The sequence below is a fragment of the Triticum urartu genome, chromosome 7 (genome assembly GCF_003073215.2).
Source record: "Triticum urartu cultivar G1812 chromosome 7, Tu2.1, whole genome shotgun sequence".
Taxonomy (NCBI): Eukaryota; Viridiplantae; Streptophyta; class Magnoliopsida; order Poales; family Poaceae; genus Triticum; species Triticum urartu.
Window position 1 is genome coordinate 302,700,499 of NC_053028.1, and position 72,089 is coordinate 302,772,587.

General features: G+C 46.3%; 3 protein-coding genes across 3 annotated transcripts; 1 reads left to right on the forward strand and 2 right to left on the reverse strand.

Annotated features, from left to right (window-relative positions):
• Positions 1 to 9,488: 9,488 nt before the first annotated feature.
• On the reverse strand, positions 9,489 to 11,889 carry LOC125524369. Its single transcript, XM_048689428.1, has 4 exons — positions 11,802 to 11,889; positions 11,544 to 11,623; positions 11,135 to 11,225; positions 9,489 to 10,339 (listed from the first exon to the last, which is right to left on the reverse strand). Exons 3-4 carry the CDS (start codon positions 11,216 to 11,218, stop codon positions 9,761 to 9,763), a joined length of 663 nt encoding a protein of 220 aa, XP_048545385.1. The 5' UTR covers positions 11,219 to 11,225; positions 11,544 to 11,623; positions 11,802 to 11,889; the 3' UTR covers positions 9,489 to 9,760.
• A 1,445-nt stretch (positions 11,890 to 13,334) lies between these two features.
• Positions 13,335 to 19,368, reverse strand: LOC125525587. The gene is made up of 2 exons (XM_048690594.1): positions 19,143 to 19,368; positions 13,335 to 14,363 (listed from the first exon to the last, which is right to left on the reverse strand). Exons 1-2 carry the CDS (start codon positions 19,230 to 19,232, stop codon positions 13,791 to 13,793), a joined length of 663 nt encoding a protein of 220 aa, XP_048546551.1. The 5' UTR covers positions 19,233 to 19,368; the 3' UTR covers positions 13,335 to 13,790.
• An 18,301-nt stretch (positions 19,369 to 37,669) lies between these two features.
• On the forward strand, positions 37,670 to 50,582 carry LOC125520044 (protein RER1A-like). Its single transcript, XM_048684837.1, has 3 exons — positions 37,670 to 38,163; positions 49,886 to 50,066; positions 50,158 to 50,582. Exons 1-3 carry the CDS (start codon positions 37,685 to 37,687, stop codon positions 50,212 to 50,214), a joined length of 717 nt encoding a protein of 238 aa, XP_048540794.1. The 5' UTR covers positions 37,670 to 37,684; the 3' UTR covers positions 50,215 to 50,582.
• The last annotated feature ends 21,507 nt before the right edge of the window (positions 50,583 to 72,089 follow it).

The window sequence follows — 72,089 nt, forward strand, 5'->3', positions numbered from 1 at the left end:
GGTACGACACCAGCGTCTTCAGAATGGATTATTGATAGTGGGTGTACAAATCACATGACTGGCAAAAGAAGCCTTCTTATGGACTCAACCTTACGTCCATCCGACAAGAGCCACATCACATTTGCTGACACTGGTAAAAGTAAGGTATTGGATTGGGTCTAGGTAGAATTGCAATCTCAAGGGATCAACACATGGATAAAGTCATGCTTGTTGAATCCCTTGGCTTCAACTTAATGTCTGTCTCAATGCTTTGCGATTTAAACATGATCGTAATATTTGGAAAATATCGTTGCCTTGTTCTAATGGAATCTGACAAGTCTCTAGTATTTTAAGGGTATCGAAAAGATGATTTGTCCGTGGTAGATTTCTCAGCAGGACCATAGCTTGCCGTATGTCTTCTAACAAAAGCTTTAGAATGCTGGCTCTGGCATCAGAGGCTTGGGCATGCTGGCATGAGGTGCCTCCACACCCTGGCAAAGAAGAAGCATGTCATAGGCATCGAGGGCGTCAAGTTCAAGAAAGATCACTTATGCGGTGCCTGTGAGGCAGGAAAGATGACGAGGGCCAAACATCCCTCGAAGACAATCATGACCACTACTCGACCCTTTGAACTGCTTCACATGGATCTTTTCGGTCCGACTCATTACTCAACTCTTACTAGTACTGCTTGTCTCTATGGCTTTGTCATTGTTGATGATTATTCTAGATATACTTGGGTGCACATAATCCTTTACAAGACTGAAGTGCAGAATGTCTTCAGACGCTTCGCCAATCGAGCAATGAACAACTATGGCGCCAAGATAAAGCATATCAGAAGTGACAATGGCACTGAATTCAAGAACACTGGCCTTGATACATATCTTGATACCTTGGGCATCACACATGAATTCTCAGCCCCGTACACGCCACAGCAGAATGGGGTCGTCGAACGCAAGAACAGAACACTCATTGAGATGGCCAGAACGATGCTAGATGAATACAAGACTCCAAGAAAATTCTGGCCTGAAGCCATTGATACTGCATGCCATACAATCAATCGTGTTTATCTTCACAAGCTTCTGAATAAGACATCTTATGAGCTCCTTACTGGCATGAAGCCAAATGTCAGTTACTTCAGAGTATTTGGCGCCAGGTGCTAGATCAAGGACCCACATCACACCTCAAAGTTTGCACCAAAAGCACATGAGGGTTTTATGCTTGGATATGGAAAGGATTCGCACTCCTACAGAGTCTTCAATCTCTTTCATTACAAAGTGGTTGAAACAGTGGATGTGCGGTTCGATAAGACCAACGGTTCACAAAGAGAGCAACTGCCAAATGTGCTAGATGAAGTTCCATCCAGTGAATCAATCAAGCTAATGGGAACTGGAGAAATTATACCTTCTGAAGCTCATCCTGAAGAAGAACTTATCATCTCAGCACCTGATCAACATGAAGACAATGCTCAGCCTGAAGACATTCCTTCTAACAACGACAATGATCAGCAAGAGCAAAATCTTCGCCCTGTACATCCTCGCGTTGACAATGAAGTGCAGATTGAAAGAATAATTGATAGCATCAATGCACCCGGTCCACTCACTCGTTCAAGGGTAACTCAGCTAGCAAATTTCTGTGGGCACTTCGCATTCATCTCAATAACAGAACCCAAGAAAGTTGAAGAAGTCTTCATGGAACCTGAATGGATTCAAGCTATGCAAGACGAGCTTCATCAGTTTGAGCTGAATAATGTATGGGAACTGGTCAAGCGTCTCGATCCTCGGAAACACAACATAATATGCACCAAATGGATATACCACAACAAGCAATATGAGCATGGTCAAGTTGTCAGAAACAAAGCTCGTCTCGTTGCTCAAGGATATACTCAAGTGGAAGGCATTGACTTCGATGAAACATTTGCTCCTGTGGCTAGACTTGAAGCCATACACATACTGCTGGCCTATGCAAATCATCACAACATACTTCTTTATCAAATGGATGTGAAGAGCGCCTTCCTCAATGGCAAGATTGAAGAAGAAGTGTATGTTGCACAACCTCCTGGCTTTGAAAATCCAAAACATCCTGACATGGTATACAAGCTCAACAAGACACTGTATGGCCTCAAACAGGCCCCTCGGGCCTGGTATGACACACTCAAATACTTCCTGAAGAGCAAAGGCTTCATACCTGGTTCTCTCGACCCCACTCTCTTCACGAAGACATATGATGGTGAACTATTTGTGTGTCAAATATATGTGGATGACATTATCTCCGGCTGCACCAATCAGAAGTACACTGAAGAGTTTGGATATATGATGCAAGAGCAATATCAAATGTCTATGATGGGAGAGCTGAAGTTCTTTCTCGGTCTTCAAATACGACAGCAACGCAACGGCATCTTCATATCTCAAGAGAAGTATCTCAAAGATTGCCTGAAGAAGTTCGGTATGCAAGACTGCAAAGGCTTCACAACGCCAATGCCAGCCAAGCATCATCTGGGTCCTGACGACAATGGTAAAGAGTTCGATCAAAAGGTATACTGCTCCATGATTGGTTCTTTACTTTATCTATGTGCATCTAGGCCAGATATTATGCTTAGTGTTTGCATGTGTGCTCGATTTCAAGCGGCACCAAAGGAGTCGCATCACTTAGCTGTGAAGCGAATTCTTCGATATTTGGCTCACACCCCAACTCTAGGATTATGGTATCCAAAGGGCTCAGAGTTTGATCTGGTTGGATTCTCGGATGCTGATTATGCTGGTGACAAAGTTGATCGCAAGTCTACATCAGGCACATGTCACTTTCTGGGATGATCACTTGTATGTTGGTCTTCAAAGAAGCAGAAATGTGTATCTCTCTCCACTGCTGAATCTGAATACATTGCTGCTGGATCTTGCTGTGCTCAGCTTCTGTGGATGAAGCAAACGCTCAAAGACTATGGCATTCATCTGAAGCAAGTGCCACTCTACTGCGACAACGAAAGCGCCATCAAGATTGCCAACAACCCAGTTCAGCACTCGAAGACAAAGCACATTAAAATTCGTTATCACTTTCTCAGAGATCATGTTGTGAAGGAAGATATTGATATCATACACGTCAACACTGAAGAGCAATTGGCAGATATCTTCACCAAGCCCTTGGATGAGAAGAGATTTTGCAAGTTACGAATTCTTACAGCATCATATAATTTCTCCCGAAGCAAGTTCCTGTTTGTCCAGCAAGAGAAAATCTTTGAAGCCTTTAAACGTGTTGAAGCCTTTCAGTTTAAAGTTCATGACTTCAGAGAAATCAGCAAGGAAGGGTGGCAGAAAGCATCATGGAGAAACATCTAGATATCTGCCAGATGACCTCTCAGAACTGTACAAGACAGATCCTGAAGAGGATTACAATTAGCGCAAGACCTGAATCCAATGAACTCGAAGATATTGGGCAGAACAATGGTTCAAATACCGATTTGTAACCCAGGAATATGCTGAGAAAAATGCCATCAAGAGACCGTAGGGAAACATCCTATACAAGAATCTTCAACCCAGGTCCAGAGATGAAGCCATTGAACAAGACTTCTATCCCTGCATAGTCCGTGGGCCACAGCCTATTGATGCACACCCATCGTCACTACTATGGTGTCGTGACGACATTCTGTTCAAGCGCAACTTCCAGTTTGCCCAGAACTCAGCGAAGCAAAACAAGAAGACATTGGGACTAGACTTCAACCCTGGTCCCTCAGCTCCAAGGGCTGATGGCACACGAGATGCAGAACCCAATGTCGTTGGTCCTTTCTACAACCTTGAAGGCCTCATCACCCATATCTTGATTCAAGGGACTGCAGTGAATGAGCCTGCAGCTGACGCTGAATCATATGAAGCGCCTGCAGCGCCGAAGCCAAAGAAGTTGAAGAAGCCTAAAGCTTCAAAGCCTGCCCCTTCACCAAAAATCTCACGGGCGAAGCCACTGGCAACTACACCTCCTGAAGACAGTGTGCAGTCCGAAGATTTATCACGCATCTCCAAGCCCCAGAAGGTCAAGATGCCTCTGCCACACACCGGCCAAGAGCTAACAGCTGCTACCATTCTGCGCAATGATGCCATTGATCTGTCAAGTGATGAAGATCTTGCAGATGACGCTCTTGAGCAACTCATCAAGAGTAAAGAAGAAGTAGAAATCTTCAATGATCTGCCTCTCTTTGATGTAACAATCATCCACAACTTCATTGATGAATGGTTTGACACGCCAAACATCAGCTTCGACGATCTCCAACTACCCATTGGCCTCAGTGTCGCCTTCCATGGCGCCATTGCTTCAGAGTTAGCTATCGCCTAGTGCATTGTTGAACTGAAGCAGAAGATTGACTTTGAGAAATCTCAGTTCAAGAAGCATATGGCCAAGCTCAGCGTGCAAGACGTGAAGAATTTCAAGATTATGCTGCACAAGCTCAAGGAAGCCTTTCTAAAGAAACGTGCAGAAGCTCAGGGTTCTCGTGAGCGCATGAAGGTCCTGGATGATAGGTGTGTGCAAGCCTACATGAGGCTGAGAAGCGCAAGGCCCTTGGGCGTCCTGGCATCGACCCCAGGATGGCTGCCAAGAAGCAGAAGAAGCCCGCTATGGCTGAACCTGAAGCACCAAGGCAGGAGGCAGATCCCCTTGTCTTCCCAACTAGCATGACTAGCCCGAAGCCAAAAGTCAGGTCAACCGCTTCAGAACTGAAGAAGACCAGGACTGCTGAGGCTGAAGCAAGGAAGAGAAAACATCCTGAAGCCTCTGCTACTGCCCCCGCCAAGAAGAAAAGAATGACCAAGAAGGAACGGGCTGCTCCCACAGAGCCCTTAATTGTTGAACCCATTTCCATGGTTCACCCCGACGCCGATCCACAAGAATGTAAACTGACTGTCCATGAGCCTGCTTTCACAGAGGCTCATGAAGCTGAAGACTTTCCAGCAGCTGATCCCATCGCTGCTGAAGACGTTGGTCATCATGACCATGTTGAAGATGATGCAGCCCTTCCTCAGCTAGAACACCAACAGGTATCATCGCCTGTGCTAACGCACAGCAAACTCATCAGCATTGGTCGTCCACTGACGCCAATTGCACAAGATTCTTCATGGGCGGATCGCCCACAAGAGAATGAAGACCTTGAGGCCTAGCCAACAGCAACTCCACAGGCGTCACCCGCATTGCGCAGGCTTCGCAAAGGCCCAAGGCCTCAAGTCTCTGCTGAAGACAATCCGGCTGCATCAGCCGCGGAAGAAGAAGTCCCACAAGTTGCCACTCCCCTGTCCCACCAAGAAGCAGTTCTCAAGGAGAACGTGATCATGACCGATCCTCCTGCTCGTCAAGTGGAGGTTGAACATCTTGAGGCTGCCACCACCAACACCACTGAAGCCACTGACGTTGTCATGGCTGAAGCTAATGTGGAGCCCTCACCAACAAAAGCACCAGAAGTCAGCAAAGCCACTGATCCCACCACTTCTGTTCCTGAGTCTGCTGCCGGTCCCCAGTTCGACTATCATGTTGAGCACAGGCCTTAGGTACAAAAGCCAATCCCAAGATTGCCAAGGTTCCCAAGTCCTGCATTAGCACCTGGCTCCTTCAATATCAATGGCTTCAGAGCAGACAACACATTCTTCAACAGCTCCAGGAACCCCTACTCCAGGGAAAGAATATCATCTGATCGGTTCTGGAGTTATCCGCAGCGAAGCTATTACTCATGCGTTCTTTACAACCAAGGTCGCATCTTCCCACACAAGCGCCTTGACATTGAAGCAATAGCTGGTCTGCCCTATCTGGAAGAAGCTCTGGATTGCTTCAAAGAGGTTTGACTGCTGCCGTTCGTCACTGACCAAGAGCATTGGAATGAAGAGTTGCTGCTCCAATTCTATGCCACACTTCACATTCGCCGGTATAGCAGAGATCCGAAGACTTGAGTCCTGGAGTGGATGACAGGAAACGTTCGTCACGAAGCCAAAGCCTTTGACATCATTGAGCTCACTGGTTTGCCCACTCCTGGCGATCTCTACGAGCATGGTTGTCAGCTTCATAGTGAAGCTATTGAGAGCATCTTTCAGAAGACTGAACCTAATATGAGTCAGATGCTCAATATGATGAAGCCATTGCCCCAAGATGCTGCTTATCCCATGGAGTTCTTCGTTGAAGACCTTAAGTATCTGCCAAGAACCATTTATCACATCATAAGGCGAACTCTCTGGCCAATCAAAGGACATTCTCCCCATGCCAAGCTGGAAGGTGCCATGAAGACTTTGGTCTTCTACATTCTTCATGGAAAATGCTTCAATACACAGGATTTCTTCATTCGCCAACTTGCTGCATCTGGCTCTGATCTGTTTGATTTGAAGTTCTACGCCCCTTGGGTGATGCGGCTGATCAAACTTCACTCCGCTATCTCATATCAGCCCTCGGCCCACAACCATTGGATCTTTTTGCCTGATGTGGATATGTCTATTGAAGCCATCTATCCTGAGCCTGCCAAGGAACCTCTCAGTCTTCAGAATGCAGAGCATCAAAGTTTTACTCAGAATGTTGAAGGCGTGGAAGCCGTAACTCGTGTGTATCCTTTAGCTGGCACTACACGTGCACCGCATCCTGCTCTCACTGAAGCCACTAACAGTACAACTGCTCCACGACCCAAGAAGCGCACTCGTGTTCTCAACGACCGAGAGCTTCTTGTGGCTCTTCATTAGAAACAGGATAGGCATCATGACTGGCTGAAGCGTCAGATGCAAAGCCTCTTGGTGGATGTTAATTGCATTCGCAATCTTGCCATCAAGAATGCTTTTGTTGCCCATGAAACCTCTCGCCGCACATGGAAAGGGCTAACGCTGATGTGTTCTGAAGATGATCTTCAAGAGGATGGCTTCACTGAGCGATTCAAGTTTGACTCCACACCTCCTCGAAGGGCAGTGCTGTGACGAACTCCATCCCTTGAAGACTCTGAGTTCTCTTCCTCTGCTGCAACTGTGAATGCCAGAGTGATCGAGGATGAAGACGATGCTACTTCACCGCCACCTCCTTCAGCACGCTTTGACTCTGCTCCAAGCTCTTCAGCACCGCCAAACACCACCAACGACCCTGCTGCTTCACCTACTCCTCATGGGAACGAGTAGATGCTTTATGTCTTCAAACCTTTTTGGTCCTTACTGACAAAAGGGGGAGAAGCATATGAGGTTGATAGTCTTCAAGCGGGTCCATATGGGCGGGTGCTTTATATTTTGCTTCGTGCTTACAACTCTCGTTTTGCTACATTTGGTTCTTTGAGTTGTAACACTTAAACTCGATGGTCGTCTGCTACTTATCTGCCACCTTGTGTTGCGACGATAAATTCCGCACTTAGATCATTCTGCAGACGTCCATTTTCCATTATGCATGTCATTATCTTCATATACTTTCACATGCATAGTGGATTGTCATCATAAGTTGAAGTGGATCTCCACAAGTACAATCTGCCATGTGCATTTGCATTCCAAAAGCAAATTACTTATATGCACATCTTCAGGGGGAGCCCTTGCAACTTATGAAGACAATTCCTTATCCTTTACAATTTCACAGATGATATTCCCCGTTGAAAACTTCAACTAGTTTGTCATCAATCACCAAAAAGGGGGAGATTGTAAGTGCATCTAGTGCCACCCCTAGTTGGTTTTGGAGTATTGACGACAAACCTAGTTGAGGGACTAATGTGTTTGTGAGAATTGCAGGATAACACAGGTAGAAGTCCCTCATTGATTCGGTTTTCCTACCAGAGATGACCCCTAAAAATGTATGAAGACATTGAAGTCAAAGGTGGTATATGAAGATATTCACATTGAAGACTATGACAAGAGAAGACACCACATGAAGCCTATGGAGCTCGAAGACTTAGATCTTTCGTAGTTCTCTTTCTTCTGTGTTGAGTCATAGGAACCACCATACTGTTAAGTGGGGTCCAAGAGAACCAGCCAGAATGACTGAAGTGATGCTTAAACAAAACCTATGTCTTCGAGTGAAGACTTTGAGAGCGAATCTTGTCCAGAGTCGGGCAAGTCAGCTTTGCTTGAAGCCCAAGTAAAGTTGTCGTGTGAGTTTGAAATCTGACCGTTGGAACACGTGTCAGTTCCTTAGTGACCCAAGGTCATTTCGGACAAATCAGGTCGGGTTGCCAAGTGGCTATAAATAGCCCACCCCCTACAACCATAAACGGTTGGCTGCTCAGATTCAGAGTACGGCTTTTGTCGTTTGGGAGCAACCCACCTCGAAGCCTTTGAGAAAGAATTCCTTGCGAGGATAAAGCCCTAACCACCCAGAGCCAAAGAGAATTAGGCATCACTTAAGTCTTCTTGTCTGTGTGATCTGAATACTTATTACACTTGAGGACTGTGCATCCTCCAGCCGGTTAGGCGTCGCGTTCTGAGCATCCAAGAGACATTGTGGATTGCCGGTGAACGAAGTCTGTGAAGGTTTGGGAGTCTACCTTGAAGACTTACCAGAGTGATTGGGCGAGGTCTGTGTGACCTTAGCTCAAGGGGGAATACGGTGAGAACTGGGTGTCCTGAGCAGCGTGTTCAGGACTATGTGTCCGGGACTGTGTGTCCTAAGGTTTAAATACCTAGCCGCCCTAACCAGACGTACAGTTATCACAGCAACTGGAACTGGTCCAACAAACATTGTCTCAGCGAGTCACTGTTTCATCTTCTTCTCTTCTTACTGTTACTCCTTGTGAAGTCATTGTATGTTCGCACTATCTTTTGTCTTCACTGAGTGACTGCGTGTTCTGTGTGGCTTCACAATATCTTCCTACCTGATCCTTACTACATTGTTGCTATTAGTCATTGTGCTTTCACTCTATTGAATACTTGACTATGGCTTGCCTAGTGTAGTCTACCTTCCGCTGCAGGGTAATAGGTTTATTTCTATCGTTTGTCTTCATAACTTCCACGTTTTGAAGACTTTCATAAAAATTGCCTATTCAACCCCCTCTAGTCGATATAACGCACTTTCAGTAGCTGCCTCTTATTGTATTGCCCAAAGAAAACTGCTCTTTATTGCATATAATTTTTTTATAAGTATCTCAACTGCCTCTAATTGTACTGCCTAAAAAACTGCTTTTTAGTTTAGTTGTCTAGCTACCCAAGTCAATATCAGATGCTATAAAAAACGAGTAATAGAAATTAGTAGATTCCGGTAAGAGAAATGTCTCCACAACATGAATTTGATATTTGAAAACTCGCCCCGGATTTAAATTTTTCCAACTAATCGATCTTGAGGAGGCGGCAACGGGTAAAAGCAGGTCAGCATACAATCATAGAAACCACAATTAACATATTCCCAACATACAGTTATGCGTATCCAGTAACCAAATTCTGATTGTTATTACCAAGGCAAATTAGACAGTCTTATTACTGTAAGTTATAGTATATAACAAATAAATTGCCCGAAGGCCATTTGTCAATAAATACATGAAACAATGAGGAGCACAGAACATATATAACATGAGAAAACAAGGAAACAATGAATAAAATAGATGAGAGAAAAATTACCACGACCATTGCTTTAGCTCGTTCATAATATATAATACATAATTTACAACATGGGATGGTAGCCCGATACCAAGCTGGTTCATAGAAGCATAATTTATAGTAAGGAAGGGCAGTCTGCCAACAAGTTAGTTCATAGAAGCATAATCTCTGTGCCTTGCTCAAAACAAAGTGAGAAGAGCTACATGATACCAGGTGGTACTTTCCATTACAAAGGCAATGGTTCATAAACATACTGGGTACGATGTGCCGAACAGAGCTCACCAGATACTATCTGTAGTCTCTAGGCACTGCTCCAATTTCAGGCCAATACAACATAGTCTTTTTGCCAACTTTCTTGTGCTTGCGAGTGCTGTTTTCATCGCCCCTTTGGTGCTGTCCTGCCCTCTTAGGCGACGAGCAGCTGTCGTATTTTGTATCTGAGTAGAATACGAGCTCATGTATCTGACAGCATAGAACCATCCTTTGCGTACCTTCTTGATTCTCTTTTTTGCTTCATCCAGGTACCGCTCTAGGAATGTGACTTGATTTTCCAGCCTTTGTACGTGGGTGTAGTGATAGTCCCTGATTTCCTTGCCACATGCATTCTCCATAAACCTAATGGCTGCGATAGCAGCACTGTCTTCTGCTTCATCATAGTTGTTTGAGATCACACCAGATATCGAGGTTCGAACACGCAAACCATCGATCAACTGTAATGATGAATTAAAAGTAACCGTAACACGAGAGTTGTTGCCCGGATATGTCTTATGATGGTAATTCGCAGGCGGCAACTTCAGAGCTTGCAGCATGAGGGCGAAGATGTGGGAATGGGGAATCAGTATTACATGGCCATCTTCCTGCAAAGGAAATAAAAGGATATAATATTTGCTTAACAAAGGGATAATCTCACAATATATTGCATTGAGTTATAAATCAGGGAAAAATAAGTATTAAGTTCTGTTGGTGAAACTAAATTTGTTTGCCTATCGATCAGTATGAACCAATCAATTAGAAACATAATACATCGGTTAATAACTTTAGTCTCATTAAGACATGCTGTTTTACAACAATCATGAACACTGCAAGGGAGTGGCGTTAGCAGGCAATAGATGCGGCCAACATATATTACATAAAAACATCAAGCTAAACAAAGTATATCTGGAAACTACTTCCTTCGCACATATCCCACTAACATGTTTCTACTACATAAATTACAGCTTCTGTCTTTAAAAAATGAATAGCATTTTTGAGTAGCCAATTCTTATAACATAAGAATAATTAGACAATTCCTTGAGCAGCTTCTCTGAACATAGCTCACACACATAGGCTCAAATATGACAAGAAGGCCTTTCTTCCTTTGAAAGGCAGTGATATGGAATTGAACAAACATGAAAACGAAGCAGGTATATCATATATAGTTGATTAAATTGCTTGGTCATAAAACATGACAACGAGTTTTTCCCCAAATGACAGGCAAGACTAAAGTCGCTGCACAGTTGACCACCTACTGCCAGACAGGGTTTCTAATTCACCAAGAAACAGTAGTTAAGTAGAGGTTCCTAGGCATATTTAGGCGTACCAGTGAATTAATAAGACGGTCAGCATGACAGGGCATGGGAACAATTAGTTATACCAGAGGTTCAGTTTGTTACCTTTGGTTCAGAGGGTGTTGTGCTTGACGATGCCAAGCCAGGAGATCCCTTCTCGCAAACATCCCCAACGCCCATGCCGTCCATACGCTGTCTGCGGGGTGTGAGCTAGAAGAGTGAGATTGGGGCAGGGAGAAAATAGATAACAAAAGATAGAGGAATGAATGCATTGAATATATTTGTACATCTACACGATATACAGTTTTCAACAAAGTGCACATAGTTAACACATTTGACAGCACACAGTTCATCTTCTTGACCATCTACAGTTGATGCATGCTACCAAAATTATTACGCATTATCACATATTGCAAAGATGTGCTGGACAACAGCAAATTAAACAAAAAGATGTAGCACACAACAACAGTTGGAACAAAAAGATATACAAGGGGAGAAGAAGACGGGTTTGTACCTTCAAGAGAGATGGCTGTGCTTCGCTCTGCCGCCGCGCCGGGGTAGCACGTAGACCCTGCAACTGTTTCTCCTTCTAACCTGAAGATCGAGCGAGGGGGTTAGAAAATGGATCGAGGGAGAGCTAGCTAGACCGCAAGAAAGAGGGAGATGGGCTAGCGGCGCGCGAGATCGAGGGAGATGGTCCGGGGGCACGGAATAGCTGGAGAGGGTCGGCAGCGCAGAAGAGAGGGAGGGAGGAAGAGGGGCGGCGGCGCACCTGTGCGTCGGAGGAAGTAGGAAAGCAGCGATAGGGTTCGGGGAGAGACGAGCTGTTCCGCGTGGTTTCTTCGTTTTGGAGGCCTCGACTTATGCATGCCAGCGGCCGATTGGGCTGTTAATGGGCCAGGGACCAGGTAAGGCCGGGGCTATGCTAAACTAATATGTGTTTTTCTATTTCTTGCAAGCAGATATCTTATACCTAGGATAATAAGCTATTATTTGTTGTGGCGGTAGAAGTTACATCTGATCAGTTTGTCTGATTCCGCCTTTTGTTTCGTCGGTCCTTCCATACGTTTGTATTTTCTAGATAAGTTAGCATGGCTAGAACTCTTTTGTGAAATCACAAGAACATATTTATGATCATAGTTCCTGTAAACGCCAATGAATATTTATAAAATACGTGAACACTTTACTAAAAGCACACGACTTATAAGAAGTATGTTTTTTTATTCGAAATTCTGACACCGATTAACAGTGAGCCATTATTTATCCCCACGAGCATTTTACAAAAAAATTCAATGAAGTATGAAGCAAACACATCACAATTTTTGTTGGAGCACATGAAATTTTTTAAAAAAATGCATGGATATTTTTTTAAAACCTATTGGAATCAGGAACTAATAAACATGAGCGTGAATTTATTATGTAGTTTGATTTCATCGGCACGAACCAATTATAACCTTATAATAATTAGCTACTTGTTGTGTAGGTCTGATGACATAATCATTTGAGCATGGAGAATCGGCAATATCGCCTATTTTTTCTAAGATGATTGGAGAGATAAATTCCATTAGTTTGACGCAGAGCATACAAAATCTCAAACTAACTAATTGGAATAAGACCATTTCTGGCAGCATATGTTGTAAGCAAATATCACCACATAGTTATGTCTGTCTAATAACCATATTCTGATTGTTAGCAGCAAGGCAAAGTACATGGCCATATCACGGTAAGCTCAAGAATCCAGCAAATAAATTGCCTAAAGACCATTTGCTACAACAAAAGACTGGTGTGCTGGTTTCAACTGTGTACTTAATAAGTTATATGGAGGGCGGTCGTACGATTGTTCGACCACAACTATCATAGCCAAAATATTGAACAATATGCTAAGATCCATATCAAATTTAGAACACACATGTAGCAGAGCCGACCAAAGAAAACGGCTCACATTGCCAGCCGACGACGCCGTTGAACAAAGACCCTGGTCGCTGCTCCTTGCGCTGGTGGAAAACAGCTCCTTCCGTGCGCGTGGTGCCATGGCGCGGGGAAAAGCTTCGAGGCCTTAGATAGAAAAACAGCCGATGCATTTAGATTAATCTCATATCATGGAGCAAACCAACAGAAGGAAATTAATCGGGAGACAAAGGAGGCAGGGAAAGGAACTTGCCTTGGCTATAGGAAAGGGGGATAGCGCCGCCGCGAAAGCCGAATGAATAGGAGAGGTCCACAATGGTGTATTATCAATGACTTTGGCAAAAGTCAGAGGGCAGAAGATAATGTGTGTACGAAACAAAGCAGTAGACATAGCACAGTGAACAGATTAGAAGACCAACATCAGAGCTACCACTTAATTGGTTCATAATTTACAATAACTATAGGGTGGACCGTCTAGTAGCACCGATCATACAACCATCAAGGATTGTCTCATAGGACCGACCATACATAATTTACAATAAGGGTAGGGCAGGTTGCCATCACAGTACTTTATAACAACTCTGTAGAGGCAACATGGCCAGATACGCTGATATTACTTGATAAACCAAAAGAACTTGCGCGTTCTCACACGATCGAAGCATCAGTCGGATCCATCATTAAGGAAATCGTCATACAGGCAGTTTGCACCACAAGCACCCTCGAGGTCCGACGAGTAGTAACCACTGTTCTGGCCCTCATGGTCAGATGGGAAGTAACCATAAAACTCGTCACATTCAGAAAAGTCAGACTCAATGTCATATGGGTAGTCACCAACGCTCTTGACTGCATCAGTTCACATGGCAGCCAGATAGGCAAGGTTGTCAGCTTCTTGAGTAAGATGATAGCAATCCCAGGCCACATCATCTACAACAGAAGAGGATCCTGTAGGCAGGTAGTTGACTGCCATCTTGTCAATACGCCCTGCAGAACCGAGCATGTCATCTGCAAGTGACCCCCGGCCCTTTGCAATGCCCCTGACCCGGAGATTTCTTTTTTCCACCTTAGCCTTCAGATTCCTGATCTTCCTGGACTGTTCGGCAACAGTGTTGGACAGGTAGCTTATATTGGTCTTAATTTTCTCCATCTGAGGGCAGTCAAACTTAATATCCATGGTGGTTTGAAGATGTTCCAAGTAGCTAGTAGCAGCATTTTGTATGGCCTCGTTGACATCCACAGCTGGGTCGCCACTGATCCTCATATGTGGTGCTGGTGCTGACGAATGCGACCGCGATGGCCAGAAGATAGCAGTAGCCACCACCCGGCCCCGGGAATATGAGCAGGTCTTGTATTTCACCTCCGGTAAACCAACTTCAGCAAGAACGGCACTAAGCATAGCCCGTGGCCTAATTGTGACATAACGCTTCATCTATTTAGAATATGTAGAGTGGTAAGTCATCTATACAACAAGAGAAATACACGGAAGTATTTTACTACCAAAGATACAGGACCATAGAAATGTATTATGCTTCATTAGCGACGGGTTCAGATCGAGCACAACATATGTGCAACAGCAAGCTGGAAAACAAATCAGAGTTTCGTGACGGCACAACGACAATGTAAATAGTATGTTAATTATGTCAGGCACATTATTGAGAGGCATTTCTCAAACAACAGCAGTGTTGTATGTCAACTATAATTAGCAAAGGCAAACTGGTAGACCAAAGGAGATAAACGGCATGATAGGAAGCAAATCAAAGGCAAGCATGGATAGCATAAAAAAGATATTCGCGGTATCTAAACAATTTGATACACAGTTGACTGCAGAACATAGCTTACAGAACAGCTTGTAACACCCTCGATGCGACTATAGCTCCCACGTGTCGAGGCATGACTTAGAGACATAATCGCATTGAAGGCATATGTCGCAAGTTAGGCAATCTTCACAACATCCCATATAATATAAATGATAAAGGGGAGATAACATAGTTGGCTTACACTCGCCATGTCAATCAAGTACATAAATAACATTACATCATCCAAACACTCATGGCCCGACTACGGCGCCAAAATAAAAGATAACCCAACATGCGACACGGTCCCGTTCACCCCCAACTGGGCACCACTACTGATCATCAGGAAAGGAAACATAGTAACGTTGAGAGTCTTCGTCGAACTCCCACTTGAGCTCATATGCGTCTCCTGGAGCGGAATCATCAGGCCCTGCATCTGGTGTAATAGTAATCTATGAGCCACAGGGACTCAACAATCTCACACCCTCGCAATCAAGACTATTTAAGCTTATAGGTAAGGCAAGGTAAATATATGTGGAGCTGCAGCAAGCGACTAGCAAGTATGGTGGCTAACTTATTCGCAAAAGAGAGCAAGAAGAGGAGGCAAAGCACGAGCGAGAAACTAGAGAGCAACCTGCGCAAACATTACTCCAACACCGTGTCCACCTCCCGGACTCCGCCGAGAAGAGGCCATCACGGTAACACACTGAGTTGATTCATTTTAATTAATTAAGGTTTAAGTTATCTACAACCGGACATTAACAAATTCCCATCTGCCCATAACCGCGGGCACGGCTTTCAAAAGTTCATATCCCTGCAGGGGAGTCCCAACTTAGCCCATGACAAGCTCTCACGGTCAACGAAGGAATAGACCTCCTCCCAAGACGTTCCGATCAGACTCGATATCTTGGTCATTCAAGACACTTCGACAGGTTAAAACAAGACCAGCAACACCGCCCGAATGTGCCGACAAATCCCAATAGGAGCTGCACATATCTCTTTCTCAGGGCACACTCAGATTGTCTAAACTTCCGGTAGGCCAGCCCAGAGTTGCCCCTGGTAGCCACCGGCGGCTGACAGTTTGGACCAACACTCAGAGGAGCACTGGCCCGGGGGGGTAAAATAATGATGAACCTTGAGTCTGCAGAACCCAAGGGAAAGAAAAGGCTAGGTGGCAAATGGTAAAACCAAGGTTGGGCATTGCTGGAAAAGCTTTAATCAAGGCGAACTATCAAGGGGTTCCCATTATAACCCAACCGCGTAAGGAACACAAAATCCGGAAACATAACACCGATATGACGGAATCTAGGGTGGCAAGAGTGGAACAAAACACTAGGCGAGAGGCCGAGCCTTTCACCCTTTACCAAGTATATAGATGCATTAAGATAACATAGCAATATAATGATATCCCAACAAGTAAATAGATGTTCCAACAAGGAACGGCCTTCAATCTTCACCTGCAACTAGCAACGCTATAAGAGGGGCTGAGCAAAGCGGTAACATAGCCAATCAACGGTTTGCTAGGACATGGTGGGTTAGAGGTTTGGCATGGCAATTTGGGAGGCTTGAAAGCAAGTGGTAGGCATCACAGCATTGGCATAGCAAAAGAGCGAGCAAACTAGCATAGCAAAGATAGTAGTGATTTCGAGGGTATGATCATCTTGCCTGCACAGTTGTCAGAGTTGACTGGATCCTCGAAAGCAAACTCAACGGGCTCCTCGTTAGCAAACTCGTCTCCCAGCTCTGCCCAAACAAGACAAACAAGCAAAAAGGATACAATCAAACACGTGCAAACTCAAACAACGCAATGCAAAGATGGTATGCTATGCGGGATGCGATGCGGGATGCGATGCGGGATGCGAAATGCAAAATATGACAGGAAATGCATGAACCTGGCCTCAACTTGGAAATCCAAGTGTGCCACTGGAAAGATGAGATGAAATCGCTTGAAAACGATATAAAGAACGCCGAAATCGGAGTTACGGTTTGGAAATGGCAAGCGATTCAAAAATGACACCGGTCTGCGATTTACAGCAAGTAGGCATCTAAATGCAATGAAATGAACATGCTACAGCACCCAAACATGACAACAAAATACATGGAAGGGATGCACACAAGATTCTTAACAAAAGTCTAGCACTGAGCTACGGCCAATTCATCCATTAACAGGTTCAAACAAGCATGGCAAAAATGCATATGGCAAACAGATCTCAGACTTAGTGAAATTAACACTTGTCTGGAATTTCAGATCAGGTAGCCCTCTTCGGAGCCACAAAACTACATGCTACAGGATCTGAACATCGCAAAGTAAAGCATGGCATGGAGCTACTCAAAGAGCTTAACAAAAGTCCCTTAGTGACCTTGAGCCAAAAGGGATCGGAAAATACAATTGCAAGCATGTGAACATAGCAAAAACATAATCAGATCACATACTTAGTGAAAACTGACACATGCTGAAATATAACTCAAGTAGGCATGTTTACGAGCTCGATGCACTCACTACGGTGCAAGTCATGGCAAGACAAGCATACAACCATCAAGAAGGCACAAAATGCAATCAAGACATGGCAAGAACAATAACATAGCATGCACGGATCAACTACAACATCACCGGCAAAATCGCAAACAAGTTGACAATCTGCCCAGATTCACAAAGTAGCAAAAGTAGAGCTCGATTGACTCAATCTAGGGTGCTCCATAATTGCAAACAAAGACATGGATAGGTAGAGCACTACAATATTAACAAAACATCCTTACTTATCATCCTCAAAAGAGGCACGAATCACTAGGAAACAACATGAACATATGGCATCATGAGATAAACAGATCAAGGACTTAGTGGAAATGCTAAGTCCCTGAAAACAGAATTACTAAGTGCACCACTTTGCAAGCTTGCACTAGTCACCAAACACATCCTAAAAATACATGGGTTGCATCTCTGGAAAGATGACAAAACCCTTAACAAAACACATGTAGAGCATCAGGGCATATCATGCACACATTAAACATGGCAAAAATGACAAAAACCTAAACGGAGTAGCAGATCTGACAATTAACTCAAGTAGCCCTCTTCTAACGGCATTTCGGGCATCGAGATGAGCTCAAATGAAAATGATGCAATGGAATGAAATGATGTACTCTCTGAGATGAACATTTTGATATGCTATATGCATGAATCGGAGCTACGGATGCAAAGTTACAGCCTAACGAACAAGAGCACTTGAACTGAAAATATCTGGGACTTAGTAGAAAAAAAATCACCCCGCGAGAAAAAAAAATCAACTCCGGCAAGAAGAGGCCGGTTCCTCCGTCTCCGGCGACGGCGAGGCTCGAGCGCGGCGGGGGGAAGCCGGGGAGCGGCCGGACTCCGGCGGGGCGGCCGGATCTGGCTCCGGGAGGCGCGGATCCGAGGCGGCGGCGAGCGGATCGGGGCGGCGGCGGCCGGATCGAGGCAGCGGCGAGGTTCCGGTGGCGTGAGGTTCCGGTGGCGGCGGCGGCGTGGCCGGCGACGAGGAGGTGAGGCGGGAGGCCGGCTCGGGCTGAGGAGGAGGCAGGCGGCGACGATGGGCTCGCGGGGGCCCCGAGCCGGCCTCGCGGGCGGCGGCTGGCGGCGGAGTGCCACGTGGCGGGCGCCTATTGGCCCGGGCGGCGGAGCGGACAATGTCCGGCGGCTGGATTTTTGTCTGGCGTGGCGCGGGGACGATTTCTAGGGTTTCGCCCGGGATTTGGAATGCGGGGATCTATATATAGGGGTAGAGGGAGCTAGGAGAGTCCAAATGAGGTGCGGTTTTCGGCCACGCGATTGTGATCGAACGCTCTAGATGATGGAGCAGAGTTAGCTGGGTTTTGGGCCAAATTGGAGGGGTGTTGGGCTGCAACACACACGAGGCCTTTTCGGTCCCTCGGTTAACCGTAGGAGTATCAAACGAAGTCCAAATGGTACGAAACTTGACAGGCGGTCTACCGGTAGTAAACCAAGGCCACTTGGCAAGTCTCGGTCCAATCCGGAAATGTTTAATCCCCACACACGAAAGAAAGCTAGAAATGACCACCGGAGGAGAACGAAGCGCCGGAATGCAAAACGGACAACGGGGAAAATGCTCGAATGCATGAGACGAACACGTATGCAAATGCAATGCACATGATGACATGATATGAGATGCATGACAACGATAACAACACACGGATACAAAGACCCGAACCCGAGGAAATAAATAACTTAACGCCGGAAACGGCTAGAGTTGGAGTACAAAATTGGGAAAGTTACATCTGGGGTGTTACACAGCTGTACCACAAAACACAAGTCAACAAAGTATTCTCTCATTGTCATAGACGAACGACAGGCCCAGTCGCATAAAGGCCGGACAGATCTAAAGCAGGCATGGTTTAAAGTCGACCAAGCAAACGGGATTTACCTTGGCAGCTGGAGACATCGTTGAACGAACATCATGGTCGTTGTTCACCGCATCGACGAAGAAGAGCGCCTCCCGTGCGCCTGTTGTCATCGCGCGAGGAAAAGCTTGGGGGTGCCTGGATGCACAGATCGACGATACCGTAAGGAAGTGTCCAAAATACAGCCGAATTTTGCAAAAGCCAGCGAGCCGGCGAGATAAAAAAAAGATGAAGGGTCTTGCCTTGTACAGAGTAGGAGGAGGAGAGGGCGCCGCCATGAAATAGTGCAGGGAAGAACAAGCAAAGAGTGGTTGCCCTAGCATTGTTTATATAGTAGTATATAGGGGAGGCACGCATCGAACGGGCCAGGCCGAAGGCCTGTCATACTGAACTGGGCCCGAACAAGAGCCCGTGCACAGGTAACAGCCATATGGCAACTAAAAAAATGACAATTGTTTCTTTGCTATAAATAAGGACGGCGATGGCTACATAACTACTTGTTGTTGCTTAAGAAAAACACATATCCTAAACTAAATTCGAAAGATGCTTGTTATTCAGAGGAGGAACAAGCAAGTCGCAACTAAGGAGACAATCTAATACCAACAGCAAGCCCTTTTTTGTTGCCATTAACATTTTACAAATTAGTCAATAAAATTTAAAACAAACAGATCACATCTTTTATCAAAACACATTAAAGCTTATGAAGGAATCATTTTAGCTTGGAGAACCGGCAATATCGTTTATTCTTTCTAACATGATTTGAAATACTAATTTCAATAGTTTGACACAGCGTGTAAGAAAGATAGATGTAATTAACTGGAATAAGATCATTCCTAAAAGCGTATGTTACAAGAAAGTAGAAGTGAGTCTAACAACATGATAATTACCTCACAACATAACCATGTGAATATTATTTCCTAAGGAGAGAAGTTAGTAAATCAATGCCTTCTAGACACATGTTCACAGCACATAGTTATCTATGTCCAGTAACCATATTCTGATTGTCAGTACCAAGTCAAAGTACACAACCATATCAATGTAAGTTCAATAATCTAACAAATAAAATGCCTAAAGGCCATTTGCCAATAAGCATATGAAACAACGAGGAGCACATAACATATATAACACGAGAAAAGAAAGGAACAACTAATAATATAAATGAGAGGACATTCACCATGACCAGTGCTTAGCTTGTTCATAATACATAATGCTTAGCTTGTTCATAATACATAATTTACAATATAAGCCGATAGCCTGCCACCAGGCTGGCTAGTTCATACAAGCCTAATTTATAATAGGGAAGGGCAGTATGCCACCAAGCTGGCCCATACAAGCATAATTTACAATAAGGTAGGGTAGTCCATACAAGCATCATGTCTAGTTATGATAGTACTACACGGCACACCAAAATAAGCCGTTACGACTACTGATCAATCACCAAGGGGAACGGTGACATCAAGCGACGACTGTTGCGGCTTTAGAGCAACGCAAGACTCAATTGCCATGACCTGGAACATCGGGCGCCTTGATCTGAAGCTGTCTTGGGTAACCCGGACAACGAACCTGAACTTCATGGAGCATAATGCTTTAAACTCCTTTGGTGGAAACCTTGTTCGAGCAACGGCATGGAACAAGTTCTTGATTGGTTCATCGTCAGGTTTATTGTTCCGTATCACCTACATGGCAGTTGTACCAACTACAACTTGAGCTGTTCTACCAATCAGAAGAAACCCGGCCTCATCCGTGCCGTCGGTGCACACCAAACACATACGGTACCTGTATTGCAAGTTACAGTAAACAAATCAATATAATTGAAGGCATCATGTATCGTAATCAAGGATATAGGAACAACTCGTACCCGATCGTAGGTTCCACCCCCTGGCAACCTTGAGTGCATACATAGACCGGTGCACAAGGGACGGAGCCAGGTCCAGGAAGCACATTACAAAAGCATCGAGAGCAATACACAAACCACCACACGGGTAAGGGATACAGCCTAGTCATCCTCGCTGCACAACGAAATACATGGCCCTACACAGACAGATATCACAGTTAGTGAGCATACATCCGAATGACATAATCCAACAGATTTGATATGATCAGGACATGATGTACCTTGTTTTCAAACAGGTTAAAATTATTTAACTTGCACATAATCATCTTTGGGTGGTGATCGTCAGGGTAAGACCTCAGACCACTCTCTAAAGGCAATGGAGCCTCTGCAATTGGACGGAACTCCTGTGCATGGCTATATGAAAATGCTATTCGGTGAGACCCAACCGACAGAGAAAGAACGCAAATAAAGCAGCACCGTACCTTGACAGATACATAACGTTGATATCCGGTATATCCTCATTTAGATACCACCCAGTGGATGACCTAGATGCTAAGCCTCTCCGCCCTGCAGACACATTATCTTTGTCTTAGTTAGACAAATCAAACCAGAAGCAATTAATACATGTGCCAACGGATAACGGATTTTACCATTATACATGCGGACGGTCATGCCATAAAATATGATCACGCCTGTGTCGGTGCTTCCACGCAAAAGAACATCTGAACCATTGAATCTAAAAGCATGCTCCCCCCATAGTCTTACTTTAACTTCATAGCCAATGAAACAACGGAGTTGCTACAGGATTAGTTAGATAGCTAGTTAACACAAATTTCATACAGTACTCCTAACGGAGGGCAGGACACGACGCGTACCTGAGATCGCGAACAAAGACATCTCTCACACGTACAGCCTGTGTCCAAGGCGGCGGTTGAAAAAATGCTACATCAGAGACACTGCTTATGACTCCGATGACATCTATAAGAGCAACAGACAGTTGACAGAGCGATCAGCAATCAACACGCACCAAACATGGTGCATACAAAAGCTTGCTGTACATACCAACCAATCGTGCAGGAACATCTGTGGCCGGAGGCAGATTGTTGATCGGCGTAAGCTCATACGACCAATGGACAGGATCATCCGGAATAATATCGAGGCGACGAGCAGTTGTTGATCCAGTGAACCATAATGTATAAGTGTCTTGCACCGCCTTTAGTATTACTGCAGGGGACTTAATATGAAACCTGGCACACACATACAAGCTCCTCTCATGTAGATTGTCCACAAACATGTCCACGACCTCATTGGGCATAGTCGCGTTGGCATGGTTTCCCTACAGAAGAATGCACATGCAGAATAAATCAGACAACTAACTAACAGCAAATTATCCTACAGACAGGCGCCAAAACACATCAGCCATCAGTATCACAAACAAAGAAACATAAATCATACTATATAAATCACAGTTGATAAAAGGGAGCATCCCAATCTCACGAAGAGAACATAATGCAGAGAAGGACAAACCAATGTAATCAGTATACGAGTTATAAAAGATTGGAAAATAAATAGCTATTTACCTTCTCGTCAGTCACCACCATATGTATACTCTTGATAGGACCATCCTCAAAGCCACCTCGTTGGTACCACAACCTGGAGATTCGCAAGTAGATGGGCTGGTTCCACAAAGCGGAAGAAATTCCAGACAGATCTACATAAAGAGGCGCCGGCGGGGATGTAACCTACAACAAGTGGATAGAAGAGTAAGAAGCAGCAAAGACTTTTGATAAGGAAAAAGCAGATGCATTTACCTTTGGATCCATCTCCAGATCCACCGCTCTTGTGGACGACCGTCGCCGTCGGCAAAGGAGCCAGACACCAACCGTCTGGAGCTGAGCTAGGGTTTCAGTCAGTGCAGACCGAGTAAAGGAACGCTTGTGTCATATAGCGAAACCAACTGGACCCATCGCAACAGTATCACGCACGTACACACAAGCCCATTTACGTCCAAAACAGCCCACATACACTCCACAGGCCCACGCAGCTTCAGATTATCATAAGCGAGAATGGTGCGTGCTAGCCTTCAGCCTATACTTTATTGTAGGGAAAGGGAAAAAATACGGTGCCAGTAAGACAAATATTCAGGGCGAACCAACATCCCAAAGGCACGAGGCACATGAATAGTCCACAACTCTGTCAAATTAAAAATAGAGAGGAATAACGATGGCGTCCGATTATAAAGCTTGTCAACAGGACGAAACAACCGATCGAACATAACAAAGAAAGCATAGGATGCTAGTTATATTCAAACAGTGTGCTAGAAGGTCCAGCAACAATTCACTTTCGGACAGCCAAACAACTGAACCACAGTGGGCAATACATATGTTCTAAATACAAACAGACATAGGTGACAGGCATCAACACATGCAATAATGTTAACATAACAAAAAAAGCATAGGAAGCTAATTATCTTCAAACGGGGTGCTAGAAGGTACAGTAACAACTCACTTTCGGACAGCCAAACAACTGGAATACTGGACCACAGTGGGCAATACATATGACCCAGATACAAATCAGACACGGGTGACAGGCATCAACATAGACAATAATGTTAACATCCATGGAACACAAGCAAGATCCAAGCAAGAAGGCACAAAACAGTATACACAATAACAAGCATACGATATCAGGTATCCGGGCAAGTCACTACATTTACCAGCAGCGAATAACTAAACGGCACCACACAAAAGTAAACACCGACGCCAGTCCAAGTACTAATAGCGACTGGTCTTTCGCGAACACCAGACTAAAGTATTTGGCAGAACATAACACTTCATCATAAGCCACACGACACGACAAAAGGGACGATAGACTTAGAGAGAGCTTCATCATCTAATCCATGCCGAAACGTTCACTCGCTAGGGCATCACTCTGACCAGACGCATGACTAACACGAAGCAATCCTGTAAAAACACAAACTCAACTAAGAAGCAAATCGGACGGAACACATAAGGCAACCGATGGTATAAGAGGCATGTAACAGGCATACCAAAAGAGCAGGGTTCCTCAGGGCATATGATCTATAGCTTGGGCCTTTTAGCTGCAGAGGGGTCGTCCCCCTGTGACACCAGGCCTCCCGTTGATTCACTTAGAAGGCAAACAACAATCATGTGAAACATAGCAGCAATGACTCACATACCATCAAAAGATTTATTTAGACCAAAGCAAGATACCTCTCAGTAGCAGTAGGATCACCACCATGAGTGACGGAGCCGCCATCCAATTTTTCAGCCCCCTAGCAGACGAAAAAAGATATACCTCATGAGCTGAATAATCGACAATCACATGACTAAGTGTAAATAAATAATAACCAAGAAAATGATCTGTAAGACCTGAGTAGGGGCAGCAGGGAACAACTGTTTACGCAATCCAGACTTGGGCATATTACCGCTCAGCACCTTCTCTACACCGACACTACAAGCAACAAACTTACCCAAGTCATCTCACACATATCACACATATAAAACAATCTGATAACAGCATGTTGGGCAATTTTTCTGGAACAGCTATCGTACCCTTTGTTGACAGAAGCTGGCGAAAGATGACCCTTGTTGTAGTTTGGTGTGGTAGGCTCCTAGAAACAAGATACGTACCGGTTAAGGCAAATCACACAAACAAAACGATTGCACGGCAACAGAAAACATGTCTTCTCGAGAGAGCATCCCACCTTTGGCCCTGCCCCAGCATACACAAGCTCATCAGTGTGCTCACTGTCTGCGATAGATAGAGATGGAACCGATCCAGCGGGTATCACATCGGTTGGTAAACCAGCACCAGCAAAGGAACTTGTACTGCCACCAGACAACCCGGATGAATCTGCCTTACGATACAGAACCGCATTCCGCACAATTGGCTCAACAGGCAAGTCCAGCCTGTTTACTTGAAACGATGTCACTTCTGTGTCAGGTAAAAAGCTCTTTGAGGTGATGGACACTACAAAGCTATGCCTTTGCCCAACCAATGCAGACAACTCTTTGGGCACAGAATAATCTTCGCGTGCCATCTGGACAATCTCATCAAGAGGAGCGGTGTTAGACTTCCCATCACGGAGCAGAGTAATCAGAGACCTACCAACAAGATCTTTGCCTGCCCGGTCAAAGAAAACGAATTCAGCTTCCCCTGTATCGTCTCCGCCCATGAAACAGATCCGGTACCTGCAACATAGCACAAATTTGGTATACACCCAAACGAACAAAGGATGTGGAAACGAACTCATGTATGTGCAAAGATAACTACCTCAGCATTGCACCGACGCAAGAACAGTCGGCACCAGTACACTTGTAGACGGTCCCATATGGATGTGAGGTCTTGTAGCACTTTGTGCATGACATGAACCAATAGCGCAGGCCAGGAATCAAGCCACTCAATGTAACCGAGCAACGGAAACGCACATCCTACAAAGGAGACGACGGAGGGTAAAAACAATATTCAATAGGAATGCAAAGAAACACGCCATAGAACAAACCAGAACAAACGGAGAAGGACAAGATATTGACCTGGTTCTTATGGATGTTCAGGGCCAAAAGTTCATCAACTGCCTTGGTCTCCAAATCGACCTGGGCACTAACCTCAGCTGATGTCTGTCCTTGAAGGACAATTTTTTCTACAGGAGAGAACCTGCCTTGGAGCCTTCAGGCAACATCCAGAAAAAAACACCAAGTTAGGCAAGGGAGGGCACACAAGGAAACTGAACATCAATGGAACACCACACACCTCTGGGTGAATTCCAGCATTTCTAAAATGTCATCATTAATGTACCAACGACATGCCACGCTCCCACTTATACCTCTTCGACCTGCAGACCATTACAAAAGCTAGATCAGGGTACGCGAGTACACGCGGGCAAAAGAACAGGCACCCAAGTAACTTACGCATAGTACTCACCCTCATAGGTCTTTACAAAGGTTCCAACAAACAGCACAATGACTGGTCCAGTCAGACCTAGCTCGATAACAGCATCTCCATCAAAAGCCATAGCACGTTCGCCCCAGAGGACAATAGTTATCTAGTATCCACTGCACAGTGGGCAAGACATGGTCAAACAACAGCTAAGATAATTGGAACAACGACATAAATATTAGACAACTGGCAGAGCAAGATATCATACCTCAGATCTTTGATACCAACGCACCGCTTTATGTAAGGCTCGCTCCTGTTCGAGTTGTGATACGTAACAACATTGGATACTCCAGTGATAACGCCAAGCACATCTAAATAACCAAACAAAGGGAAAACATATCACAGGTGCACATGGCATATGCCGGAATGGAACAACTGTTTGGACAACACACCTATGAAGAAAGCAGGTGTATCTTCAGGGGCAGGTAGGCGAGACAGGTCGGTGAGCGAGTAGGTGCAGAAAGGGAACTGAGCCTCTGGATCAGTATTAGGATCGGCCGTGGTGAACCTATTGAACCTGATCATGTGTTTCGAATCGACAGGCTTGAAATAGTGTTTATTCGGGAACACCAGAAAATCAGAAAGCTCATACGCACATCCTTCTCTTAGTTTACCCATAAACTTGGGGACAAGTTTCTCCCGAATCTCAGCATAGATATGGTCACCCTATCAAGGAATAGCATGTATCAAGCACCAGGCAAGAAAGATAAAATAAAACTACAAACAAGACAATGCACATCAATTGGACAAGGCATATACCTTAGTATCCATAAGGACAATGTCAGTGTGTGTTGATAGGGCCATTATCAGTGGTCCCACGGTGTTGCCACAGGCGCGAAACATACACACGGATAGTCAGGTTTTTGTTCCCGGGAACAAGACCCTGTAGACCAGCCATCTACAACAGGATACCCAGCAACAGAAGACAGTTGTACTGTTAAACTGATTAAATATGCACAATAGAAAATAAAGCACAACATAAAGTCAACGACCAACCAGAAAAACGTCCAAAACACCATCCATACCGCATGGGAACAATTATCCATATATCCAACAGCAAACATATCCAACCAAAATACCACGTAATCCAAAAAAAATATGCCAACACCTACCAAAATGAGGAATACCATTGTAGACAACCGTAAGTCATCCCCGCGGCCCTAAAGACCTCAGGGAAAACAATGTTTTTTGTCTTAGAGCTACATTTGCCATCAGTGTCCAATATAAGAATCTTCAGCAAACCTCTCGAAGTAACACGAGACACTGCCACATACAACTGACCATGCGTAAATACAGGACTCTTAAGATATATACCAACACATGCCAATGTCTCTCCCTGGCTCTTATTAATTGTCATGGCATAGCATAGACGAATAGGAAATTGACGGCGCCTAAGCACAAAGGGTGCATTTCCCTTCTTTGCCAACAGTTCAATCCTAGGGATATAAACGGCGTCACCCACATGGGAGCCAGTCATGATAACAGCCTCGATGAATCGGTCACCCAATTCCTTTACAACCAGGCGCGTACCGTTACATAAACCATTAGTTTGGCTCAGGTTTCTAAGTAGCATAATTGGAACACCAACCTTAAGTGTCAGTTTATGATTTGGAAAATTTATAATCTTGGTTGCGTTTAGGTACTCAATGGGGTAGTAGACATCTTGTCCCTTGACAGTATCTGCAGAACCGTCGACAGAATCGGCACTCAAGTAGTCTCTGCTATCGGTAGGGACTAATCCAAGGACATGGTCGTTAATATCTTCAGCATGGTCATTCGTAGGGGCTAAAATAGCTCTTTCTTGCAAGTAACCAGAATTTAAGTAGTTTTGCAAAAAATCTCCATAGACAGCAGAAACAATAGCCGATATTGGATCACCGGACGTACAAACCAAGAGGTCGTCCGGTAATTCTATCCAGGAAGCCCCACCCTCATCATCTTGCCTCTTGACAGGCAACTTGCCCTCACCTAGATCCAGCACCCACTTGCTAAATAAGGCAACACTTTCCTGCACCCGCATATCTGCATCGGGTACAACCAAGCGCATGTTAACCGACATCGTCAATTTATGAACAGACCGCCACAACGGAGAATTAGTGATTGCCGCATCAACGATCTGAGGCCTAGTGCCTCCCTCAACAACCGGCAAGATCTGTCTAAGGTCACCACCCAAGACCATCACTATTCCACCAAACGGTATATCCGCAAGATCTGGATTACTCGCGGAAAGAACGTCATGCAGAGACCTGTCTACAACCTCGAAGCACTTCCTGTGTGCCATAAGTGCTTCGTCCCAAATAATAAGCGAAGTAACCATCAACAGCTTACAGAGCTGGGAGCCCCTCTTAATATCACACTATGTATTATCATCAAGAATGATAGGTATCTTAAAGCGAGAATGAGCCATCCTACCACCAGGCAATAGCAACGACGCAATGCCCGAAGATGCAACAGTAAGCACAATCTTTCTCTCACCTCTAAGTTTAGCACATATTGCATTCCACAAGTAGGTTTTCCCAGTACCACCGTACCCAGAGATAAAGAAAAACCCAGGTTCCCCCGCATGCACACAATCCACAATTGCTTTGTAAGCAACCAACTGGTATTCGTTTAGACTATTAAACATGACCAAGGCCTGTTTGGACAAAGCAGTTGCATCATAACACAACTCCTCATGAATTAAACGGTTATCTTCAGATTGTCCACTCTCGCCAGAGCGAGATGGCAGATTAAAGTTTCTAATATCAGAGCCATGCTTCAAGAAAACCTCGGCCAACTCGTCAAGAAGCATGCATCTCAATCTTTCAGGAGGGACGACATAGTTCTTATTACCTAGGGCCTGCCGCAGCCTATGCTGGATATCATCGGACATGCTATCACAGTGACGCTAAAAAAAACAAGCTCATCCTTGATAGAACAATGCATGAGCATGGTCACAAACAAATGCCTAAGACGATGGCCAAACCCCCAGACAACTGCCTCATCAAATGCTACATACCACTCGTTGTCATCACCTAACAAACCACGGGCGGCACATGCCTCTTTAAAAGTATGGTAAAGACGACCATTGTATGACCGGAGACCCTCGTAAGACGTAGCCCCTCTAACAATCATCAAGAGCATGCGCAAGTAATACAACTCACCACTCAAAGGATGTACATAATATATGCGGCCAATCTTTTGACCCCCACCCCTTGGATGCCATGATCTACTTTTAGCTTCCCATGTCCAAGCAGTTGGAAAATCACAGTACGTCAATGAGCGAGCATCTTCAAACATCTCATTAGCAACGAACCATTCAGTAAGCATAGTCTTTTGCAAGAAGTCAGAATCAACAATTTTGGTGAGGTCAACACCAGAACGATAGTAAACAGTATTCATACCAGGCATATGAACAGTCAGCCTTTGAACGGATGGCATTTTATAATGTATTTCAAACCCAAATATACGCCATAGCGCATCATACTCACATATATAGCGACATATCAGATACTCTTGAATCTCATCTACCGTGCGACAACCATCTTTATTTAACTTTTTTAGCCTCTCTAACATGACCTTAGAGTAGTCAGCGCCTTTAGTCACGTACTTAAAGAGGTATTTCATAACCTGCGTCTTATTACACCACTCTACATTTATATGGCCCTGGAATTTCTTAAGCATTGCCATGTTATAAGGAACAACGTGCCTATTATCAAGATAATGACCATTTTTATAGACCCTTTGACCATTGTTGCGACGCCGATACAAGACAAACCCATTATCATCAACAATAGTGGTATCTCTGAAATCCTTAGGAAAATATTTAGAACAAGCACCATTTTTCATGCAGATGCACTTATCATTCATGTCACCACACGGACCGTGCATCATGAATTCAGAAACTAATGCATATCCTAGAGGATCAAGTAACGGATCAGGTATCTCAGCAGATATGAACGAATTAATACTTTCAACACCGATCTCACCGTTGCCTCCTTTCCTCCACACAAGTATGTGCGCGTGAGGCAGCCCTCGCTTCTGGAACTCAACGGTATACAAAACTGAAAACAAAACAGGAAAGTCACATCAGCCAGACTATTCAACAGAAAGACAAGAACACTGTCAACAAACCACAATAAAAGATATAGCACATCAGCACACAGTACCAGCAGTAACCGCACCAAAAGCCCGTCCGGATTTGATCTCGTCTAAGTACTCGATGAGCTTCATGTGATAGACCACAACAACAATATCTGCCCTATCAGAAGGCGTCTGGCCGGGTTCCAATGAATTGGTGATCTCAGGCCATTTGGGATTGCAAGTGAAAGTGGTAAACACATCTGGCGCACCGTGCACTCGACAAACTGCGAGACCATCATGGAAATTTTCATTGTAATAGCGACGACCACCAGTATGACTGGAAGGTACAATGGTTCTCTTCCCAAGAGCATCACCATCAACACACCCATCACCCACCGCATCAGCAATGCCCTGCATGTGCTCCGACCTCAGCATATCCTGGTTTCTTAAGATGTACCACAGCCTATTTTCATCAATGCATGCACGCGCATCGACTACCGCCTGGGAGGAGAGAAGGCCATAACATATATAGGGATTAGGCTGATCACTTCTATAGTGACACATAAAACGATAGTAATCCTGCATGGTCATCCTATTTCGACTATTAGTGGAATCATCACCACCACCAGCAGGGTACGAAGAGGATGCCTCATCAGGTGGGCTTCCAAGGGTGTGATTAGGATCAACAGGACCGCCATTATCATCGTCTTCAGGAACAATCAGGTGAGGAACATTGACCTGAAACCCCCTCTCTCCATAAGGGAAGAGCAGCGGGTACTGCAGCGGCATGAACGCAGTATTCAGAGAGGATATCTATTGTAAACCATCGGAACGGCTGCAAACAACAATGTCCCGACAGGACGCTTCTAATGTTAAATCACCACCAACTATTAGAGCAGCAAGTCCAATGGTTGTAGGCAAGCTAAATTGGGGACTATCGCCCTTTGAAGGCCCAATAATACGAATCGAGATATCCTCGATGGGCTCATCCCCACGACCCTCTATCATCCTACTCGCCTCCCTAAAGGTTTGCACCAATGGATTAGACACATCAAGCATGTCTCTAAGACCAACCACAATATTCTCATCCACACCCCCAGTAGGCTTATCTTCTGGATTCAAGGCATTCATCCTATGCCTGATCTCATTAGCTGGGTCATGTATATACAACTCAGCAAACTTCGGGGTATCATCACCTTTAGGCACCAATGAACCAATACGATGGGACACCTGACCACTAATCTTAAAAATCTTAGGCCCACGGCTACCACCAAATGAACGCTCGATAGTAGCACCCATCAAAGTGAAGGCGAACATACAATTGTACTCACGTATAGACCGGAGGAATTTTTTAGCACGAGAAGTACCATCGAACCGAAGAAGCTCCCGGAGATAGGCCGGGGGATCCTTAAAGGGGGGAACATATACCTTTGCGTCTTTACAACAGCAATAGTAAACCATTTTACGCAGTGTCCACGATGACTTGGCCCTAGAACACTCAGCATACCAAAAGGAAGCACCACAGTATTGGCACAAAAAATCAGGAGGACCATAGTATGACCTATCTGCATAGGAAGCTAACAAACAAAAGAACACACAGCTATCAGGCAGAAAGAAAAAATGAGACAACCATCACACAACCAAAACACCAAAGATCATGTTCATAGATACCTTTTAAGGACTCGGCAAACTTGACCGAATAACCTTGCCAATCCTTTGGCAAAGGGCTCTGGACAACAACACCTAACAAGACATGCAAAACCAAATAAGAAACCCTAAGGAAAACAACGTCAACTAACAAAGAACCAGAAAGAATTTAATGCACCTTCATATCCAGGGCGACGCAACTTAATTGTCACTCTCCTCTTTTTCCATTTGTTGCGATCTACCCCAATCACCTCCGAACCCACGTAAAACGAATAACCATGCCAATCCCTCGGCAAGAAACCATCGACAACATGCTCTGAGAATACATGTATAACTTAATCAAAACAACTAAAGGAAAGAAAATAAAACCCAACAACAGAGCAGGAATCTCTATGCACCTTCATATCGGGTGCGACGAAATTCAACAGCCATTTTCCGTTTCTTGCGATTTACCGTAGTAATGGACGAACTCAGAAAAGGAAACCAACCATAGCCTAACAACAAGAGAATAACACAACAATCAACACATTCAGCAAAACAGCCCACCAAGCGAAAGAACAAAGGAAGAAAAGTGGATAGGTACGCACGTGTACGACTTTGGGATGGCATATCAACATCCTGCCGTGGCACTAACGTCTCGCAATCCCCGACACCGACGCATGCCCAGCACTACGACTAAGCATGGGCCTACAGACACCCATATTGCTCGGGCCAGGCACGCTGCCTTGGTCCGCTACAGCAATAGGCACCCTCCGTGGAGCACCCTGCCGCGCAGCAACAATATGAGATCCAGCAACAGGATAAGAGGCAGAGGCACCGCCTGCATCAGAACCCCCCCCGGCCGCTGGCCCGTCGACGACCACCGATGCCCCGCCCACGACCGGCGCCCCCTGCATCAGACCCCCGGCCAGCGGCCCGACCACGCCCACCCGTAGCCCGCCCACGACCGGCGCCCCCTGCATCAGACCCCCGGCCAGCGGCCCGACCACGCCCACCAGCAGCCCACACACGACCAGCACCCCCTTCATCAAACCCTCGGCCAGCGGCCCGACCACGTCCACCAGCAGCCCGCCCACGACCACGCCCACGACCACGAGCATTTACCAAACCAGCACCAAACCCAACAGCATCCTCACCATGGACCACAACCGGACGACGTGGCATGTCAGTAACAGAAGTACAGCATACCCAAGACACTGAAAACAAATAAGCAAGAACAATGTAACCTTAAAAAGCAGAACACCGGGTATCCAAATATAGCGTAACAAAGTAAAAGGACCAGACACGATCTATCATACCCTGCACCAGCAACAAGGCCACGAGAAAGATAAGGCTCACAGTGAATAAACAAATAGTTAATATCCATATCTTATTACAACCAGTCACCCATCTCATACACAATGATCTAAGCATAGACCAACCTACATCACGAAGATAAATCTATCAACTAACCAACAGGGAAAAAAGACCCTAGATACAAGGCACACCTAGAAGGCACATGCCGTAGAAACCAACCAAGCATGTAACATCTGCCGCCGCAAAGCAGCATTGACGTCACCCACGGCAGCAGACGCATCACCGGCAACAGCAGGCACCGAAGACCGAACCAGTGAGGCCGCCAAAACAACTGCTGAACAAGCAAGTTCTCGATAAGTCATCATGCTCTTGTAATTGTAGTCTACAACAACAAACCCATACAGACCCTGTAGGAAACAAATAGCTTGGAGAGCGGCATCATCATGAAGAGATGGGCAACCTATACCGTCCCGGGACCAAAAAAACTTCGTCATGGTCAAGGCATCACCTCTAGGAACATCAACATCTAGCTCCACCCCTCCAAGCACAACCCCATTGTCCATGACCTCCCGCAAGTACGAATGGAATGACAAACGACATCGCGAAGCAACGACATCTAACATGTGCACAAAAGAACAACCGACTGCAAACATCCTGCCAGCAAAACAGGAACCCAAAATAAGAAGACCCCACACAAAAAAGAAAACACCAACCAGGCATAAACGTTAGATCCCAAAAGAATGTAGGCAATAGATCCTTGCAATATATATAACAACCCACCTCTGCAACACACATGAACCCAAACAACAATATACATGGACCTTAGGCATAGGCTATATCCACAGCAGATATGGACTGACAGCAATCCAGAACATAAATAATAAATAAACAACATAAATAATAAATAACACATCCCCTGTAATACACATATTCGCAAACAACATAAATAATAAATAACACATCCCCTGTAATACACATATTCGCAAAACAGAGGATAGAATCTGCGGTATTTATGGACCACAGACACACATACGACCTACAGAAGTAAAACCGAGGAGGCCAGGCGAGAGGGGAGAATTACCTGCAACCGAACCAGCCAAAACACCTCGAACAACACGAATCAGAATGGATCAGCACGAATCCGAATGAATCAACAAGCAAACCCTAGACAGATCCCTGAAGAACAACAAAAGTCTTGATGAGCACATACACAGCACAGAGGGGAGAACAAACAAGGGAGAAATCAATTACCTCAGCCATCTCAGAAGCTCAGCCGGTGTGCTCCCTTCCCGGTCAACTCGCAAGGCAGGCCCAACGCAACGGCACCGTCCAAACACTTAAAATCAAGCAAACAAGCAAGGGAGACGATAAGAAACATCCGGAACAAAATAGACGAGCGAGAGGTAGAGGGAAACCACCTGAAGGACGGCGTCGAATCGAGAAGGAGGAGCGCCGGCGACGAGAGAGAATGAGATCCAGAAAGAAGGAGACGAGAGGGACAAATGAGAGCACGAAAGGGTGGGTCGCTGCCCTCCCCCACCCCATAGCCGGACGAGCTAATCACCGCGCGCCACACACGACCCCCGGGAGCGAAAAGACCGAAATACCCTCGGCGGGGGCAAGATATAACATGCGGTGGCATGGGATATTTCACCGCTGGTACACGCGACGGGAGGAACGGAAGCGCATGGAGGCGGTTAGAGGCAGTAACTATTCATTTCTATAGTGCCAAACCAGGATCCGACGGCCCATATCTTCCATCTGCTCGATCGGATGACCCAAAACCCATCAAGCATCGCGATCCGACGGCCGAGAGTGCCTGAGCTCTGAGAGAGCTCGGTGGAACATCCTTCTCTTATCTCTTGGTGTTTTCTTATATCCGAATAGAAGTTATATTGTCATGGATCATCCAACATGTTGAGCTTGCCTTTCCCTCTCATTCTAGACAAATTCTTTTGCACCAAGTAGAGATACTACTTGTGCTTCCAAACATCCCTAAACCCAGTTTTGCCATGAGAGTCCACCATACCTACCTATGCATTGAGTAAGATCCTTCAAGTAAGTTGTCATCGGTGCAAGCAATAAAAATTGCTCTCTAAATATCCATGATCTATTAGTGTGAAGAAAATAAGCTTTATACGAACTTGTGATATGGAAGAAATAAAAGTGACAGACTGCATAATAAAGGTCTTTATCACAAGCGGCAATATAAATTGATGTTCTTTTGCATTAAGATTTTGTGCATTCAACCATAAAAGCGCATGACAACCTCTAGTTCCCTCTGCGAAGGGCTATTTTCTACTTTTATCTCCTACCCTTATACAAGAGTCATAGTGATCATCACCTTTCCCTTTTTATACTTTTTCCTTTGGCAAGCACTATGTGTTGGAGAGATCTGGATACATATATATCCACTCGGATGTAGGTTTTCATAAAGTATTATTATTGACATTACCCTTGAGGTAAAAGATTGGGAGGTGAAACTATAAGCCCCTATCTTTCTCTGTGTCCGATTGAAGCTTTGAACCCATAAGTATCGCGTGAGTGTTAGCAATTGTGAAAGATTATATGATAGTTGAGTATGTGGACTTGCTGAAAAGCTCTTATATTGACTCTTTCCGATGTTATGATAAATTGCAATTGCTCCAATGACTGAGGTCATAGTTTGTTAGTTTTCAATGAAGTTTCTGATTCATACTTTGCTTTGTGAATGAATTGTTACTTTAGCATGAGAAACTATATGACAATATATGTTGCTGTTCTAAAGATGATCATGATGCCCTCATGTCCGTATTTTTATTTTATTGACACTTATATCTCTAAACATGTGGACATATTTATCGATATTGGCTTTCGCTTGAGGACAAGCGAGGTATAAGCTTGGGGGAGTTGATATGTCCATTTTGCATCATGCTTTTATATTGATATTTATTGCATTATGGGCTGTTATTATACATTATATCACAATACTTATGCCCATTCTCTCTTATTTTATAAGTTTTACATGAAGAGGGAGAATGCCGGCACCTGGAATTCTGGACTGGAAAGGAGCAAATATTAGAGACCTATTCTGCACAACCCCAAAAGTCCCGAAACTTCACGGAGCATGTTTTTGGAATATATAAAAGATATTAGGTGAAGAAAGTACCAGAGGGGGGCCACCAGCCAGCCACAAGAGTGGAGGGCGCGCCCTATCCCCCTAGAACATGCCCCCTGACCTTGTGGGCCCCCTGGCAGGCCTCCGGTGCCCATCGTTGGCTATATTGTGCGTTTTGACTTGGAAAAAATCAGAAGGAAGCTTTCGGGGCGAAGCGCCGCCGTCTAGAGGCAAAACCTGGGCAGAACCAATCTAGGGCTCCGACGGAGCTGTTTTGTTGGGGAAACATCCCCCGGGAGGGGGAAATCGTCGCCATAGTCATCACCATCGATCCTCTCATCGAGAGGGGGTCAATCTCCATCAACATCTTCATCAGCACCATCTCCTCTCAAAGCCTAGTTCGTCTCTTGTATTCGATCTTGGTCCCAAAACCTCAGATTGGTACCTGTGGGTTGCTAGTAGTGTTGATTACTCCTTGTAGTTGATGCTAATTGGTTTATCCGGTGAAAGATTATATTTTCAGATCCTTAATGATAATTAATACTCCTCTAATCTTGATCATAAATATGTTTTATGAGTAGTTACGTTTGTTCCTGAAGACATGGGAGAAGTCTTGTTATAAGTAATCATGTGAATTTGGTATTCGTTTGATATTTCGATGAGATGTATGTTGTCTCTCCTCTAGTGGTGTTATGTGAACGTCGACTACATGACACTTCACCATTATTTGGGCCTAGGGAAAGACATTGGGAAGTAATAAGTACATGATGAGTTGCTAGAGTGACAGAAGTTAAACCCTAATTTATGCGTTGCTTCGTAAGGGGCTGATTTGGATTCATATGTTTCATGATATGGTTATGTTTATCTTAATTCTTCTTTCGTAGTTGCAGATGCTTGCGAAAGGGATTAATCATAAGTGAGAGGCTTGTCCAAGGAAGGGCAACACCCAAGCACCGGTCCACCCACATATCAAATTATCAAAGTAACAAACGCGAATCCTCGGGAGCGCTTTGTTTCATATAAGAGTTTGTTCAGGCTTGTCCTTTTGCTAAAAAAGGATTGAACCATCTTGCTGCACCTTAGTTACTTTATTTACTTGTTATCCGTTATGATTTATCTTATCACAAAACTATCTGTTACCGATAATTTCAGTGCTTACAGAGAATACCTTATTGAAACCACTTGTCATTTTCTTCTGCTCCTTGTTGGTTTCGATACTCTTACTTATCGAATGAACTACGATAGATGCCTATACTTGTGGGTCATCATGAGGGGAGGATGAAAATTGGTGGCAGCACGCGCCTGACGACGGGATGGGATGCAGGAAGAGGAGGACGGACGATGGCGGCGTAGAGGATGAGCTAGTGTTAGGGATGGGAGCTAGGCCGCGAGGTTGACCCAACCACGTAACCGTAAGTGCAGAAGGACACAACTAGTTTTTTACTCAACACAGTGCTGCTGCCATTTTATATCCATATATGAAATGACAAAAATGCCTCGGTGGGGGCAAGGATATCACATTTTGATGCAATTGAAATTTATCGGACGGCTGAAGTTGATCTGGTAAATATCCAACGACTGACATCCCACGGTCTGTGTTCGCGAGAAGATTCCAATCGAACGGCCGAGAAGCTCTAAGCTCCGAGGAGGCAAGACGTGAATGGGATGGGATGGGATGGGATGCCATAAGGGCGGAGGCCTTGCTGCACGAGATCCCCAACCCCAGTCCGCTCAACGCCATGATGGACCCTTCCTCTTCCTCCACTGCCTCCGCCTCCGCCCCTGCTCCGGCTGCCTCCACCTACAGCAGCGATAGCGGGGGGCCCGCCGCTGCCCTGTCGGCAGCGGTCGCCACGGCATCCCGGCGGTTTCAGCACCTGCTGGACCGGTCAACTCCGCACGTGGGCCGCCGTTGGCTGGGCCTCGCTGGGGGAGTATTGGTGTACGCGCTGCGCGCGTGGTTCGTCGGCGGCTACTACATCGTGACGTATGCCCTCGGCATCTACCTCCTCAACCTCCTCATCGCCTTCCTGTCGCCTCAGGTCGACCCCGAGCTCGCCGAGGTCCTCGGCGAGGGGCCCGCGCTCCCCACGCGCTCCTCGGACGAGTTCCGTCCGTTCGTCCGCCGCCTGCCCGAGTTCAAGTTCTGGTGCGATCCTTTGCTCTTGCCTGCGTAAACCGGATCCTGTGATGTGTCATAGTTATTGCACATCTAAGTGACTCAGTCAAACTAGAAAGACAGAAAAAAGATAAAAGAAAATGCTTGCATGGATCTTAGCATAAAATCAATGACATAGGACTTAGATGTGCAATACTTAGAGCACATCTAGATGTGCTTTAGCAAAACTGTATGTTTAATAGAGTAACTGGGTAGATGCGTTTTTCTTGCTTGCTTGATGTGTTAGGGTCTTCTCTGTCTGTGCTATGATCGTCCGCGAGGATCAGCTCCGTTGAGATTTGATGTTACTTTGAATGTGCTGTCTTTTTCTATCAGTGCTGGCAACTAACCTATGGACAAATTGCTAGGGATGAGATGTACAGAATAATCCTCCCTGTGAATTTCAACTAACCTCCCCGTAATCCTAACTAACCCCCCCCCCCCCCTCCCTCCCTTTTCTCCCCTAAACTAATCTCGTAGGATTTATCCCGTAAGTTTTGTATTACTCGGGAGCTTGAGATCTTGATAATATGTGAGAGGTGATGGGGTTATTTGATGGTAGAGTTTTTCTTTTTTGAGGGTAGAACTTCTTGGGTCGATAGGTGAGCAGCCAATTTCTGTCTTGGTTGAATTGCGGAATTTTCGGAGATTGATGCGGGAGTGGGACTTAGCTGGTTCCTGCAAAACTCTTGTGCAGCCATGCGTGACTGCTTGTTATTTATTTGCTCATTTTATGGTTATGTTCCATGTAGGTTATCTATTGTGAAGGTGGGAGCTTGTTTGTGATTTTAATGCGTGAACACAGTCGCACTGGTCTTTGGTTCTGTGAATTCTGTTGGCTTGCTTGGGAGCTGCAATTTGGCATGGGATCCAATTTTGTTTAGCATAGCTGTTCAAAGTAGTGGGGAAATAAAATCCAGTGTAAAACACAAAATAACTTTTGCTATTTTCCGAATGTTATGTATTTAGGGCAAGTTCTTTTCATCTTCTGAGACAACTTCTGGGTTGCGGAATCTTGAGCTGAAAAGAACTAGAAAAAGCCTCCTAGCTGCCAGCTCATGGCCTCCGTTTCCCTCACAAAAATTGTTGGATGGAGAATTGGCGCCACTCCCAATTTCCAGTTGATTCCCGAACTTATGTAACTTGAACAAATGTTTTTTTGGCTTTGCCCCCCTTTTCATCGTTTTCTACCTAGCGCTGCCACCTCGCCCCACCGAATCCCCAACATGGCCACTGCTGCTCGTCCTGCTCCCACCTTACCTCGTCGCATCGATCGGTGCAACTGCTCGTCCCTGACGCTGATCCACCTCCTCTTCTTCCGGTGGACGCATGGGAGTCGGAGGCGGGCGCGCTTGGCAGGTACTGCACCCTATCACCGGCGCGCTGGCAGGCTGGCACGTGGCGCTGAACAACATCATGTTGGACCAGGGCGAGGGCGCCCACCTCAGCTCTGTGGGCGTGGGCACGTGTGGTGAGGGCACCAGGGAGCACCGGCTGAGGGACCTCCCCCTCCTGACGCTTCTGTCATGTGCTGCATCGCGACAATGCCGTAGAGCATGCTGGTGGTGGGCACGAGCTAGCACCCGTGGTCGGCTGCAGGAGCGCTGTGGCCATGAGCTTGTTGCTGTGAAGCTTCTGGTCGCTGTCACCATTTTGCTTATCATATTCAATCTTCAGTTCCGTAGGATTGGGCGTCCAGGCTCCAGTTTTGATTATATTTTGAGTGGTACGGGTACGCAGGAACAGAATGTTTGTTATGTGAATGTTATGACCAATTTTGATGCTAAGTTGGCAGTGGGCATGCTATTTGAGTGTGGTTATTTCTTATTTGGACTATTATGTTTAGTAGATAGAGGACATGCTATGTGATGTGGTGCTATGTGAATTTTGATGCTTAGCACACAGTGGGCATTATAAACATTTCAGCACACAACTCATACAACAATCTCGGACTGCAATAGCTGAAAAGAACTGGACAACTGAATCTGTACGCAACTGTTTCTGTGGGCAGTTTCTCAGAATAAAATTCTGGAGAATCTGGAGCTGAAAAGAATGAGCCCTTGGTACGATCTACTGAACATTTTCCTATTTCCATCTTTTTTTCTGAATTGCCGAACACTTCCCTATCCCCATCTTGGCGCACACTCCTTCTCTTACAGCTAGCAAAACTGAAGCTTTGGTGCATGCATGCAAGTATAAACAAAAAAAGATGATGTCAGCAAATATTATTTTATTTTGAAAAATCAGAATGATTTAACTCCCAAATAGTATTATCCAATTTACGATCCGTTTTCATCATTAAGTTCGTCATGACGAGATCTTTGAAACTAGATCTCATATGGGTATGCCCTGACATCTCTTTTTCGGGTTAAAAATTAGGAAGCTGCAACATGTTACTTACAAGCTACTCGCAAGTAGTTATTCAACATGAAAACTAGAACTCTTGGAATGTTTCAGCGACTTTTGAGAGCTCAGAAGTTATCATTGTTACTATATAAGTCATTGTTATTGTCTTGAAAAATTATCTCGGTTGGATGTCTAATCAAATTTTTGGGAGCTTAGAGATTACCAAGCCAAGTAAATGTGTCAGTTACCAGATAGCAATGTTTAGGATATCGGTAAATTGGTACCATATTAGTCGGGTGCTGAGTATGGATAAATAGGAGAATTTTCCAATTAATCGGCCAATGAATCAGTTAATTGGCTATTCGGTGACGCACAGATTAGCGATTAACTGACCGAGATGCCGATTAACTGGCCGATATTTGGAACAATGCCAGATAGTTCAAGATATACTTATCAACTTTAAAACTAAATCTCGCTGGTAGCCAACATTATTTGAGCTACTGGATTGCTCACAGTCCAAACAGTAATGTGTGAGCTAGGTAGCGATTGCCTCGAAAATAGATCTCACCAGAACCACCATTACTTCATCACTAGTATGGTGGTGACTGTGACATAGTATGCTGGTTAACTCTCATGGTGATAACTGTTGTAGCATGAGAAACTTGGGACCTACATAATTGCCATGTTGGTAAGTATAATTTGGATGTTGGGTAACTATACTGAGTGGTTATCAGGTCACTAAAGTTACCGAAGTACTCACAAGTTGTCCTATATCTCACTGAACCACCATGTAAATACATCAGTACAATGGTGGTGGTGACTATGACCTGTTATACTAGTTAACTACAATTGTTTCATGATGTAACTTAGCTTAAGGAGCCGTGTAACTACGTAATTGCTATGTTAGTAACTGTAGCATAAGAGCTGGGTAGCTACATAATTGCTTTGTAACTGTAGCATGACCAGCATGATCAACTGGGTAGCTGCATAATTGTCATGTTGATAATTGCGACTTACAGTAGTAGTGTTATGATGGTAATTTTACTATGGATAACTGGGTAAATATATCGGCCATGATATTGTAACTTGAGCATCAGTGAGAAACTGGGCAACTATATTAGCGTTATGAAGTCTGAGTGACAAATTAAGCTTGAACTACCGAGTAACTACATGGTACTTTGATGGTAACTGTAACCCGGACAACTGGGTAACTAAAAGTGCCATAGTGGTAACTTCAATATGAAAGTTGGGCAGATATGGTAGTGCTTTGATTACAAGTATCTGTAACCAAAATACCTCAGTAACTATTACAATACTAATACTGGGTAATTACATTGTTTAACAGTAATAACTGTCACCTAGATTGTTGGTAACTCCATCAATTTCATGGAGGCACCGACTCACATGTGTTGCTTTGCCAAAGCAGCTTCCCCTCCATGTTGTGTTCCTTTGCACCACCTTCCCCTCCTAACCAAGGTTGTAGACAAATCACTCCTGTGTAGACAGTCTACAAAACCTACAGGATTGGCTGCTAGAGATTAGTCATTCTGGGCACCTCATCAATCAGGCTGCGCTTGAAGCGGAGTTTGGCGACAAGGCAGTCGTAGGCGCGTGAGGAAAAGAGCTGGTGAAGGCATTGTAGAGAGTATTGGGTGTATGGCATTATGTCGAGCATGTGGTGGGCGAGGCATGGCATAACATTGAAGCTGCACATGTGACGCAGTGGGGAGGGATGCATGCTGGAGCGGGCGAGTTGTCATAAGTGAGACTACATTCGGATCTCCAGCTTGGCACAAACGACTTGAGATGCGCCACATCAGGAGTATGACATGGGTAGGACCATGTTGCCAACTCGATGGAGTGGAAGCTCACGTCATCCAAGACTAGAGGAACCCACCATGGCGAACACGTGACCTCCGGTACCTAGCCTGGCCCCCTCAACCTGCCATGGCAGCAAATCCACTTGCCATGGCATTTATGCCACGCCCCATGGGGTCATGTCCCTATCCAACTCGCCCCCAGGCAAGACTAGGAGCCTCTGTTGGTGCTGGACAGGACATCTTGGTAGAAAATCTCGGAGTGGAATAGTGTGATGAGAATGCCGGAGAGGGGCAATGCTGGGCGCACATGCGGCTTCAGAACCTGGAAAGAGAAAATATGGGTGCATGGCTGATGATAGAGTCGTGGAGTGTGATTGCGGGAGAAAAGTAAGAGGCAATTAAAGAGGGGAGCGACGCATCGCCCTTAGATTCTAGATCGGATGGTGAACAGATTGTTTGGCCTAATGGTCGCCACATAATTTTTTCGAACATAAAAATGTACATATCAAAAGTCAAGCATGGATTTGTGCTCGTGAAAACATCTTAAATGACAAAGAGAAGCTACGAAATAATCAAGTACACTTTTTATTGTGTGACGATCCTTCACATTCACATTTAGATCTAACTGGTATTGCATTAGACATAAGATGAGAGTAGGAATAGAGTTTGGAGGGTCGGTCGAATGACCTAATATGTCGCTTGCTCATAAGGTAGTTTTTTTTGCGGGGTGCTCATAAGGTAGTTGAATACACGCTTTAAGAAATTGGACCATGCTAAAGGTTTGACCTGAGGAGTTTGGAGGGTCACTCAAATGAGCTAATATGTCGCTTACTCATAAGGTAGTTTAATACACTATTTAAGAAATTGGACCATGCTAAAGGTCCGACTCGACATAGATTGACCCAAAATATACTATAACGATACCATGTTTGTTTTTATCCTACTTTTAGATGATTTTATTTAAACATATTAGAAATATTAAATCTGTGTAACACAATAAATAATCTTCTTTTTAGTGTGGGTATAAGCAGACAATCCAGAAATAGGCAATCGACTCACTGCTGACATTTATTTTGAGGAGGATTTTCAAAGGAATAAGGATAGAATACAACAAACAAAAATCAAAGTAAGAATAAAAAACGGTGTGGCAGTTAACTTCTGCTAGATGCAAGCCAGTTGACCTATTGATTGTTCTCATTTTGCTACTCATTTCTTGCCGAAAAATTCGGGTATGCATCCTCGACACATCACCCAATATGCTAGAGAGCCGAAATTTAGGTGTTTGTGTTAATCCACCATGAAGGCTGATTTTATCATTAAACACGGAACAAGTTTAATTGATGGGATAAACACCTATTACTTTCATATGTAATTTTTGTTTGTTAATAGTACTAAAGGTTATAAATAATGGGATATGTTGGATTAGACTGGTTAGTTATGGGCCGAGGCTAGGTCCAGGTCCATGTGGAGTTGTAGTCGGCTCCTCGGACGTGGCTCAAAGCAACTGCAGTAGCAACTAATGTCCACTGTTCTCTATCTTCTTAGGCCATCCAACGAACCAGCTTAGTGGTCTAAAAAAGACAAAACACTAATCAATATTCCCTCCGTCCCATAATATAAGAGCGTTTTTGACTGTAGTATCAAAAACGCTCTTATATTATGGGACGGAGGGAGTAGAAATTAAGGAGTACACATGCCAGATTGTCCGTACTTCTTCTCGGGCCAAAATTGACAGAGCCGTGTTGTCGTTGTTTTGAGACCGACAATACTGTCGAGAGACAACAAATTTGTTCGGAGAGGATGCTAGCGACAAATCGAGATGGTAGCACAAGAAGCAAGCAATTTACCTAGGTTCGGGCCCTCCCTGGAGAGGCAACACTTTAGCCTATGGTGGTTGTATTGCTTGAGTGCTTTAAGAGATGTGTTTCTTGGGTTATAAGCTTTCGGTGGTGGCGGCGGCCGAGGAAAAAGAAGAGGCGTAGGTAAGACCCTAGCTAGTCGGCTCTAGAATGTTGTCTTTGTCCCACAAGAGGCCCCCTAGCTTGCCTTATACTTGGTCGAGCTAGGGTTACATTGCTCGGGTCGGACTAATTGTGGGCTCGCGCCCCTTGGTCCCTTGGTCGAATCGGACCATGCTGTGTGTGGGTAGCCGCCTGCTTCCTTGTCTCCCAAGATGGTTTGACTCATCACCTTGGTCGATGTTGTAGCTGATCCTATGCTTGTCTGGCATGTCCGAGTGTCATATCCTTGTTAGTAGCCCCTGATTACCGCGTGACCTACCTGGCGGGAAGTCGCCTGCCTAGGACTTGTTGAATTTCTGCAAAAAAGGATGAAGAGAAGGAAACAAAAGCCTATCGATGACCTCCCCGTCGGGCAAGGACGCCGTGGCGGTTGAGTTACGAGCGGGTAAGACTCGGTGGTATCCAATTACTAAAAGCGGGTGGAGTCTGGCTATCTATGTTTTTAAGGCGACGCCTTACCGCCTTAGGGAGGGGGGGCGCTTTGGTGCCTAGGCGACGCCTAGGCGGGCGCTTTGGACGCCTAGGCGCCCAAAGCGGTCGATTTTCCAAAGCGGAGGGGGAGCGCTTCGACGCCTAGGCGTCGCCTTAGGGACGCTTTAAAAACATAGCTGGCTATTGTCAGTAGTAGGTCAGAGTCTTGAGTGGCACCTGTTAGTCTGGTCGGGCCAGTATAGAGGTAGTGTCCTCGGGGAACACCCTCACATCTCTTTATGGAGCCGAATCTCTAATCACGGTGCCGGATGCCCTTTGTTAGGGGTCGAGCTCGTGACCCATGGAGGGTGCATCATCTCCGCCCTACTCCGTAGTGTATCTGGGTAGCCTAGACGGCGGGGGTCAACCATCGATACCCATGATTGACGACGCCTGAGTCCTAAATAGCTAGTCTTTGACTAGGGCCTATGGGAGACTCGCCTCTCAGGTCTTGCAAAGTCCTATTGGAGGCTCGCCTCTCATCTTCTGCAGTCTTTGCGAAGTCCTGCGTGATGGCGCATGCCACATCTGCGTTTCAGCAGCCCATGGCAAAAGGGCTGGAGGTTCTCACCGCCCCGTTGTTGGATTGAATATGCGGGGGAATGAAAGCGTGTGTAGCTTGGGCTTGCCTCAATCTTCGAGGCGGGGCCATGAATGCGCCGTCTTCTCGGCAACGTGTGTCCACCTTGGTGGGCGCATGCGTGCCAGGGCGGGAAGGTTGGTGTCGGGGCGCGGGGCTTGACGGAACACGACGCCCGTGTTTCCTCCCTCACCCCCTTGTATAAATCAAGGGGCAAGGGGAAGGCAATGCCTTTCACCCGCAAGTCCATCGTTGTTGCAAACCCTTCCCGCTGTGGCCTGGCCGTTCTGCCCGCGCATCACCCTCCCAAGCTAGTAGCTGTCACTTGTCTGATCTTTTCCATCCGGTGACGGCCACCGCTAGCCCATTCTTCCACCGCTTCTTCGACCCTAGATCTGCGCCTTTCCCATCTTTTTTTCGACCGCTAGTGAAGCTCCTTTGTTAGTGGTGGACAAATAACCCATGGGGATGCTCTTTGATGCTACCTGTGGTAGGACAGAGCGTCCGGTGACATCGCAGATGGAGTCTCCTGTGAAGCGATGCCGTCCTTTAGCTGGCTCTACCCCGTCGATGCCTTCCGCCGTTGGGTGGGCGAGGCTTGCGAGCCGGATCCCGAGATCCAACGTGTAAACTTGGAATGAACCATGGCGGCAAACTTACTATAGATAGACAAGACCTCACTACGAGAAGATAAAATATATCCGTGTGTGTCAAGAGGAATCATTTATAAAGATAACATAGTAGCGATGGCCTCCTTTCCAGGCAAAGGGAGTTGGACTCCGCACTTGACAGTCTCGCTAAGACACCACCGGAGACGGATCTAAGAACACCATGTTAGACTAAGGATGAGAGGCGAGACCCGCATAAGTGACCGCATAAGTGACCAAGACGATGATGCCATCTTGAGAACAACTCGTAAACAAGGCCAGGCAAAGGGAGTTGGACCCCACACTTGAGTGAACAAGATTGAAAGTATGCTTATGCGGTCTCGCTAAGACACACCATCGAAGACGGATCCAATAACACCACGTCAAACTAAGGATGAGAGACGAGAGCCGCATAAGTTTCCAAGAGGATGATGCCCATGTTGAGAAGAGCCCGTAAACAAGGTGTCCGAGGCGGACAGACTGGCGGCGGTGGCAGCGGAGGGAATGTGAAGCCAATCAGCTCCCAGAGACCTTGGCAATGATGACAGCGAGGGCCAGCACCAAGTAGAGTGCCCGTGTGATGATCTTGAATAGAGCAAGATTCAAAGTCAAGAATGACCCTACAAGCGGAGTCAACAATCTGACCACCAGAAATGAGTTGCATGGTAAGCCGAGGAACATGAACAAGATCAGAAACATGAAAGGCGAAGTGCTAGATTGCCTTGGCCATTGACCAAGAGGGATGTACCATCAACAGTAAGAACATGAAATAAGAATCTAGTGGCCAAATAGAGGACAAAGTTGATGAATCATGAGTCATATAAAAAGATGCTTCAGTACCAAGAATCAATGATGATGTACCTACCTGTGTAGAAGGTGGCCCCACAATGCCAAAAGAGTTGGTAGTAGAACCAACAAAACCTGTCAATGGAGAAACGGGATACACAGATAGTACGCGTCGTAGTTGCGTAATTTCCTGCTCAGACAAGGGCTCAACTAAAGAGATCGACGTAGATCCACCTGACAATGGAGAACGAGAGGCAACAAACAGGCCGTGAACACATGCAACCTCGTGCTTATTGAAGGACACAGCTGAAGTAGTTGACATAGAAGCTTCGAGAGAGGAGCGGCCACCATCACTTGTGGAAGCCGCTAGAGTAGGCGGAATAGCATGACCAGTATCACTTGCAGAAGCCAGACGAGGTCGCATGCAGACAAGCACCAAGTGCCAAGGGAAGGCGCATGTGTGAGGCGTAGACAATGGAGCGATATGCACCAACACTGTCGGTGAAAGTCCCGAGGAGTCGGTGTACAATGACAATCACCATGCGCGGAGGTCGCAAGAGGAGTCTGAAGAATGACCACCACGGCCCGTGGAAGGCGTCAGAGGGAACGACCTCACATGTGGATGAGCACCAAGCACCGAGGAAAGGCGCGTGTGCGAGATGGGATCAATGTAAGGAACACTGTCAAGAACCAACGACGGTGAGGGAGGTGTGTACCTACAAAAACTTCATTCCTGTTTTTTTACTTTGAAGGCCAGTTGAATGCAGTCACGCACAACGCACAGAGACGGTGCATGCATACAAGAGGTCGTAGCTGCCGGGACCAGCGGGTAGCAGAAGCAACATCCGACAAGTTGTTGGCGGGAAGCTGCAGGTGCAACAACAGCGGGACGGCTGGATCCACTGACAATCACGGATGGCTGGAGCACTCGTCGACCTCGGACGTGGAGTACGGTGGTAGGGGGTGGGCGATCGGGGACCTGCGGCCCAGCGGGGGGAGGTAGTGGGTGGCAGTGGGGGATAACCTGGAGGGCGGCGGCATGGCTTGACCTGAGACATGCTGAGGTTGGCAACGCAGAGACCTGAGGTGGGAGATGCAAGTTGGATAGAGAGAGAAATTTGGATGGAAAGGGGAGGAGGCAGCGATGGCCAGCTAAGAGGGGGATGGTGGTAGCATGAGTTTGAGATTGAATCGGAGCATGAGTTGCGTGTGCGGAAGAAAAAACCTAGAACTCTAATACCATGTATGGAAATATGCAACTCGTATATGCAGGTGGCCATAGGCCAGTATATGTACACGTATAGGTATGGTACAATATGCAGAAAGCCCTTTATAGAACGGGGAAAATACAAATGGTACACGGCTAAATACTTATAGCTCTAAGAGGCCCTTTGGTTAAAGGTCTAACCCAAGGCAATGCTAAATTGCTAATATCTGCTCTCATAATTTAATACGACAGCAACAACAACCAAACCTTTTAGTCCCAAACAAGTTGGGTAGGCTAGAGGTGAAACCTAGAAGACCTTGAAACTAACTCATGGTTCTGGCACATGGATAGCTAGCTTCAGTACACCCCTGTCCATGGCTACTTCTTTGGTGATATTCCAGTCCTTTCAAATCTCGCTTAACGGACTCCTCCCATGCCAAATTTGGTCTACCCTGACCTTTCTTGACATTGTCTGCATGCCTTAACTGTCCTCTATGCACTCGCGTTTCTGGAGGCCACGTATATCCTCATTCCAGAGCCGATCCTTGTGTTGGACATGTATCCATCCCAAACATGTGCATCTCTGCTACACCTAACTGTTGGACATGTTGTTTAGTTGGGCCAACATTCAACGCCATATGACATAGCGGGTTGAATCGCTGTCCTATAGAACCTGCCTTTTAGCTTTTGTGGCACTCTCTTGTCACACAGAACACGCCAGAAGCTTGGCACCGCTTCGTTTCAGGGCGCACCTCTTGGTTGGCTTGCCATATGAGTTATGTTCTCTTTATGGTTTCTTTTGTTAAACTATTGTTGATATGAGTTAACTCAAAGGGCATATGTCATACAAATTCTAGTTTTTTCTTGAAAAATTCATACAAATTCTACTCCCTCCGTTCCAAATTACTCGTCGCAGAAATGGATGTATCTAGAACTAAAATACATCTAGATACATCCATACCTGCGACAAGTAATTCGGAACGGAGGGAGTAGTTGGTATGGTACACGTATTCTTCTTTAGTTAAACTCTATTGGGTGGCCTATTAGCATCATTACAAAAAATATCATTACTTATGGATCATTCCATGGTATAATCTTGTTCTCTGTTTAACTGCTGATTTTTTTTTGCAAGTTATTCAGTATTCAAGCAGGCACCCTTCAAAGCCTGCATATGATTGCATTCCCTCTAATCAATCCAGTATCATGCTGTAATCACCACCATTTCTTTTCTTGTAATAGATGATTTTACAATGGATAACTTTACCATACCCAGTGTTTGCTGGTTTGAGCCAACCGCACTATTCAGTCATTACAGCACACAGTCAATGGGTTTGACAATCTGCTGCCAATGGTTTTCTACTTTTAAGCAGTTCTTCTGGTTCCCTGGTTGGTAATATGTGACGTACCCTGCTATTTTTCCATGATAATTCCTCAATGTTTTTTTGGCTGTATTGATATTTTCCAAAAATGTTACTGTTGACTTTGCATCTAACGTAGGTTTGTTGTTTTTGTGCTTTATATCTGTGCCGTTGTCATAAAATCATGTCAGCTGGAAAATTGAGTACCATCTACGTTGGAAGATATTGAACGTTGATTAGCATCTTGTTATTTGCTATGATTATGGTGTTTATTGCACCCAAAAGGACGTTAATCTATGAAAAATACCATTTCGTCAAGGTTTTCCTATGCAGTTGATTTCCTTGAAGGATATAGTTAACTTCTCTTCATTTTTTCGGGGTTAATTTTTCTGTGAGTGGGTAAAAGAAATATTACCATTGAATGACTGATCGTTTGTGTTCCTTGCTAAGACCTTCACTCTGTTTTCTCCTTTGCAGGTATTCTATAGTTAAAGCATTCTGCATTGCTTTTGGCATGACATTCTTCAGTGTGTTCGATGTGCCAGTGTTTTGGCCTATCCTTCTTTTCTATTGGGTGGTGTTGTTTACTGTCACAATGAAGCGTCAGATCCTTCATATGGTGAAGTACAGATATGTTCCATTCACCTTTGGGAAACAGGTACCTTAGATAAATCATTTCAGTTAGTTCTACATCTTGCTCACATAATCGTAATATATGTTATATTGTTGATGTTTGGTTTATTTGTCAGCGTTATAATGGGAAAAGGGCAGCTTCTGCAGATGATCTCACACTTCCCAAGGATTAAATATATGGGAATTTGGAATGGTGAAATGCTTTTGTTAGTTATGAAAACGTAAGAGAGAAATTGCTTATAGTGGCTGCACCCTACCGGTAGCTCCTCACAAAGATCTGAACGTTGCAATGCTAACATCAAGCATTATGACCTCACTAAACCCTGATATCTTCACAGTGCTGAGAATAGGCCTTGGTGGCCTAACCTGGATTTCTGTATTCCCATGGTGTTTCCCCGTAGTGGGGCACGGAGCTAAATGACTGTACACATTTGTTGCTCCGTATTTCATTGTATGTCATATATAACGTGGAGAAGATGGCCCAGAATCCTGTATACTTCCGTCAAATGCTTTATTCAACCATCGTTTCTTGCCGGCGCAATTGCCTTGCTTTTGCAGCGTGAATAATATTGATAGACTTTGTTGAGTTGGTTTACTATTTCTTAACAATTTACTGAGGTAGTACTAACTAAGAAAGGAATAATTTGTCTCGTCTACTCCCTCTGATCTAAAATGTCTTCACCCCCTTTCCTATCGAAATATATGATGTTTTTGCAGTTCAAAAACGTCTTATATTTTAGTACAAAGGTAGTATTAGTTTACAGAGGTAGTACTAATTTAGTACTAATTAAGAGGGAATAACAGAGGTCCAAAACGGAAAAAACTTACATAGGGTGTTATGCATTCGAACGCCGGTCCTCAAAACGGACATAGTACTCCCTCCGGTCCTTTTTACTCTGCATATTAGAATTCTCTAAAGTTAAACTTCACAAAGTTTGACTGTATTTATATGAAAAAATATCAACATCTGCCATGCTAAAGTTATATAATATGAAACTTTAAGTCATGACACATCTAGTGATATTGATTTCAGATTATGAATGTTGGCATTTTTTTCTACAAAGTTAATCAAACTTTACGAGGCTTGACTTCAGTCAAATCTTATACGCGAACTAAAAAGGACTGGAGGGAGTATTTATTTATGGATGCGTGAACGCTGGTCCCCAAAACGGACATAGTATTTATCCGTGGATGCGTGATTCGGGAGTTGGCCATCCAACACTCCTAAATCTTCGCCCACCATGGAAACAAACTTGAACAATACAAACATAATTCATGCAATATGATTGGAATTCATGCAAATAGACATATAAGTTCAATCTATTTTACATAAACTAGTCATATAAGTAAAATATATTTGTCATAAACTAGACGATATTTGCTCGTTCAACTTCAACTAAAATGTAAAAAACCCTAAACTAACTTGTAGCGGACGGGGACCTCGTATGCCTGGCCGGCGGCACCTCCTCGTCGGAGTGGTCCTTCTAGTGGCGGAAAGGCCCAAGGACGCGGCAACCCTGCCCGACGCTCGCTGAGAAGCTGCTCCGCTTCCTCCTAGGCCTGCGGAGGGCTGCCTTGGCCAACGCCGATCGGGAGCCCTGTCCTTGCCCGTGCCATCGGCACAATAGTGGAGGTGTCGCGGAGCGACCAATCCTTCCAGATCTTCGCAACCACTTCGTCGAGCTGGTAAGCGAAGAGAAGAGGATGTGGAGTGTGGTGCGGACGACGCTTGAACCATGCATAAGTAGGCATGGCCAGGCGAACAAATGGGCAACCGGGTTCAATGCGGCGCACCAGCCGAAGTAGGCTTCTCGGTCGCCGCATCGGCACTGAAGCGGCGTCGCCCACTTGTCCGGTCTCGTCACTCTGACCGACATCAATGCCGTGTGGAGTCATGTACACTCTACAGTGGGTTGACCGACATGATTGCATGGTGATTGCTTCGCGTAGAGAGGTTTTTTTGGTGGGGTCGGCTGTTGGACACACTAGATAATACCCCGCGCGTTGCTGCGGGAATGCGTAGACACATATTTGTAGTATTACATGCAAAAATTTATGCACATAATCATCTCATGAAAAAATGTATCGAAAACTATTTTCAACATGCCTAATGAATTGCCACGGGCACACAAAAAATCTTATGGGCAATAAGTCTCACAGAAAGGAAATGACACCAACCATGCTGATGAAAAAGTGGTTTGAATACTTATAGGATGTGGCTCACTGTTACATTTTCTGCTGATCCCTAGCACTTCATATTAAGAATCAATCTCATCAATGTGGAAGTTTTTTGTTAACTACAAAAAAACGAAAAGTTCATTTAGAAACTTAGAATCGATACAACTAACAACTACAATTGCATGGAAGCGTATTAACCATAAAATGAGCATCTTTATGTTCGCAATTACATATCCTGAAAGAAACATGTGGAATGGACTTAATAATAGTATTCCTATATATTATATGGAAATACCATAGCAAACTGAGTGAAACGATTCCTAAAAAAATAAGAACAATATTGTACAGAAAAATAACTTAAGCATGTTTCTATTGTGAAGCACGGTGTATCCTTAAGCATCGGGTTTCTCCAATAAATGAAAAAAAAAGTCTCACCTCGGTTATGTAAGGGTGCAATAATAATTTACCATGCCTTCTCCAGAAGTCCCACCTCGGTTATGTGAGGGTGCAATAATAATTTACCATGCCTTCTCTAAATGGGAAAGATGTAGCAGGCAAGAAAAAATGTGTCAACAAATGAAAAATCAGGATCAAGTAGTACAAAACTATTAACTGAGAAAAAAGAAGCATGTATATGTATTGTACAAAAGTAATGTATTTGGCCACCTCAGTGAATCATTTGATGAATGAGTTAATAGGAAAAGAAAAACAATAGGCAAAATTTCAATATATTCAAGATGGACATATATTGAAATTTGATGCTTCTATATCTATCATAGACTCTGCAAATACATATAAATCGATGCTTTGTTATATAATGACCCATTTGGAAAAGCAGCTTGACAGTAACATGTTGGATGGAGCAAACTGCAACTTTTATGCTAATAGATGTCGCCAACAGTATAATTACAAAATCAGAGGAAAAGGGCTGCACCTCAGTGAGTATAGTAACACAATATAACCTGCAATAGACATAGTTAAGTGAAAGGTTTAATTAGGGATGAACAAAATTTAGTCTGTCACCAAAATAAATCCCACCCTGTGCCAAAAAAAGAGGCATCACTAATCCATTCAACAACAATCTGAGAGTCCGGGTGGCTAGGAATGGAAAGGCGACCCGGTCCGTGTCCCAACTCCCATAGAGAGATGCAGGTGAGATAAACTGTCAGGTGTGTCGGAGGAGCTCAGGAGCAGAGGAACTGCGTGTACACGTCGATTCAGCTGTGCCTTCCTTGCCGATCTCAGTGGCCGGCAATAGATCCAAGGAGTGCACTTCACGCGGAGATCACCTACCAGTCGCCGGACTCTGCTGCAGCTATGAAGAAACTGGTTTCTTTTGTTTTGAGTGAGAGAGAAAGCTGACCATGGACAACCGTGAGTTGTGTGCAGGTAGGGGAAAAGCTTACCTTCTTTTATGGAGCGTTGCTTACATGAAGTAATTTCGTTTTAGGTGAGAAGCTGTTCGGCTGGCTCTTACGATTAGAAACGGAAGCATTAAGGTGGCGTTTGGTTCAAAGGCAAGTATGGGTTGGCTGAGGATGTCCTTAACCACCTGGTTAAGGATAGCCACCTTTTGTTATTTGGTTGAATGGAGTTGGCTGGGTTGGATAACCACATTTTGTTGTTTGGTTGGAATGATGAGAATTGGATAGGTTGTTGTGATGACCTCTTTGTTGTAAGAAGGTGAGATTACCCATATACATGCATTTTTAGTTCAATTATTTTCAAATATCATTAAACCATATTCTTTTGCTAGTGCTCCTTTTGTTTACATTCGAAATCATCACCTTGTTTTTTTAACTGAAAAACTGTCACCTATGAACTACATTTGATAGCACAATCAAGTGATGCAAGCTAACATCGCCCGATTCTCAGATTTGCATCACGTAATACAACCTTAAAAGAGCATCAGCTTCCAGTGATGTGCTAGTGCTAGTGCCTCTGTTTGGAAAAACAACGGGCATTCTTCATACACAAACAAGCTAGCTGCAGAGAAACGAGAGAGGTACAAATCAGGTCATAGCACAAAAGAGAAGAGTGCTCTGCTTCTCCATCGTTGATGCGGAGAAACGAGGAGAGAGATCGATCAGAGCATAGAAAAGAACAGAGGAGAGGAGAGAGGCCTCGCGATTCCACGCTGTCGGCGTTCACCGAGCCCAATGAAACACTGCTTCCTGTCCAACGCTCTTAGATCCCCCGATTCGTCGCCGCCGCCGCTGCCCCTTACCCGCCCCTGGTGCCCGCCGAGTGCAGCCGTCACAACTACCCATTCCACGCTGCAGGATCCTCCGATTCCCCATGGCCGTGCCAGATCCTGATCCAAAATCTGCCACACACCGCCGTTCTTCTGTCGCTCGGGTGAGGGAGACGAAAAAACATCTTGGGGGCTGCGGGAGGTTACCGAAGCGCTGCAAGCGCGAGTGGCTGCCACCATCCGCCAGATTTTCACGGACAGCGTCAACCAGATTTTCGAGGGAATATTCCGAAATTATGGCTGCCCACAACCACTCCATCCTCTCACCCAAACAACTCCTATCCCCTGAAAAAGCGGCTATCCCTATCCCAGCATAGGATAGCCACCTAACCAAATGCCACCTAAGAGGGAGATGCCGTTCGGCTCTTCCAGTGGGAAACATAACTATTAATGGAGAACAAAGCTACTAATTTTTGCTGAAGTGTACATGCGTGTGCCTTCTGGAGTAGTAGTAGTTAACTGAAAATTTAGGGATTTAATTAGTGGTTAGACAAAAAATAAAAATGATGATGTGGCAGGTTGTATATGCTAGGTGGCATGTGTGGGTATGTGTGATGATGTGGATGGGCTGCATGTTAAGATAAATAGGATAGTGGGGATGAATATCTTAGGTATATAGGATACGTGGTGATGGCCCTAGAAGACCCCATATGCGGTACTATTCTAAATATACTTTCAATCCATTTCTAGAATAGAAGCACATGTAGTACCGTAGAAACATATGACTTCATATCATAGACGCACTGTCTTATGTCGCGGACTTTACGAGTTGAATATCACAATTGTCGGGGTTTAGGATCCAGACATTGTGCTGTTAGCTACGACACTTTGAGAGTTCGGCGAGGGACTGAACGCGTCTAGCTTCCTAGGTCATGATCGGTCAGAGGGAGGAAGAACAGAAGGTGGAACACACAAGTACCCAGGTTCAGGCCACCTTGATGGTGTAATACCCTACTGCATTTTCTCTTTATTTCATACTGTGTCTGGATACAATGTGTGACTTGAGTTGCCTATCCCTCGCTTCGTGAGTCTGTAGCCTTCCCCTATTTATAGGGCATGTCGGGACCTCTCGCGGAGGCTCTCATTGGCTAAATATTACATTGGGGAGGCCGGCTCTAGCTTGTATCGATGGAGTATGCCCATGTGCGCCACGTGTGTATGTGCTTTCGATGATGATTCTCAGAGCATTGCATTACACCGTGGATGTTCGGACGTCCCCTTCTTCGTACAAGGGGGATCTGTGATGAGGTACCACCACTGTAGCGGCGTGCGAAGCAGGCGAACCACCCTGTAGCCATTGTAGTTGACTTCACCCATACAAAGATCTTACCCGAGCTTGTGCACGTGGACTAGTCATTCAACCCCCATCCCTCCACTGACATGGGCAGTAGTGATCAGGGTATGGGGCATTTACGGACTAGCCTGAAATCAGGATCCTCTCTCTCCGGGCAGATCAATAGCGTGCAAGCACCATATCCCGGGAAGCCTTTGTAAAGCGATTCCCGGGAAAAGTTAGACCTCGTACTCAAAACCATTTCATGGCATCCTGCGCCAGAGTTCACCAGGTTGACTGAAGTCTTTTGGAGCTATGCCCTTGTCGAAGAATACCCATGGCCCACAGTCGAGACCTAGCACACCGTATTAGCAATACCCTGGTTTTTCTTACGTTGACAGTAGCCCCTGGGCCCGTCACCCGCCTCTGCCGTTGTCGGGCCCAATAAGGGAGACGGGGCCTAACCTTCCCTGGGTCTTGATGCGTGGTGGTTGGCCCCGCATGGTGGGTCTGAGTGTCAATGACTTTTCTGCCATTTCGTTTAGTAATATCTTGGTGGACGGTTTTGTCAGACGGAGATAGCGGGGGCACCTTGATTCCTGCCGCAAGCTTGTAGCTCATCCTTGGGAAGCGGAGAACGTGGGAAGACTACCCCATGGGATGGTCAGTCTTCCTTCCTCTGCCACCTGGGTTTATAAAGTGGGGATGCCGAAATGCAATCCTTAGTTCCCCCGTCTTCATCCTCTAGCCCTCTCACACCTCTGCGGCAGCGCTTTCCCGATCTTCCACCTCCCACCTCGAGTTAGGGCTATCCCCACCCATGGATCGCAGATCCAAGCCCGTCACATACAAAGGGGAGGGAAGCAGGGGGGAGGATGCGATGTAGGAGCCAGAGCTAGACCTCTATGGATCTGAAATCGCGGATGAGGAGAGCGTGCAGTAGCTCTGTTTCTTGGTTGGTAGCATGAACAACGAGTGGGGGCCCACGGTGTTGTTTTCGGTGGGCAGCCGGGAGGTCGGGGATGATGTTGTGCCCAGCTTCGTCAATTTCCTCGCTGCAGGCTTGGTACCTCCTTTTTATGATTTCTTCCTCGTGGTGCTAGAGCACTTCCAACTCCATATGCTGCATCTGCACTCGAACACGGTGCTGGCCCTGGCCATCTTTGCCCATCTCTGCGAGGAATTCGTCGAAGTGCAACTTTTGCTGGAACTTTCCGGCATTTCTACTCTCCTTGTTTAAACTCCAAGGACAACCAGACTTCTGGCTGCATGACCTTCCGCCTTGCCGGGAAGAGGATAAGAGCTTCATTTTGATGGAGTTGTACTCTCACGTGAAGGAATGGCGCCGGAGCCAACTGCTCGTCAAGGCCTTGCGAGGCACCACTCTGCTACATGAACCAAGAGCTCCTCCTCGCATGATGAAGCGCAACTACTGGAAAAGGCAAGCCGCCGGGAAGGGTTTCGAACCAGTTATTTGGTGCATCCGGTTGTTTGCAGAGTGGGGTTTGGACGGCCGTATGGTGGCGAGCAGCTTCGCATCACCCCCCATCCAAGTCTGGAAGGAGCTAACTTGGCTGCTCGAGAGCGCTAACGACCCCAAGCGTCTTCACCGGGCCGCCATCGACAATGAGAGCCTGTCGTGGATCATGGAGACTCTGTTCCATTCTGATGTGGTTCCAGCTCTGCCGCCCTATGTCGGGATGCTCCACTCCAATGTGGAATGCGGGACCTTACTGAGGGGGGTTGCCGAAAGTGATAAGCGGGGCATCGTCCCCGCCGGTAAGGCTGGCACAGACCGGCCAAACCCCTTCCCACGACGGGCGAGCTTGCCTGGCCCCAATTCTGGAGAGGCCGGGAAGGAAGATGAAGATGAGGGTAAGGACGACTCTGAGGGTTCCTCCAACATCCCCGTCATGAGGGAGGCACCTCCGTCGTAGGACCGGAAGCGTGCTTCTCCCTTCCACCGATCTCTAGTCCTGCCACCGGGGCTCAGCGGCGACACCACACGGTTGTCACCAAGTAAGTTTTTGGTTTGTCATTGAAATTACCCTTTGCCATAGGAGCAGTCTGTTTACGGTCGGCTTTATTTCTTAGTTTGGCGACCATGGATGACGTCAGGATGGAGGTGATTCCTCCCTTAGCCACCGGCGCACCTTCAGACGAGGTCGTGGTGGCCCAAGCATCCCCCGAGGCGGATTGGACCCGAGCGTCTCGGGAACACACAGATGTTCCAAAGGAGACTCCTCAGTCCCCACGGGGCCTGTGCTGACTTGCTTGCTGACGGCCTGTCGGAGGATCGGGGCCACGCATTTCCTTTGACCAGGGGATGCTCAAGAGGAAGTGGTGCACCAAGGACGAGCCCGTAGATCATTTCTAGGGGTGAGGTCCTGGAAAATCCCGAGCCACTTCTAATCGTTGTATTGTAATGCACTATGATACGATGCTATGGCTCTTGCTTACAAGCTTCTTTGCTCTTTCTCTTTGCTTAAAAGCTTATTCTTTTTTTTGATATGGCCACAATGTGAAATGCACAAACCAAGATAGCAATTGTGTATATGCGGGAACAATCTTGAGGCACACGAGATGATATGATACCAATATGATATGGTATGCATGGAATGGAAGGTGTAGATCGATGATCACTAATGTGCACAAGTAGCGTTGCCGGTAATACTCAAATGGCTAGTCTCGATAGGCAAGTAACGCAAAATGGGCCAGGGGTTATCAATGCAATTGCAAGGGGTATATACAATGATGTCGTCGAGGTTACCGTCCATGATGTACGATGATGACCTCGTGGTGTTGATGAGTGGCGGTGTTCTCGATATTGAACCGTTCCTAGTTAGCCGAAACACCTTAGGAAACAGAAAAACCATGAACACAAAATCTCAAATGTCAAATGTCAAATGGTGGTAGCGGGATGCGGTGGTGGAATGATGGGTTATGCGAGTAGGCAATGCGGAAGTGGAGGTTATGGTGGTGTACTATACACGATGTCGAAGTTGAGGTCACCGTCCCTAAGTAGCGGAAACACCTTAGGAGACACAACACACAACTCAAACAAGCTCAAACAAAATTTGGTTATGTTGGGGTGGTGGAAGTGTATGGTGGGCAAGGTTATGCGGAAGTGGTGGTGGTGGTTGATGAAGAAGCAACCGTCCCTAAGTAGCCGAAACACCTTAGGAGACTCGAATCACAACTCAAGCAACCACAAATGCTATGGGGATCAACATGGGTTAGGTTGCGGAAGTTGGTGGTGGTTATGCAGATGATGTGGAGGAAGCCCTAGACAAAGATGCCAAAGTTCCAAAAATTTGATGGTGTCAAATAATATTGGTGGTATATTTGTAGGATGGAGGGTGTCAATAGTTTCAAAACAAGCTAAAGAACGTCAAAATCGGTGTTCGAATGAATTAGTTATGGCCAAAACAAAATTTCAGCAAAGTCAGTTTTCTCACGTATCGGATGTCCGATAAGGGTCGGACAACCGGTGGCTGGTGTTAGATGAAAAGTATTGGGGCAACTGTTCGACATCCTAGGGGGTGGGGCTATCTCATTATATATAAGTACCAAAGGGTACAAGTACAAGGTATATGCACAAGTCTACGTATACACAAGTCTACGTATACATATACAGTCTAACACCCTCCCTCAATCTTAACTGTGGCCTGAAGTACAAACTAAGTTAAGATTGCGCCTGCAGCCTACAAACTGTGGTTGTGGAAGAGGCTTCATGAAGATGTCAGCAAGTTGATCCTTTGATGAGATGAACTTGATGCTAAGTAGCTTCTGTGCAACACGCTCTCGAACAAAGTGATAGTCAACCTCAATATGTTTCGTTCAAGCATGAAACACCGGAGTTGACGATAGATATGTAGCACCAATGTTATCACACCAAAGTACGGGAGGATGAGCTGAAGAGACTCTTAACTCTCTGAACAAAGACTGAACCCAAATGATCTCCGCCATTGCATCAACAACTGCTTTGTACTCGGCTTCTGTACTGCTGCGAGATACTGTAGCCTGCTTGCGAGCATTCCAGGCGATCAGGTTAGACCCAAGAAACACTGCATATCCCCCCATGGATCGCCGGTCATCAGGACTACCGGCCCAGTCTGCATCAGAAAAAGCTGAGATCTGGCACGATGGCGCAGGCTACAGGAGTAAGCCATGAGAGGAGGTGAGGCAGACATAACGAAGAATCTGCTTCATAGCTGACCAATGAGATGTCCTGGGTGCATGGAGAAACTGACAGACACGGTTGAATGCATAAGAGATGTCTGGTCTAGTGATAGTAAGATACTGGAGACCACCAACAAGACTGTGGTACTCAGTAGCATCATCAGATGAGAGAGGATCTCCATCAAAAGCAGACAACCGATCAGTGGTCGACATCAGAGTGTTGACAGGTTTACACTTCAGCATTCCAACACGACACAACAAGTCCAGGGAGTACTTCTTCTGAGTCAGAGTAAGCCCAGCAGAAGAGCGTGAAACCTCCAGTCCAAGGAAAAAGTGGAGAGCACCTAGATCCTTGACAGCAAAATCACCACTCAATGCAGTCACAAGGCGATCTGCAGCAGCATCTGAGGAACTGATGAGGATGATATCATCAACATAAACCAGCAAATACATCGTAACCTCAGGACGCTGAAGAAGAAACAGGGACGTGTCAGCAGTGGAAGGAATAAACCCAAGTGCCCGGAGAACAGAGCCGAGGCGTGCATGCCATGCACGGGGAGCCTGCTTGAGCCCATAGAGCGCCTTAACCAGACGACACAGATGGTGAGCACGGTCCGGATCCACAAACCCTGGCGGCTGACACATGTAAACCTCCTCCTCCAAGACTCCATGCAGGAAAGCATTCTGCATATCAAGCTGACGAAGGAACCATCCTTGAGTAACAGCCAAGGACAACAACAAGCGAATAGTAGTGGGCTTGATAACTGGACTGAACGTGTCTTCATAATCAAGACCATACCTCTATTTGAAACCCTTGCCAACAAGCCGCGCCTTGTAGCGCTCAATAGAACCATCAACATGCCTCTTGACCTTAAAAACCCACTTGGAATCAATAATGTTAACACCAGACTGTGGGGGAACAAGACACCAAGTGTTATTCTGAAGCAGAGCATGAAACTCCTATTCCATTGTTGCAAGCCAATGAGGAATAGCCAGTGCAGCCTGAAAATGACGAGGCTCAGCAGTGGGATCAACAGTAATGTGTGCCATGCAGGCCGAAAGCCATGCGATAGTCCCGTCAGTGCGCTGCTTTGGCTGGAAAACCCTATTCTGGCTGCGGGTGTGAGGTCGAAGAGCATCAACGGCCGGCTGTGATGGCGAGACCGAACTCAGCACATGCGACAACACCAGAGACGAGGCAACCGGCGAACCATCCCGCGAGGAGAGTGGTGGCGTCGAGGCAAACCAGGCCGGCCCATCTGGCATGGTCGAAGTGGCTGCCGGGCCGGGCGAAGCGGCTGCCAGGCCAGGCGAGGGCGCCAAGGGCCCAGGCACCAGCCCGGGAGAGAGCGACGCCCACGGGGCAGGTGGGGGCGTCCCCCGCGAGGCATATTCCACCGAGGCGGGTGAGTGCGTCGCCTGCGGGGTGGCTGCCTCAGAGCCGGGCGAGGGAGGGTCCTGTGAGGCGGGGAAGCCCGTTATGCATGCCCCATGCAGCGGGTCCGGCGAGGCAGGGGCGCCCGTTATGCATGCCCCATGCAGCGGGGCTTCGTCGCGCTCCAGGGGCACGTCGCGAACCGGAGTAGCATCCGGCACCTGTTCATCAAGTAGCTCAAGGCGAGCACCACGTCCAATACCTGTAGCATGATTAGGAAGCAACACAGGAGCATTTGCAACATCCACAAATTGGTCAGGCAAAGGTACGGTGGAGTGAACTGGTGGCATAGGAGTGGTAGAGTCAGTCGAAAGTGCATGAAAAGGAAACACATTCTCATCAAAAACAACGCCACGAGAGATGCAGACGTGATTGGTGGGAACATGGAGGCATTTGTACCCTTTGTGAAGAGAACTATACCCAAGAAAAACACACTTTTTAGACCGAAATTCTAGCTTACGTTTGTTGTATGGACACAAATGGGGCCAACATGAACACCCAAACACCTTTAGAAAAGTGTAATCTGTGACTTCGTTGAGCAAGAGTTCAAGAGGAGTTTTCATATGCAGAAGTCGTGAGGGTAGCCTGTTTATCAAGAAACACGCTGTGGAGAAAGCATCACTCTAGAACCGAAATGGCACGGAGGCATGAGCTAGTAAGGTAAGGCCAGTTTCTACGAGATGACGATGCTTACGTTCAGCAGTTCCATTCTGCTGATGTGTATGAGGACAAGACACACGATGCGAAATCCCAAGCTTGTTAAAAAACGTGTTGAGGTTGTGATATTCACCCCCCAGTCGGATTGAACATGAATAATTTTCTGCTTAAGGAGACGCTCAACATGTGCTTGAAACTGAATAAAGACATCAAACACATCAGATTTTCGCTTAATAAGATAAAGCCAAGTAAACCGACTATAAGCATCAATGAAACCGACATAATAATTATGGCCACTAACGGATGTTTGGGCATGGCCCCATACATCAGAAAACACAAGCTCAAGAGGATGTTTCACAACACGACTAGACTTTGAAAACGGAAGTTGATGACTCTTGCCCTGCTGACAGGCATCACAAATTGTTTCAACAGTTTTATTGGACACAACTGGTAGTTCATGATGATGTAGCACATGACGAACTATAGGAGCAGCCGGGTGACCAAGGCGCGCATGCCAATGTGTAGGTGACACACGAACACCGCTGAACGCCTGAGGAGAGGAGTGCATAGAGGATGTGGGCGGCGCGTCAAGTGCATATAAACCATGGCGAAGACGGCCACTAAGCAGAACGGCCCTCGTGTCCCGATCCTTGACAAAGAAACGAAAAGCGTGAAACTCAGCAAGGACATTATTATCATGAGTAAGTGGAGGAACCGACAACAAACTACATGTAGCAGTGGGAACTCGAAGCACATTAGAAAGATGCAGTTTGCGAAAATTGTGTGCAAGAAGTGAGGCCTGATCAACATGGGAGATGTGCATACCTGCTCCATTGGCGGTGCGAACCTGATCATGACCGCGATATGGCTCCTGAGTGGAGAGCTTGCCCATCTCGCTGGTGAGGTGGTTCGTAGCTCCCATGTCCATGTACCATGTAGGATCAATGGAGTAAGATGGAGTGCGTCCGTGCTCATGACTCGTCACTACAGCAGCCGCCGCCTGCTTTTCATTCCCTTTGCCGTTATTGCCTAGACCAAGGAAATCTTGCTTGTAGCAACGATGACAGCGGGAGGCTATGTGGCGCTCAATCCCACACAGTTGGCAAGCATGCTGGGCACCGCAGCAAGGGCAACAAGCCACTGGCCGAGACCCGCCAGTGATGGATGGCGTGGAGCTCCGTGAAGTCGGCTGAGATGAAGCTGTCGGCTTGGGGGGAAGCGATGACTTCTGTGATTTTCCGCTCCTGGTCGCGGCATTAGCGGAGGCAAAACTCGAGGAGGCACGACGCGCCTTGATGCGCTGCTCACGACCAAGAAGGCGCGAATAAAGTTCCCGTGGCGGAAGAGGTGCCTCATGACCATGAACATTCTTGATGAGATTATCATAGTCATCATCGAGGCTGTTGAGCACGTGGGTGGTGAAGTCCTCATCTCCAAGTGGCTGACCGATCGAGGCCAAGGTGTCAGCGAGACTGGACATCTTGTCGAAGTACTCTGTAATGGTCATGCCGTCGAGCTTCGTGTCCCCCAACTCGGTGTGTATGGAGTGAGCACGCGCCTGAGATTGGGAAGCAAAGCTGCTGTGAAGCCCAGACCAAGCCTCCCGAGACGTCGCAGCGATGATGACGACCGACGACACGCTCGGGGTGAGCGACGACTGGATGGCCGAGAGAATCGCCTGGTCCTGGGCCACCCAGGCGTGATGAGCCGGATGATACGGCGGCGAGCACGGGATGGAGCCATCAACATAGCCCTCCAAATAGCGACTCCGGAGGAGAGGTAGCACCTGAGCCCGCCACGACAAGTAGTTATCCGGCGTAAGCTTCACCGGAAGGAGATGCGAGAAGTAAAATGACGAAGGAGCCGGAGCGTAGCCCGCAGGAGCATGTGTCGGGGGCGCATGACACCCCGCCATCGGATCAGGATCAACGTGAGGAGCAAGCTCATAGCCAGTGGCAGCCGGGGCAATCAGCGAGCCGAGATTGGTCCCGAGGGCATGGCCAACGCCGCGCCATGGATCGCCCCATAGGGCTGCGGGTGTGATGGGGCCACCTGGGACGGTGGAGGCGCCGCGCCGTAGGAGGACGCCGGCCAGCCAGGGGGCAGCAGCGGTGCGGCGCCATAGGTTGGTGCAGGGGCGCCGTACCACGCGCCGCCATAGTGCTGAGAGGCGTCGTAGGGCTGAGGTGCACCGTAGGGCTGAGGGGCATCGTAGGGCAACGGGGGAGCTCCCCCATACGCAGGCGGCACAGGGCCGCGAAAGGCGGCGGCGCCAAGACGACGGTCGAGGAAGCAGCGCCATGAGACGCGATCGGCGACGGATCGCCCGCCCCGCCCTGCCCGTCCAGAGGACCCGCGGGAGGCTGGGGATGTCGCCAGGCGGAAGCGAGCAGGGGCGAGGCAAGGAAAGGCGATGAGGGGGCGAGCGAGGCGACGACGTTGGAGGAAGCCGGCGTTGCGGCGGCGGCGTTGGAGGAGGCCATCGCGACGGCGACGGCGGCAGTAGGAGTTGCAGCGGAAGACACAAAACCCTAGTCTGATACCATGTTAGATGAAAAGTATTGGGGCAACTGCTCGACACCCTAGGGGGGTGCGGCTATCTCATTATATATAAGTACCAAAGGGTACAAGTACAAGGTATATGCACAAGTCTACGTATACACAAGTCTACGTATACATATACAGTCTAACAGCTGGAGCACGGGACGGACGTCCGGAAATGGCCGGAATTCCGATGTTTTGGCTCGGGATCGGGGGTGTCGGACGTCCGGTGATGGTCGGTCGTCCGGTGGGTATGGGTCAACGCGAGATGCGAGTTTCGAGATGTCATTTTGGGCGGAAATTGGGGATTTGGGGGTCAAATGATGAGATTTCATGGATGGAAGATGGGGAAACTTGGGAAGATGCTAGATACACTCGAAACCAAGCAAATCCAAGGATCAAAATCAACAAAATATCATCAAACCAACAAATCATAAAAAAATTTGGGGCTATTTTTGCTGAGGATTTTCGAATTTTAGGGACGAAATCAAGCAAAAGAAGGCTAGAAAATGATGGGAGGGACTCCAAATACGTGATCAATGTGGCTCATGATACCATATGATGCGAGACTAACCCGGTGTAGGCCGATCTTTCATGATTGGAGTGGATTCCCTCGAAGAACACAAAGAACACGAGGAAGAACGGAGAGAAATCACAAGGGGAAACACTCAAGAACAAGTCCAATCACACATCCACTAGACAATCAAACACACAAGATCCACAAGGTACATGAACAACAAAGGGAAACATACAAGGTAAAGTTCATCTCCGTGAGGAGGTCTTGAGGGGTCATCCCATGAAGGGGTCTTGAATCCAAGTGGATCTTCTCCGAAGAGGTGACGGTCCCTCGCAATGGAGTAGATCCGGATGGATGAGCGAAGCTCTATCTCACATATGAGCTAACACAACGCTAACCCTAGAAAGGAGGTGGAGGTGGTCTATTTATAGTCTAAGCCATGAAGGGTTAAGTGGGAGAGGGATACAAGGCCAAAGGCCCGGCTGCGCACAGGCAGTGTCGGACGTCCGGTCGCTCGTGGGGGTCCGGTCTTCTGGAGGGGGCCGGACTTCCAACATTTCGGCTCGGTTTAGGTGGCGCCGGATTTCCAGACGATGTCGGTCGTCTGGTGGCTGATACTTATCGGACGTCCGGTGGTCGTCGGTCGCCCGGGCACTGTAGAGTGCCGGACGTCCGGTGGCGCGTCGGTCGTCTGGCCGTTGTAGACTCCGCAGCTCCATCTTCGCTTCCACGCTTCCCTCGTGGATGGTGTAGTTGTACACTTGCGCTCGCACTCCTCCTCGTCGTCTGCAGCGTTCTGACAATACCTATGTATGCAGACGAGTGGAGTGTCAAGTAGTATACCATCCTCAAAGGGGTCAAGTGAGCACGTGTAAAGGAGATGATTCACCTTTGTGTATGTGAAGTAGATGTCGCACATGTCACTTGCCAAACAGACTCTTGACATGGTGATGTCCATAGGATGCTCCACATCACCGCTCATCGCCCGTTAGTGAAGAGGGCGAGGCAAGCAAGGACAAAGAGAATAGCAGGCAGGGTCGGCCCTCTCCCGGCGTCTACTGCGGAGGCAGGGAACAATCTCGCTGTGGTAGGGTCGCTATCAGAAGCGGCGGTGGTGAACACACCTCTGCATGCCGCCCCTTCCCCCTGGGTCCCATGCCGACACGACAGTGAGTACCAAGGCCGGCGACTCGGAGATGGTGGCCAGGTCGAAGGATGCGGAGTCCTCGCGAGAGGACGTTCAAGTTGATGGGAGCAGGGCGGATCCCTTTGCGGTGGTTGAATCCGTGCCGGTAAGAGATGTCGAAGTGGCAAAAGCCACCGAAGTCCCTGTCGGTGAAGGCGAGGACGCCACCCGGGCCGCTCTGGAGGCCGCGATGGTGGGCTCCACTAAGAGCGTCTTGGCCCTGGAGGCCCACATTCTTGAGACCACGGGAGGCTCTAGGATCCCGAGCGGTGACTTGGCGGAGCATGGTGGTGCGGCCGATGACGCTCCCCCGGGCAGCGGGGGCACGGTCACTCCTATGGTGGAGTAGGTCATCCAGGAGATGCCGTTCGTTAGCAGTTCCAGATGGGCCCTGGGGCTTGTGCTCCACTCGGGAAGCGTCGTTGGAGGTGATGTGTCGCCCCGAAGGCTTCTCCAATTAGCGCGTCAGGCGGTCGATTGATTCGAGACTGGTCTGGCAGACGAGAGGAGGGCTCTCTCCCAAGGACGCCAAGCTCCTATTGACGTGTGGAGGGTTTTCTTTGCCCATTCCGCCCGTGCTAGGCAAGAGATCGAAGAAACACGGGGATATGTCACCCAAGCCTTGGCGGAGGAGAAGGTGGTCTTAGACCGGGCGATGGATGAGGCCCGTGAGAAGGCGGCCACCGTACTCATAGGAACATCGAGCGCTGGTGGCGGAGAGCGCGAAGGTCCTCGCAGAGTCCCTCCAGAAGCAGAAGGACTAGTTCCGTGAGGAGTATCAGCAGGGGTTCGATTCCCATGAATTGCGCTTCTCTGAGGAGAAGTTCTTTAGGCCAAGTGCGTGTCGTTGGTGGAGCAGCTCAAATTGACGAAGGGTTTTGTCGAGGAAGCTCAGTCTTAGGTGGCCAAAAATGAGAAAGCTCGGACCAAGGCCGAGAGGAAGCGCGAAGGGGGGGGGGGTAGGGGGGTATGTTGATAGTAGAAAAAATAGAAGTACAAATGACGAAAGAAATTTGAATTCCCCTTCAATCTTGGTGATTTCACTCTCGAAACCATGAAACTTCCTTGGTGATGGTTCGATTTATGAATAGCGTGTATAACGACATTAGCAAACCTTCTCAAATATTTACGAGAGCATGGTGAGGTCATACCATGGCGCCAAGCTAGGTATCATGTTTTTCATTTTTCTAGTGTTGAAAAACCAATAAATGACACGTATGTGGTTGACTGTTGCCACACATATCCATGAAATATTTGCCCATTACTTGTAAAAGGCATGAAAATTTACCAAATACCACAAGCATGATTTTCCAGTCGTTTTAGTGTACTTTTTCATGCACTAATTGTGTGAATTTGAATTCTGTGCATTAAATTTACTCTTACCAAAATGTTGAATAAAGCCAATGCCACTGCACATGTTCATGTCTGTATTCCTCTTGTCAGTACCTTTTTCCTTGTAATGATGTACTTAATTAATTGCTATTTGATTATGTATCATCAGTCTGCACCTGAGCTTCATTATCCTCTGTTTCTTCCAATATTATTTGATCTATATTTACTCTTTGCAAAATGTAGAATAATGGCAACGATTATAAAGAATTTTCTTTGGGGAATTTATTGAATTATCCTTCCATCAACATGGAGAAGGGCCTTGTCCAGCCCGTGTTAACATGTAATGTAAGTTCATCCTTATCAAGCCTTCAAACTTTGTTCTAGTATAGATTTGGATAGGCATCATTTCCTCCACTGCTGTTTACTTTGTTGTTTACATCTGATTGGATGTTTGCAACAACTACCAATTTTAATTTGTAGTTGTGAAAACATGTTCCTTGTGCAGAACAGATCCATTTATTTGCTTATATAATTGTGAAACCTGTTACGTGTCTCCTTGTTTCTCTTTTAGAGTCGTATCTCTTATGCCAGACAGAAGTTTAGGGAAGATAGTGAGCCAAACCATCTTGAGGACAACGAGATGACCCCAAGGTCATGTCTTGATGAAGACAGTGAGTTGAAGCTACTCACCAGCAGGTGTGAGACAACCTCTGTGCAGTCGCTGCCTCAATCAGTTCGACTTCTTCAGTCTCAACTTAAAGCGGAAAGGCTTGCTTCAGCTCAGCTCCGACTTGAAGTCAAAGATGCAATGAAGATGTCAGAGGACTGCCTTGCGCACTATGGTTCCATACAACTAGGGATGGAGCTGTTGGGTTTCGTAGTAATTTCAAAAATTTTCCTACGCACATGCAAGATCATGGTGATGCATAGCAACGAGAGTGGAGGGTGTGATCTACGTACCCTTGTAGATCGACAACGGAAGCGTTAGCACAACGTGGTTGATGTAGTCGTATGTCTTCACGGCCCGACCGATCAAGCACCGAAACTACGGCACCTCCGAGTTCTAGCACACGTTCAGCTCGATGACGATCCCCGGACTCCGATCCAGCAAAGTGTCGGGGAAGAGTTCCGTCAGCACGACGGCGTGGTGACGATCTTGATGTACTACCGTCGCAGGGCTTCGCCTAAGCATCGCTACAATATTATCAAGGACTATGGTGGAAGGGGGCACCGCACACGGCTAAGAATGTGATCACGTGGATCAACTTGTGTGTCAAGGGGTGCCCCCTGCCTCCGTATATAAAGGATCAAAGGGGGAGGTGCGGCCGGCCAGGGAGGGCGCGCCAGGAGGAGTCCTACTCCCTCCGGGAGTAGGATTCCCCCCTTTCCTAGTTGGAATAGGATTCAGGAGGGGGGAAAGAGGAGAGAGAGAAGGAAGGGGGGCGTCGGCCCCCTCTCCTTGCCCTATTTGGACTAGGGGGGGGAGGGGCGTGCGGCCCAGCCCTGGCCACCTCTCCTCTCTTCCACTAAAGCCCACTAAGGCCCATATACCTCCCGGGGGGTTCCGGTAACCTCCCGGTACTCCGGTAAAATCCCGATTTCACCTGGAACACTTCCGATATCCAAATATAGGCTCCCAATATATCAATCTTTATGTCTAGACCATTTCGAGACTCCTCGTCATGTCCGTGATCACATCCGGGACTTCGAACAAAGTTCGGTACATCAAAACTCATAAACTCATAATATAACTGTCATCAAAACCTTAAGCGTGCGGACCCTACGGGTTCGAGAACAATGTAGACATGACCGAGACACGTCTCCGGTCAATAACCAATAGCGGAACATGGATGCTCATATTGGCTCCTACATATTCTACGAAGATCTTTTATCGGTCAGACCGCATAACAACATACGTTGTTCCCTTTGTCATCGGTATGTTACTTGCCCGAGATTCGATCGTCGGTATCTCAATACCTAGTTCAATCTCGTTACCGGCAAGTCTCTTTACTCGTTCCGTAATACATCATCTCACAACTAACTCATTAGTTGCAATGCTTGCAAGGCTTATGTGATGTGCATTACCGAGAGGGCCCAGAGATACCTCTCCGACAATCGGAGTGACAAATCCTAATCTTGAAATACGCCAACCCAACATCTACCTTTGGAGACACTTGTAGAGCACCTTTATAATCACCCAGTTACGTTGTGACGTTTGGTAGCACACAAAGTGTTCCTCCGGCAGACGGGAGTTGCATAATCTCATAGTCATAGGAACATGTATAAGTCATGAAGAAAGCAATAGCAACATACTAAACGATCGGGTGCTAAGCTAATGGAATGTGTCATGTCAATCAGATCATTCACCTAATGATGTGATCCCGTTAATCAAACAACAACTCTTTGTTCATGGTTAGGAAACATAACCATCTTTGATTAACGAGCTAGTCTAGTAGAGGCATACTAGTGACACTCTGTTTGTCTATGTATTCACACATGTATTATGTTTCCGGTTAATACAATTCTAGCATGAATAATAAACATTTATCATGATATAAGGAAATAAATAATAACTTTATTATTGCCTCTAGGGCATATTTCCTTCAGTCTCCCACTTGCACTAGAGTCAATAATCTAGATTACACAGTAATGATTCTAACACCCATGGAGCCTTGGTGCTAATCATGTTTTGCCCGTGGAAGAGGCTTAGTCAATGGGTCTGCTACATTCAGATCCATATGTATCTTGCAAATCTCTATGTCTCCCACCTGGACTAGATCCCGGATGGAATTGAAGCGTCTCTTGATGTGCTTGGTTCTTTTGTGAAATCTGGATTCGTTTGCCATGGCAATTGCACCAGTATGGTCACAAAAGATTTTCATTGGACCCGATGCACTAGGTATGACACCTAGATCGGGCATGAACTCCTTCATCCAGACTCCTTCATTTGCTGCTTCCGAAGCAGCTGTGTATTCTGCTTCACATGTAGATCCCGCCACGACGCTTTGTTTAGAATTGCACCAACTGACAGCTCCACCGTTTAATGTAAACACGTATCCGGTTTGCGATTTAGAATCGTCCGGATCAGTGTCAAATCTTGCATCGACATAACCATTTACGGTTAGCTCTTTGTCACCTCCATAAACGAGAAACATATCCTTAGTCCTTTTCAGGTATTTCAGGATGTTCTTGACTGCTGTCCAGTGATCCACTCCTGGATTACTTTGGTACCTCCCTGCTAGACTTATAGCAAGGCACACATCAGGTCTGGTACACATCATTGCATACATGATAGAGCCTATGGCTGAAGCATAGGGAACATCTTTCATTTTCTCTCTATCTTCTGCAGTGGTCGGGCATTGAGTCTGGCTCAACTTCACACCTTGTAACACAGGCAAGAACCCTTTCTTTGCTTGATCCATTTTGAACTTCTTCAAAACTTTGTCAAGGTATGTGCTTTGTGAAAGTCCAATTAAGAGTCTTGATCTATCTCTATAGATTTTAATGCCTAATATGTAAGCAGCTTCACCGAGGTCTTTCATTGAAAAACTATTATTCAAGTATCCCTTTATGCTATCCAGAAATTCTATATCATTTCCAATTAGTAATATGTCATCCACATATAATATCAGAAATGCTACAGAGCTCCCACTCACTTTCTTGTAAATACAGGCTTCTCCAAAAAGTCTGTATAAAACCAAATGCTTTGATCACACTATCAAAGCATTTATTCCAACTCCGAGAGGCTTGCACCAGTCCATATATGGATCGCTGGAGCTTGCACACTTTGTTAGCTCCCTTTGGATCGACAAAACCTTCTGGTTGCATCATATACAACTCTTCTTCCAGAAATCCATTCAGGAATGCAGTTTTGACATCCATCTGCCAAATTTCATAATCTTAAAATGCGGCAATTGCTAACATGATTCTGACAGACTTAAGCATCGCTACGGGTGAGAAGGTCTCATCGTAGTCAATCCCTTGAACTTGCCGAAAACCTTTTGCGACAAGTCGAGCTTTGTAGACAGTAATATTACCGTCAGCGTCAGTCTTCTTCTTGAAGATCCATTTATTCTCAATTGCTTGCCGATCAGTGGGCAAGTCAACCAAAGTCCATACTTTGTTCTCATACATGGATCCCATCTCAGATTTCATGGCTTCAAGCCATTTTGCGGAATCTGGGCTCACCATCGCTTCTTCATAGTTCGTAGGTTCATCATGATCTAGTAGCATGACTTCCAGAACAGGGTTACCATACCACTCTGGTGCGGATCTCACTCTGGTTGATCTACGAGGTTCAGTAGTATCTTGTTCTGAAGTTTCATGATCATTATCATTAGCTTCCTCACTAATTGGTGTAGGTGTCACAGAAACAAGTTTTTGTGATGTACTACTTTCCAGTAAGGGAGTAGGTACAGTTACCTCGTCAAGTTCTACTTTCCTCCCACTCACTTCTTTCGAGAGAAACTCCTTCTCCAGAAAGTTTCCGAATT

Coding starts and splice junctions, on each gene's coding strand:
- LOC125524369 (XM_048689428.1), bottom strand. CDS start 11,218: ATGGACGGCATGGGCGTTGGGGATGTTTGCGAGAAGGGATCTCCTGGC. Junction 10,340..11,134: donor CAACACCCTCTGAACCAAAG/GTAACAAACTGA, acceptor TTTCCTTTGCAG/GAAGATGGCCATGTAATACT.
- LOC125525587 (XM_048690594.1), bottom strand. CDS start 19,232: ATGACAACAGGCGCACGGGAGGCGCTCTTCTTCGTCGATGCGGTGAAC. Junction 14,364..19,142: donor CGATGTCTCCAGCTGCCAAG/GTAAATCCCGTT, acceptor TATTCTAAATAG/ATGAAGCGTTATGTCACAAT.
- LOC125520044 (XM_048684837.1), top strand. CDS start 37,685: ATGGGATGGGATGCCATAAGGGCGGAGGCCTTGCTGCACGAGATCCCC. Junction 38,164..49,885: donor CTGCCCGAGTTCAAGTTCTG/GTGCGATCCTTT, acceptor TCTCCTTTGCAG/GTATTCTATAGTTAAAGCAT. Junction 50,067..50,157: donor CATTCACCTTTGGGAAACAG/GTACCTTAGATA, acceptor TTTATTTGTCAG/CGTTATAATGGGAAAAGGGC.